Source organism: Neoarius graeffei, chromosome 15, assembly GCF_027579695.1.
Source record: "Neoarius graeffei isolate fNeoGra1 chromosome 15, fNeoGra1.pri, whole genome shotgun sequence".
Classification (NCBI taxonomy): domain Eukaryota; kingdom Metazoa; phylum Chordata; class Actinopteri; order Siluriformes; family Ariidae; genus Neoarius; species Neoarius graeffei.
In genome coordinates this window covers 24,047,466-24,119,554 of record NC_083583.1, presented here as the reverse complement: position 1 = coordinate 24,119,554, position 72,089 = coordinate 24,047,466, and the positions used below count along the sequence as shown (strand labels likewise).

The following is a 72,089-nucleotide window of genomic DNA, read 5'->3' as shown; positions in this document are numbered from 1 at the left end:
ATGTGTCAGCCCTGTGATGACCTGGCGACTTGTCCAGGGTGTACCCCACCTCTCACCCATAGTTAGCTGGGATAGGCTACAGCTTGCCTGCGATCCTGTAGGACAGGATAAGCGGCTACAGATAATGGATGGATGGAAATGTCTGTCTCTATCATTGTGTTAACTCACTGCACAACTATAAGTATCCCCCAGTGTTTCTCTGTTCTCTACAGAATAGGTGGCTCCATCCCCATTGTGTACACATACTTTGCTGAGTTCCTGCAGATGGATAAAAGGGGCGAACACCTGAGCTGGCTGTGTCTGTTCTGGATGCTGGGAGGCCTGTACGCTTCCTTCAGCGCCTGGGGAATCATCCCTCATTATGGTAATAACCATCTTAACCTTCAGCATCTTTATGCTAATCATCAACATGGTGATAAAGACCATAATTATCATTTAAAAATCAGAGGGTAAGCCTGGAAGCATCTGTTTAGGTGGAAGGGAGGTAAATATGAATGTGAAGATATGAATAAGGATATGAACACTGAGGATTAGAGTACTAAAATTGCTACTTTACATTCCTCTTGATTCATTCCCTTTCTTATTATATGAACATGATTCATTTTCTATAAAAGCAGCTCTGACAGTTGTGCCAGTAGTAATTCAAATCTCACATTTCAATTAATGCAGTCTTCCTAATACATAATTTTTTCTATCTTAACCATATACACAGGTACTTTTATGGCAGACACACCACATCAATGGATTAGAAACATGGATAATCACTGTTATTCTGTCCACATTCACTGGATATGAGCAATCGTGTGCTCTGATTAGCTACACTACTACTAGGATATCAGCTCATATACCGTGAATAGAGAAAAACAAAATGATGGAACGTGTTGCTTAATCAACCGAGGATGAAATAAAAACTCTACTCGAAAACAAAATCCCCAAAAATGCAAAAAAAAAGCAACAAAATATGGAATGAAAGTATTTGATGGTAAGAACGTATCTTTTTTTTTCAAGAATTATTATTAGAGCATTTTTCACAAATTGCTACTAAGCATGTATGCAGTTTGTCACATGTCCACTAAGTAGAAATGATTTTGTCGGAAATTGTGGGAAAAAAAAGTTTTTATTTACCGAATTTGCAAAAGATAAAAATGCTCTGTTTCTCAAAATCCAGTGAATGTGGATAGAATAAAACCGTTATTCCACTCAATCACGCCGTACATGGCTTATAGCTGACTCAGCTCTACCCGCCTTGTCGGCGATCAGCTCATGTATAACTCGATTTCATGGAATAACTGTTAAACATGCATTAATATTCATTGAAGTGTTCTATAAGGAGATGTTTATTTAAAGTTTTTCAAGGAGTTTGCAGTGTTAGCTTTTTAAGTTGTCTGGCATAATTTTTTTCTGTTTCTTAGTAAAATGATAAGCAGCTCTATTGTCTTATTAACTTCAAGAGGGAGAGAAAATGAGGATGATGAGGGAACAATTGTTTATAAATGTTGTAACATAAGTAATAGCAAGAACTTCTTTTGTGATTGTTCCTCAATATTAAATGATGTGCTGTATTTTAAATGAAAAAAAAATCATTGGTAAATTGCTTTGGTGTAAGAGGAATAAAACACTTCTGTTACTGGAAAATACTCAACTTTGGGGTAGTAACAGCAAGTCTGTTTCTTATCGGGCCATCACTCCACCATGTCATTTATTATTTTCCTACAACCGCATGCCCCATCATGTTGAAGTCCTTCCAGAATATCAGTCTTTATTCTGTCCACATTCACTGGATATGAGCAATCGTGTGCTCTGATAGTCTAGTAGTAGATCAGAGCCAATCAGCTCATATACCATGAGTAATGAAAAACAAAATAGCGGAGCATGTTGCTGAACCAATGAAGGACCAAATAAAAAGTCAACTTGAAAACAAAACCCCAAAGAATACAAAAAAAGCAACAAAATATGGAATGAAAGTATATGATAGTAAGAACATATCTTTTTTATTTTTCAAGGATTTTCACATTTTTCACAAATTGCTACTCTCATTTCGCCAGTTTGTTTACATTCTAACCAGACATGATTTTGTCTGACATTTTGTATAAAGTTTTTATTTATTGAATTTGCAAAAAATAAAAAGAAAAATGCTGTTTCTCAAAATCCAGTGACTGTGTATAGAATAAAACAGTTATTCCACTCAATCTCGTCGTACATGGCTTATAGCCAACTCGGCACTACGCTCCTCGTCGGCTATCAGCTCATGTACAGCTTCATTTAGTGGAATCACTGTTAAATATTTATTATCCCTCTGTAACCCAAGCAGCTTCATACATGGAAAGGAAGGGGAAATCTAATTGGAAAGGAATGGATTTACAAGAGCGAGAAATGTCTGAACCTACTGGGAGTTTTATATTCTAGTATTAAACAGTCAGCGAAAGTTCCCGAACAACTGATTTTAAACTAAATGGATCTCTGATATATCATCTATGGAATAAAATTCCATACTTGCGCTAAAATAATACTCCTGAAGTTTTTATTTAATTATGTATTTGTTTGTCAGTTTTATATTAAACCAAGCTTTAAAAGTTTTCGATCATGATTTTAAGGCTCCAAGCAATTGATATGCTGGAACCCTATTGTTTTTTATTACTAGAGTTATTGTACACCTTACTAGTCACCCTTTAAAGTTGACATCTCATCTCATTATCTCTAGCTGCTTTATCCTGTTCTACAGGGTCGCAGGCAAGCTGGAGCCTATCCCAGCTGACTATGGGCGAAAGGCGGGGTACACCCTGGACAAGTTGCCAGGTCATCACAGGGCTGACACATAGACACAGACAACCATTCACACTCACATTCACACCTACGCTCAATTTAGAGTCACCAGTTAACCTAACCTGCATGTCTTTGGACTGTGGGGGGAAACCGGAGCACCTGGAGGAAACCCACGCGGACACGGGGAGAACATGCAAACTCCGCATAGAAAGGCCCTCACCGGCCACGGGGCTCGAATCCGGACCTTCTCGCTGTGAGGCAACAGCGCTAACCACTACACCACCATGCCGCCTAAAGTTGACATATTGTACCCCTTTTCCATAAGTTGGCACAGTTCCCTGAGGTCTTAATCAAATGTCTGTGACATGATTTGGTCAAAATTCCACAAGGATAAAACACCACAGCTCCCTTCTCACCCTGTCTAAACAGCCCTGTTCAAAACGACTGATTTGAGTTCCTCTTGCTTTAAATGATAATGAGCCATTGCTCACCCCACCCCCCTCTTCCACCAGCCAATCGGGTAGCACTTTATTCATGAATAGTCATTCACAAAGGCAGTTCTCAAACTGTGGATGGAGATACTCAGATGAGGGGGTGGTATAATTCTAATGAACTCCTCTTGTGACATAAAAAGAAGAGCCAAGTATGAATGATTTGTTGAAGCATGTTTTCTGAAATTGACAGAACAAAAGAAACTGACTGCGTTGTCTTATTTCAGAGTTTATGGGTTGGTAGGCTCTCCAGATATCCAAATGTATGTACACAAGCACTGAAAAAGTGACTTTTTCAAAATGGGTACACTAATTTTTTTAATTAAAATATATTTTAGAAGAAGTGTTACTCAAACCCTGCTCCACTTGGGTCATGCCCTTGGTCATCTTCTTTTTAGAGAAAGAATAATATATCTGCAACATTATGACAACATTAGAGATATGTCAGATCAATGTTAGAAGAAGGCTTATTATGGTAGTGAAGTGACCTGAGATTTCTGTTTGCGTGTTGCAGGTTGGAGTTCCCATATGCGCATTGGGTTCCGATTCCCCAGCTGGAGAGTGTTTGTGTTGGTGTGTTTGCTACCCTCACTGGCCGCTCTCACCGGACTCGTGTTTATGCCGGAGAGCCCACGCTACCTCCTTGAGGTAATGCCAATCATGTTACATTGGCAGAGTTTGGCAGTGATTCTGTGCGGTGCACGCCTTGTGATCCCTTTACCATCTCAGTTAACTACAACGCCGATGACAAAGTTAGGATGCTGTGTAAAATGTAAATTAAAACAGAATGCAATGATTTGCAAATTCTTTTTGACCTATAAAGTTTGGACACACCAAAGAAATTATACAAGTTTAGACACACCTTCTAATTCATTGGTTTCTTTCTCTCTCTCTCTTTATGCTTGCTATCTGCTGGCAAGCGGGTTTGACGTTGCATGATATGAATGTAGTTTCCTCCTCCACGTTATTCGATCATGGGCATCTGCAACAGTGAGGCCACTCAATCTCAGGTCCTCAGATAGCACCTCTCCCCATGTTTTATGGAGCCTACCCCATTTCTTACACCCATCCACCTGGAAAACTGATATCTCATTTATCCAGGCTTCGCTTCTCTGGGCATGGCCAAACCAATGTAGGTGCCTACATTTTGGAGCAGTTTCAAGATCATCAATCTTCAGCCTCGCACACAGGCCACAGGAGCTAATATCCTCAGGCATCACACCACACACCCACCTCAGCATCGCCCATTCATTCCTCACCAGCTGTGCCATTTTTCATCTTTATTTTTATTCATTAAAAGACTCTTCGTGTTTTAAAGTAATGATGGACGTAATTTCTTTTTACTTAGTTGAGTGGTTCTTGACATAATGTGGCATAATATGACATAATACAGTTGTGGAATAGGGCTATTTACTGTTTGATCTCAAAATGCATTAAGAAGGCAAGAAATTGCACTAATTAACTTTTGACAAGACACACCTGTTAATTGAAAAGCATTCCAGGTGACTCCCTCGTGAAGCTGGTTAAGGTAACATCAATAGTGTACAGTCAGTCATCAAGGTAAACAGTGGCTACTTTGAAGAATTTAAAACATGAAACATTTTGTATTTCTTAACCATTTTTTGCTTATCACATAATTCCACATATGTCCCATATGTAATTTCATAGTTTTGATGTCTTCGATATTGTTCTACAATGTAGAAAATAGTCCAAATACATTAAAAAAAAACCCTATGAATGAATAGGGGTATACAAACTTTTGACTGGTACTGTATTCGGCTGAATACAATACAAAAACAAGATATTTAATGTTCAAACTGAAACTTTATTGTTTTTGTAAATATACACTCATTCTGAATTTGATGTCTCTAACACGTTCCAAAAAAGTTGGGACGGGATATGTGTACCACTGCGTTACATCACCTTTATTTTTAACAACACCCAGTAAGCATTTGGGAACTGAGCACACACATTGTTTAAGTTTTCAATATGAAATTCTTTCCCACTCTTGCTTGATATATGACTTAAGCTGTTCAACAGTCTAGAGTCTGTTATTGTATTTTGTGCTTCATATTGCGCCACACATTTTCAATGGGTGAAAGGCAGACCAGTTTAGCACCTGCACTCTTTTATTCTAAAGCCACGCTGTTGTAACTTGTGCAGAATGTGCATTGACATTGTTTTGCTGGAGTAAACAGGGAGGTCCCTGAAAAAGACGTCATCTGGATGATAGCATATGTTGATCCAAAACCTGTATGTACCTTTCAGCATTAATGGTGCCTTCACAGATGTACAAGTGACCCATGCCACAGGCACTAACACACAGATGCTGGCTTTTGAACTTTGTGCTGGTAACAATCTGGAGGGTCCTTTTCCTCTTTAGCTTGGATGACACAATGTCCATGATTTCCAAAAACAATTCAAGATGTGGACTCGTCAGACCACAGCACACTTCATCTTTGTGCCAGTCCATTTCAGATGAGCTCAAACCCAGAGAATTCGGCAGCCTTTCTGGATGTTGTTGATATCTGGCTTTCACTTTGCATGGAGTGTTCCCAAGCCCATGTAGTAATATCCTTTACACAATTATGTCAGTTTTTAATGAAGTGCCACCTGAGGGATCGAAGGTCACGGGCATTTATTGCTGGTTTTTGGCCTTGCCCCTTACATGCAGAGATTTCTTTGGATTCTCTGAATCTTTTAATGATGTTATGGATTGTAGATTTATTCCTTGCAATGACCGGCCCTTCATTAAATATTTGCAACAACATTGTGTAAATGTTCTGAAACCCCAGTGTGCCTGTAAACATGCCTGTTTTCAGAATGCAAGGCATGACGAGGCCTGGATGATCCTGCGACGTGTCCATGACACCAACTGGAGGGCGAAAGGTGAACCAGAGAGAGTGTTTCAGGTGTGTGAATCATAGCATAGACTAAATCTGAGATCAATAATACAGAGACTTCACTTGCACACATTTATATTTCAAATCAGCTCAGACTTCAATGGTGTTTTATTCTTTTGGTGGAAGAAAGCATTCTTAAGGGGCGGCACGGTGGTGTAGTGGTTAGCGCTGTCGCCTCACAGCAAGAAGGTCCGGGTTTGAGCCCCGTGGCCGGCGAGGGCCTTTCTGTGCAGAGTTTGCATGTTGTCCGCGTGGGTTTCCTCCGGGTGCTCCGGTTTCCCCCAAAGACATGCAGGTTAGGTTAACTGGTGACTCTAAATTGACTGTAGGTGTGAGTGTGAATGGTTGTCTGTGTCTATTGCCGCTTTTCCACTACAAACGCGGCTGAGCCGTGCCGTGCCGAGTCGAGCTGAGTCGGGCTGAGTGGGGCTATTGGAGTTGCATTTCGACTACAACCGCGCTGAACCGTGCTGGCTGGAAGTGGGTGGACACATTGGGTGGAGTTAGCGAAAGTGGGTGGACGTCATGTGATGTCGTTAAGCAGCGCAAACAGTGACATCAGTGACAGTGGCGGAACAAGTCAGAGCCGGGCCGGGGGCGGGGCAAATGACCGGGCCCTTTATTAAAGCTTATCATAACATCATTTTAGGCTACAAAATGTCCGCAACTGCGGTGTTTACCAATTTCAACACTACCGGGTGCAACTATGTTATTTAGTACATCAAGTCCTTCAAACGAACATGTAACTCAGAAACAAAAAACATTAGGATACTGTACATGGCTCATAATAAAACATCAATAGCCTATACTGCGCACATTATTTGAAGGGCATACGAATGAGCGCTCAGAGGTTGCAACGGTGACAGGAAGAGTCAGAAATAAAAGGAGGGCGGTGCAAACCTCACTGAATGCACTGTGTTTACCAATTTCAACACTACGGGGTGCAACTATGTTATTTTGTACATTAAGTCCTTCAAACGAACATGTAACTCAGAAACAAAAAAAACATTCGGCGACATACTGTACATGGCTCATAATAAAACATCAATAGCCTACTGCGCGCATTATTTGAAGGGCATACGACGAGCCTTGCGCTCCGCGAACTCGTCCACGATGCTCTGTATGTCACTGATTCAGTGATCTTTTAAGCGGTAGTCTCACGACCCGAATAGTAAACAATAAACATGGAGGACATGGAGTCGTTAGTGTTGCTGGTCTTGGTGCTGTGGCTTGTTGTCACCGACAACGCCAACAGATACTGGCAAGAGCGTATAGATGAGGCGAGGCGCATAAGGCTTCAGAAATTCTCGTAATTCATAATTATTCTCCTTCCGGGTTTGCGGTGTTTACAGATCCCAGCGCGCTCGCGGGGCGTGTGTGGGCATGTGAGGACACTCCTCCTCACCAATCAGTGCACAGGGGAGTGTCTGCTCACGCCCCCAGCCTCAGTCGGCACGGTTTGGCTCGCTTCAGCCCCACTCCAAAACGGTGCGAGTTTTAGGGGCTAAGCAGGGCTGAAACGAGCTGAGTCGTGCTGGTTTTTGGTAGTCGAAACGCGAGCCGTGTCGGGCTGAAGTGAGCTGAAGCGAGCTGAAGTGAGCTGAAAAAGGGTAGTGGAAAAGGGCCATAAGTGTCAGCCCTGCGATGACCTGGCGACTTGTCCAGGGTGCACCCCACCTTTTGCCCGTAGTCAGCTGGGATAGGCTCCAGCTTGCCTGTGACCCTGTAGAATAGGATAAAGCGGCTAGAGATAATGAGATGAGAAGCATTTTTAAGCAGTTGAACCAAAAATATTACCAGTGAGTCAATAGGGATATGTTATGATAAAGGAATATGACTATTAAAACAGTATTCATCTAAACAATAATCACTCATCACTGTATACTCACGGGTTACATATCTTTAGATATCACAGTTTTTAAATAATAAGACATTGACATTTCTTGTGGTTTTGGCTCTACATTGCAGTGTATAGAATATTTAAATAATATTGGCTGGCATTTTTTCGTGGTCTATCAGATATATTCCATTCACCTAGCATGATATTGAACAAGTCGAAGACGAGTAGCTGAATGGAATATATCTGATCGACCACAAAAAAAGCCAGCCAATATTATTATTATACATACACATTCGATGGAACAATTATCTCATCTCATCTCATTATCTCTAGCCGCTTTATCCTTCTACAAGGTCGCAGGCAAGCTGGAGCCTATCCCAGCTGACTACGGGCGAAAGGCAGGGTACACCCTGGACAAGTCGCCAGGTCATCACAGGGCTGACACATAGACACAGACAACCATTCACACTCACTTTAGAGTCACCAGTTAACCTAACCTGCATGTCTTTGGACTGCGGGGAAACCCACACAGACATGGGGAGAACATGCAAACCCCACACAGAAAGGCCCTCGCCGGCCACAGGGCTTGAACCCAGACCTTCTTGCTGTGAGGCGACAGCGCTAACCACTACACCACCGTGCCACCCTGGAACAATTATAGATTTTACAAAAAGTTAAGAACAGGGGGGGTAACTTACCAATATTGAATGACGATTCTGATCAAATGTAATTCAATGTTCTGTCAATCCAATGTACAAAGTCAAAGTTCTAACAATAAAAATAGTACAAGTCCTAAAAGCCTGAACAACAACCCAACTTATATACAAGCTATATACAGGTTGACAGCTCAAGTTCAAAGTTACTTTTGGTCGGAGTTAATTGTTACATTGCAGTTGTTCAAAACAAAACGGCTTTGCTGAGTGAAGTCCACGAGTGAAGTCCTCTTGTAAAAGTCTCCGTCACTTTTCCTCACCTCCAAGTAGAACTTTGACAATATTTCTGCTATTGCTCTCTTTTCCAGTTTTTCAATGTCCACTGGTATGTTTTTCTCTTGTAAATATGCGTGAAGAATATCCAGTGAAGTTTTGGTAGCCTTTCAGGTGTCCAACGTGTCTTTCTCTTTAAATCTTCAGCTTTTAATAAAGCAAACCTCACGGCCATGTTTGTGTACAAACTGTCAGTCACTTGCTAGCATGGAAGTTTTACGTCTCCGACGTGTCTCTTTTCCAGTTTTTCCATATATTTAATGCGGAAGATTAAATGTGTGAAGAATATCCAGTGAAGTTTTGGTAGCCTTTCGGGTGTTCAGCGCATCTTTCTCTTTCAAAATTCTCTCTAAATCTTCTGGTTTTAATGAAGCAAACCTCGCAGCCATTTTTGTGTACAAACTGTCAGTCACTCGCTAGCACGGAAGTTTTATGTCTCCAACGTGTCTCTTTTCCAGTTTTTCGATGTCCATTGGTACGTTTTTCTCTTGTAAATATGTGTGAAGAATATATAATGAAGTTTTGGTAGCCTTTCAGGTGTTCAGCGCATCTTTAGTTTCAGTTTATTTATTTAGTGCTTAACCCTAGCACTGGATCTTCTCTCTTTCCTGGCCAACAAATGATTGTGTGCATGCGCAGCAGAAAAGTTTTGTCATTGGATCTTCGCATCAGCTCCGATATGACATCGTGTTGTCTTGACAATGTGCAATATTATAACAATATTGCATGCTCATTCTCCATTGGGGAGAGCGGCGTAATACATGCAGGATAAGCGATATGATAATATTGCATGTCATCAATAAACCCGCTGGAAGGGAATAGAATCTCATCTCATCTCATTATCTCTAGCCACTTTATCCTTCTACAGGGTCGCAGGCAAGCTGGAGCCTATCCCAGCTGACTACAGGCAAAAGGCAGGGTACACCCTGGACAAGTCGCCAGGTCATCACAGGGCTGACACATAGGATACAGACAACCATTCACACCTACGGTCAATTTAGAGTCACCAGTTAGCCTAACCTGCATGTCTTTGGACTGTGGGGGAAACTGGAGCACCCGGAGGAAACCCACGCAGACAACATGCAAACTCCGCACAGAAAGGCCCTCGCCGGCCATGAGGCTCGAACCCGGACCTTCTTGCTGTGAGGCGACAGCGCTAACCACTACACCACCGTGCCGCCCAGGGAATAGAATACATGTTTTTATTCCATGGGAAAAGTGGCCTGTATGTATAATAATAGACACTATTGGAAACTCTTTTAAATGTAAATCTAAAATATACAACTTTCTGATGCATAGGTTACATGAGTACATCATAGTACTTCACAGTAAGTGGCATTGTTGTAGATATAATTTGATTTAGAGGTAACTAGGATGTAGATGTAAAAACTATAAACCAGACAATAAAGCTCTTTAATTTACTTTTAATTTGTTGAAAAAAAGATAATGAGAAATAAAATGATGCCATTGTTTATGTACATACAGTATTCTCATCATACTATCCACCAATATAAGTGTAATGCAGTTTAGTTGAAAATATTTCATTGCATTATAAAACTGCTAAAAAAGTATTCATGTTTTTACAGATGCATGGTGTTTTAGAAGAAGTCAGGTGGCATGAATTACATTAAAATCAATTTATTGATTTATCTAAATTTATCAAAATAAAATTCGGGCGGCACGGTGGTGTAGTGGTTAGCGCTGTCGCCTCACAGCAAGAAGGTCCTGGGTTCGAGCCCCGGGGCCGGCGAGGGCCTTTCTGTGTGGAGTTTGCATGTTCTCCCCGTGTCCGCGTGGGTTTCCTCCGGGTGCTCCGGTTTCCCCCACAGTCCAAAGACATGCAGGTTAGGTTAACTGGTGACTCTAAATTGACCGTAGGTGTGAATGTGAGTGTGAATGGTTGTCTGTGTCTATGTGTCAGCCCTGTGATGACCTGGCGACTTGTCCAGGGTGTACCCCGCCTTTCGCCCGTAGTCAGCTGGGATAGGCTCCAGCTTGCCTGCGACCCTGTAGAAGGATAAAGCGGCTAGAGATAATGAGATGAGATGAGATAAAATTCCTGAGAATGTTGATTTCACATTCTTCAGCAGTGAATGAAAATCATTTTATATTTTTTATCCATTCATTCATTTTCTATACCAGTTATCCATTGCGAATCATGGGGAACCTGGAGTCAATCCCAGCTGACATTGGGTGAGAGGTGGGGCACACCCTGGATGAGTCACCAATCCATTGCAGGGCTACACAGAGACAGGCAGCTACTTACACTCACATACACACCTATGGGCAATTTATTCATATTGGTATAATGGTGAATGAACCAGCCAAAACAACAAAAGCTGTCAATATGCAACTACTCAGACACACAAACCTGTATGGAGTAGAGCTCAGTGTAAATCTGCAAAGACACAAACTTTCAGGACGTCAGCCTGATTCATCTTCATGAACTGCCCACTGATTGTGAGCACTCTTGCTAACAATCCGCACTTAGCATTATGCAATTTTTATTTATTTTTTTTTTTTTGGGGGGGCACCTGGGTACCTGGGTGGCATGGTGGTGCAGTATCACAGCAAGAAGGTTCTGGGTTTGAACCTGCCAGATGACTGGGGCCCTACTGTTACCCCTTTTTGACCAACAGGGAACCGGTTCTTGAACTGCCTCCGTTCAAGATTCTTTGAACCTTGGTACCAGCTATCGAACAGACCCATATTTTCACCAGTTTTGAGTGGAACCTTTGTAATCAAGGGTGCATCAGGAATGGAGGGTATTGCACAATGCACAACGGCGGTAAACAGTAGTAGCAAGATGGTGGTTCGCATTGATTACTTTTGTTCTGTCACTATAGATATTTGTTTCCAGCTCATTTTTTCTAAAGATGTATCCTTTTCTGTCATGTTCTCTGCTGCTGTGCTCCGCTAGTCTGGCTAACGCGACTTCAAAGCTCTGCGAGCATTTGGTCTGGCAAAGATATTAAGCCCAACCGTTTCCCAAAGTGCGTGGTTGACCCGCCTCCCTGAAATGCCTCAGTTTGCTACTGGTTGAAGCCAGAAAAGGCTGTGACGAAGCTTAAACCAATCACATCACTCTTTCCTCTGACGTATGTGACGTGATGGGGCTAACTGGTAGATTAAACTCTTACCGAAGCCAGTCGGGAGCAAGGCGAAAACGTCCTTCCTTTCAATAAATACCTCCAGGGCTGCTCTTTGCTCCGTTTTCAATGAGAACTTGCTCCATGTTCGTAATGTTTCTAGTGAATGAAGCGCTTCCGGCATAGATTCTGTAAACAATCTATGGCTTCCGGTCGCAGTTCTACTACGTCAGTGCCTTGAACACGCCTCTACCCAGGGCCGTTGGAGATGCTCAAAGTTGATTGGCTCCCGATTTTTCGGGAGCTTGGAAGAGCTGTAGATAGCTTGCCTGGCCAGACTAAGTTTGCAACAGGCCCTCGTGTTGCGTCACGCTTAGGATGGGCGGGCCCAGGCTAGTGCTCCGCTTCCTCTCCAAACTAATGACAATGATGTCATCATGGTTTGCACTGGAAAAACCAGCTATATTTTGGTTCCAGTTGGGAACCAACTTTTCAGGTTCGGAACCAAGTTATATTTGGTCGAAAGTCTCTGAACAGTTCAAAATTTGGTGCGCGAACAAGAACAGAACCCGTTCCCTGTTGGTTGAAAAGGGGTATGATGAGTGGAGTTTACACGTTCTCCCAGTGCCTGCATGGGTTTCTTCCAGGTGCTCTGGTTTCCTCCCATAGTCCAAAAACGTGGATTTGGTTAACTGGTGTAACGGTTTGGCTCGAGACCTTCACAAAAAGAGGTACTGTACTCAAACTTGCCCATAGGTGTGAATGTGAGTGTGAATGCAACATGCCCAGGGTGTACCCTGCCTTTCACCCAAAGTCAGCTGGGATTGGCTGGGATTGGCTCCAGCTTCCCCTGCGACCCTGATGGACAAGTGGAATGGATGGATGGATGGATGGAAGGGGGGAACCTGGACATGGACGATTTGTAATGTTGTTGATTGTATTTAAGGATAAATGATAACTATTGCTTTCTCTATTTGTCAGGTTTCCCAGTTTAAGGCTCCTCAAAATCAAGAGGATGATTTCATTGAGATCCAGAGTGAGACTGGCACAGCCTTCCAAAGATTCATGGTCAGACAGATGACCCTGGTCAAGCAGGTATAACATAAATCAAGCTTAAATCAGAGCTTCACACACCCTGACGATAAAATCCCTCCACTGATTTGTCATTTAATGTATTTTTAAAGGTGATGAAGAACTTGATGTCACTTGCCGCCCCTAAACTGAGACTCCACGGATTGTTCATTGCCATTGTCTGGTTTACAATGGCTTTTGGGTAAAATAAATTTTCTCCTCCATGACAGTTATCCAATAAATTATGCATAATTATTCTACAGGGCACATGTATGTGCGTTTATAGTATTATGGTGTATCTTACATGATATTCCATTACAGGTTTATACTGTACATGTTTGTTAACTTGGTACTGTGTTTCCATTTGCTCTGTAGCTATTACGGCCTTTCTGTGTGGTTTCCTGACCAGATAAAACACCTGCAGTATGAAGAGTACATGGATCACACCAAGATATTTTACAGGGAGAAGATCGAATATTTTCACTTCAACTTTTCTCTGAAAAACCAGATTCACAGAGAGGGCCGTTATATCAATGACCGGTATGGTTTTTCCTTTCTATTTATCCATATCAGACAGGCTACTTAGAGAACAGAAAAGACTTGGCAAATAATATTTTTTTAAAAAGGAACAACACATTTTGTCATTAATATAACAAACACAGATTATGTTGCTCAGAAGCCATAAATTTGTCTCCATAGCTGAAAATTTTCTGGGTGTTACAAAGCACTGACACTGGAGACTCCTTCCATCAATAAGTAAATAAATGCCTTCCAGAAAGATTCTCTATATCAACATTGTGGCACTTGTGGCTGCGGCAGGGAACACAGACACACAACCCATGGTCTCAGAGAAAGAATAAGTGCTCTTTTAATTACTAAAGAAGGGAAGGGGAGTGAGAATGGCGCAGTCGGTGCAGGTTCTGGAGAGCCAGAACAGGCCTAGTGCGGGGTCACAGCAGGGGCTGACTGCATCTGGGTCTTTCATCGGCCTGCTACTGGTAGCAGGAGCGGAGGTGATCACCGGCGAGAGCACAGTGATCTCAGTCGTCCTCGTCGTCTTCAGCATCAGCGAGGTGGCCTATGCAGAGGAAGGAAGAGAGAATCGGTCAACATGCACAAGACAAACCCAACTAACTTGTGTGTGTGGTGGTGCCTCTTTATACTCCCCTGGTGGCTTGAGGAAGGTAGCTTGAGGCGCCATTTGAGCTGCTTCAGCTGTGTACAATCAGCAGGCCACTACCTGTGGCCACACTGCTTTTGGTCTTCCAAAACAGTGATGCTGAAATGTCACTGTCTTTCCAACACCACAGGAGTGGTGGAGTGAAGAGCGATATGCTGCTTGGACAGCGGTTTCTTTGGGCCACCCTCACAACATTTATACATTTTTAACAGATTTATCGTTAGAGTTAGACTGTATGGAGCTGTTAAGTAGCTATCATGCTAGAGTTGCTGTTATAGAAAATTAATCAACACCTTCTATATTACAGACATTTAGCAGATGTTCTTACATAGTGACATACTCAGAGTAGTTGGGGGTTAGGTGCCTTGCTCAAAGGCACTTCAGCCATTCCTGCTGGTCCAGGGAATCAAACCAGCAACCTTTTAGTCCCCAAGCTGCATCTCTAACCATTAGGCCATGGCTTCCTGTTCCCACTAAATAAGATTTAAAAAATTCAATCTGATAGCAAAGCACTGTACTAAAGTTAACTAGCTTACTAGTTAGCTTTAATCATTCACTGATTATTCATTAGTGTGTATTGTGAGTACAGGTTTATTGGCATGGAGATGAGAAATGTCAGGTTTGAAGATAGCCTCTTTGAAAACTGTTTTTTCGAGGACATCCTGTCAACAGACATCTTGTTCGTGAACTGCACCATCGTGAACACTTTTTTCTATAACACAGGTATTTCAATGCAAAGGAACAAAATCATTTTCAGCTACATCAGTCGACTTTATAGTCAATAATTATATCAGGTTTATTCTTTGTTCTTTGTAGATTTATGGTATGATTCCAAATTCATCGACTGCAACTTCACCAACACCACATTTGTTCATCCCAAAGTCGGCTGCCATCTTAACTTCCAAGAGGAAAATGACATCTTAATTTATTTAGTCAGTTTTCTGGGCAGCTTGTCTGTGCTACCAGGCAACATCATCGCAGGCTTCCTGATGGATAAGATCGGACGAATTAAAATTATAGGTGAATTGCATTGCTGTTATTTTTTTCCAATTGTACTTTGTCTGAAAATAAAAAGCATGAACAAATATTGAAGGTACTTGATTAGGATATAATTTCAATTCATTTGGTTTAGATTATGATGTCCAGTTAGAATGTGTTTTTTAACACACATTTTAGTATTTTTATGTTTTTAACACATTTTATTTTCAAGTTTTGTTGAAAAAAATAGGGGGACAAAAGACACTGTACATTTTTGTGCATTTTAATGTTAAATTACTAAACTATTAAACATTTTTATTGTTTCATGTTTATTCCAGAAAAACAGAACATACTTTTAAATTCCATAACATTTTTAGTATTATTTTGTGTTTCATTAAAAAAGTCTCATTATTATTTTAAAATTTAAATCAAATTATAAAATTACTAATAGTGTTACTATTTAAGTTTAGTAAGAAAATCTTTTAAATTGAATTATTAAAACACTCAATATTTTGGTTAAAAAACATAATGTATTAATTTCAGTGCCAGATTACTAAATCAGGCGGCACGGTGGTGTAGTGGTTAGCGCTGTCGCCTCACAGCAAGAAGGTCCGGGTTTGAGCCCCGTGGCCGGCGAGGGCCTTTCTGTGCAGAGTTTGCATGTTGTCCGCGTGGGTTTCCTCCGGGTGCTCCGGTTTCCCCCACAGTCCAAAGACATGCAGGTTAGGTTAACTGGTGACTCTAAATTGACCGTAGGTGTGAATGTGAGTGTGAATGGTTGTCTGTGTCCATGTGTCAGCCCTGTGATGACCTGGCGACTTGTCCAGGGTGTACCCCGCCTTTCGCCCGTAGTCAGCTGGGATAGGCTCCAGCTTGCCTGCGACCCTGTAGAAGGATAAAGCGGCTACAGATGATGAGATGAGATAATGAGATGAGATTACTAAATCAACACATGAAACATAGTATTGGTTCAGTTTAAGGTTTTTGGGGTTTTTTTAAGAGCTAAATTTCAATTTCAGTGTCAAGTTATGAAAATTACGAATGAAAATTTTAGTATTGTTTTAAGTTTAGTTCAAAAAACAGGATCGTTTTCAATTTTAGTGTCGATACTGAATTGGTAAACATTTTAATTGTTTCACGTTTAGTTTAAAAAAAAGCAGAACATTTTTCATTGAAATTTTGAATTGCTAAATTACTAAACATTTTTTGTATTGTTTCACATTTAATTAAAAAAATAGAAAACAATTTTCAATGTCAAACTGTGAATTTACTAAACATTTTTATATTGGTGTTTTGAGTTGGGAGGGAATAAAATATCATTTTCAATTTCAGCATCAGATATGAAACTACGTTTAGTAGTTTTACAAAAACTGCAGTTTTTATTTAAGTTTTTTTATTTTCCTTTTGGTTACTGAGGTTCATGTTAGGATTAGATTTAAATGTAGCATTAATAATTCTGATAAAGGTCCTCACAAGGAGAATAAGACACACGTGTGTGTGTGTGTGTGGTGTCACAGGTAGCTCCATGCTGGTGTCCTCTGGCTGTACTTTCTTCCTCTACCTCTGCTTCAGTCCCGGTGCTGTGATCAGTTTCCAGTGTCTGTTCTACGCAGCATGTGCAGCCGCCTGGAACGGAATTGAAGTTATAACAGTTGAGCTTTATCCAGCCTCTAACAGGTAGAGCTGATTTCACAGATTATTTTATAGACCATAACTACACCGTGTCAACATGGTCATATTTCTCCTGAATATTATAGGCTGCATTTTGTAGGGTGTGTTTTGACCCTTTAATTAAATCATATACAATCGTATACACACAATGTGGGAGCACAAGCATGTATGTGCTTCTCAGGTCATGCTGGTGTGTGTTTAACAAGGATGCACCCAAAGGCTGCTAAAGTAAGATCGCCTCCTTGTGGAGAATCTTCAGCCTTTAAATGAAATGAATCAAAATTATTGTTGGTGGCAATCACACGCTACAATATAGCACTGATTCAGTGAATAAAACATAGGTTTTAAATGCCGGAATGTTTTACGTTATTTGCCTCAGAAAAGTATTAGCTATATCTATTTTTTAATTGATTTGTTAGTCATCTTCATAACCTTCAGTACATGAAAACTCATCCATGAAAACTCACTAACGTTATCATCAGCTGTCCATTGCTAGCGATGATGACTGCTTCATTAGGAAATGCAGATGAGCCGCAAAGCCCACACCAGAGCGACAGAGTCGCCCACACCGGCAGCACAAATGGCCTGGCCGAGCCACCACGGAATCCCTGGCCTCGTGAGCTCTCACATACTATTCTCCTCTCCTAATGAAGTGCCTTACACAGTAAGGTAAGACAAACAATGTCATGCCCCCATCGTGTTGTCTCTCTGGACCTCCAGACCTGATGCTAAGTGGTACACAAAAGTGCCAGAGACCTGACAGGTATGGAAGTTGCCCCGCAGTGACAACTGACTTGCCGAGTGATGCCTTCTGTTGGCCATTTGGCTGGCTCTTCCGCATGCCATCTGATGGTGTACCATCGACCCTGTTGGGTTCATCTACCACATTGCATCAAAAAGCACCCTGCTGCCAGCACCTTATTGGTGATATACTATTTAACCCATAGCTGGAACCCAGGCAGGTGCTCCCAGTCTGGGTCAGAGTGGACCTGGGAGCAATGGTGATTCAGGGGTAATTCCACTTTCCCCAGTACTCAAGTCCTCCCGGACCTGAGACTCACCACCGGTTGCAGTTTAAAGTCATACCCAGGACTATTTGTTATAACAGCTATAGTAATGCCTTGGGTTATGTTTTTCTCCTTCTTGGAAGAAGGTAATGCAGCTCGTCACGTTACTAAGACACCTTCAGTTGTAAAGATTTCAGAAAACATAAAGTTAACACTTTTACCGCCGACTGTTGCAATGTACTGACACTGGAGACTCCTTCCAAAAAGGCTATATAAACATCTACAGAAAACTCTACTGTATCCACAATAACAGTGTTTTCATCTGTTTATGTGGCGTATCCACTCCTATACAAATCCCTTTGGAATGCGTTATGATAGGAACAGTAATGTATTAGAAAGAGCGCATTAATATAAACCTGTAATTTGAATTTCATGTTATCAATAATTCAGAAACCTACTCCTTTTGACCAATCGGATTTGAGAATTCAAAAGCACTGTGGCGTAAACTGCTATCAAACTGCTATTTTTGTGATGTCATTATACGGTATATACCAGCAGATATTGAACTGCTGTCTGAAAGTATTTCATGAAGTATAATTTATTTATTTATTTAAAAAATATGGACTCACCTATATACTCTATAACATTACATACTAAATGCATTATTTTTTACTGACCTTTATACAGTATAGTTACATTCCAGGCATTTAGCAGACACTCTTATCCAGAGCGACATGCAACATACCCAGAGCAGCCTGGGGTTAGCTACCTTGCTTAAGGGCACTTCAACCATTTCTGCTGGTCCAGGGAATCAAACCAGTAATCTTTTGGTTCCAAAGCTGCTTCTCTAACCATTAGACCACAGCTTCCCAGCTAGGCCATGGCTACTTACTACAAAGATCACATTGTAATAAACATTTTAACTGAATTTTCCTGATTGAGCTTTCACGTTGCACTCTTTTTCTCTGCAGAGCAACTGCGTTTGGCGTGCTGAATGGCCTGTGCAAGTTGGCAGCCATCATTAGCACCTTCATCTTCTCCAAGTTTGTTGGAATCACTAAGATTGTTCCCATCTTACTGTCCTTCTCAGCCTTGATGTGTGGAGGCCTGCTTGCATTCAAGCTTCCTGAGACACGTGAAGTCATTCTGCAGTAAACAATCAAACCAGCGAACAAACAAAAAGCCAAACTTCAGAAATGTTAAGGCCTCGTAGTAGTGCATGGTCCACCTGAAAACTGGACTTTATCTCCCTGAGAGTGGTGGAAAAGTGATTTGATTGTGTACATGGTAAAATGATTTTTAGGTTAATTAGCTTACATTTACACCATATAGCCAAAAGTATGTGGACACATGACCATCACACCTATATGTGGTTCTTCCTGAAACGATTGTCACAAATTTGGAAGCACACGATTGTCTAGAATGTCTTTGTAAGCTGTAGCATTTTTTTAAAAATCCCCTTCACTGGAACTAAGAGGCCTGAACCTGTTCCAGCATGACAATGGCCCTGTGCGCAAAGCAATGTCCATGAAGATGTGGTTTGCCAAGGTTGGAGTGGATGAACTTGAGTGGTCTGCCCAGAGTTCAGACCTCAACCCCACTGAACACCTTTGGGATGAACTGGAACACTGACTGTACACCAAGCCTCCTCACCCAACATCAGTACCTGACCTCACTAATGTTCTTGTGGCTGAATGATCACAAATCCCCACAGGCACGCTCCATAACCTAGTGGAAAGCCTTCACAGAAGAGTGGAGGTTATTATAACAGTAAAGGAGAACTAAAATAAACATTTATAGCTGTAATGATCTGGTGTCCACAAACTTTTGGCTATATAGCATTTTTTTTGACAGACAGTTTATCTATAGAGATTTATAAGAATTCAATCCAAGCACAGAAATGAGCAGTTAAAGGTCTTGCTTAATTAATGGCCCTGCTCTGGTTCTGCCTGGGAATTGAACTCATAGCCTTCATAAAACAGAACTATAACAATAAAACAGAGCTATTACATTCCAGCTACCACTGCACTAGTTTATCCATCCATTATCTGTAGCCGTTTATCCTGTGCAGGGTCGCGGGCAAGCTGGAGCTTATCCCAACTGACTATGGGCGAGAGGCAGGGTACACCCTAGACAAGTCGCCAGATCATCGCAAGGCTGACACATAGAGACAAACAACCATTCACACTCACATTCACACCTACGGTCAATTTAGAGTCACCACTTAGCCTAACCTGCATGACTTTGAACTGTGGGGGGAAGCCAGGGCACCCGGAGGAAACCCACACAGACACGGGGAGAATATGCAAACTCCACACAGAAAGGCTTCCATCAGCCACTGGGCTCAAACCCAGAACCTTCTTGCTGTGAGGCAACAGTGCTAACCATTAAATCACCACGCCACCCCTGCACTGGTTTATTAGGTTTAAAAATCAGGGGTGCTTTTCCAAAAATAATGAATCATAGAGAATAACGAACAAGCAAAGAGTGATTTTTAAAAAAAAAAACAAGAAAAGTTCAAAATGGCTACTACTGCTTCCAATAATAATAAGAAGAAGAAGAAAAAGAAGAATTAGAATCATCATCATAATGAATTAATGAAGGATTTTCTATACTAATATTAGCAGTCTCTGCCTTGACCTGCATGAAAAATCCAAATGAAGAAGTCATGTATGTATAACAAATGGGTCAGGCTACTCCTCATGTACAAAGTGCTTAGCATTACAAATATTTCTGGAAAGGCATCTAAGATCACCCCTTTGACAATCATTTACCTTTCTCTTTTTAATAAAGACAGAACAGTGTACGATATATATGGGGCGGCACAGTGGTGTAGTGGTTAGCACTGTTGCCTCACAGCAAGAAGATCCTGGGTTCGAGCCCAGTAGCCAACAGGGGCCTTTCTGTGTGGAGTTTGCATGTTCTCCCCATGTCTGTGCGGGTTTCCTCCGGGTGCTCCGGTTTCCCCCACAGTCCAAAGACATGCTCTAAATTGCCCAGAAATGGGAGGGTTATGCAGGAAGGGCATCTGGTGTAAAACTATGCTCCAATTAATATGACGTGTGGATCAGTAGGGTCCACATGGACCCCAACCTGGCAATAGTGTTGGACAAGGGAGAAGAAAAGTGTACTGCATGTGTTGAGTTTTGAAATATTCATAGAAAACATATGGATTACTGACTTTTTTTTTTTTTACTTTTTTTTTTCCACTAGGTATTTTTTTTCTTGGTCCTTTAAGAGTTTTTATTTTTCTTTGGTTTTATTTTCTTTGCTCTGGATTATAATGTTACAATCCAGAAATAATTCATCTCTGTTGTGTGGGTGTTTTTGGATCTGTTTATTAGAGTATATCAGTATTTTTGCCGTAGTTTATTTTTGCATATGTGGCATATGTGTGTTGTGACCGTTGAATTTCTGTTTTATTGTGTATCTATCTTTTTTTTCCATTGGAATTTTTAAAAAGTCAGGTTTTAAAGGCAGTAATTTTATTCTGTATGTATGACTGATACACAAAGCATCTTTACATTTAATACTCTACATTTAATACTCAAAAAAACAACAACAAAAACATATATTTTCCGCCAGTGTAGAGGACTGGCCTGGTCAAAGTGCCATGAGTTAAAGAGTAAAAGTGAATGCATCATAGCTTTAGTGCACAACACGTAACAACTGTCACGACTGTTCAGGCATGATCATCCTGCTATATAATGCTTTCACATTCAATTATAACATCATTTCTGTAGAATTTTATAGAAAAAACAAATTCGAATGACATACTTTATTTTACACTACACTTATACAACATACAGTACGACACACTATATATGTTATACAGTACTTCGTCTTTATATTATGATACTTTGTTCATGCCTTTATATTACAACCATGCTACATTACAGTACAACCATTTTATTACTAATTCATTGTTCCTTATGTGTGACACCATGTAAAGCACCAATACACAGCATTTCCTGTATCATTACGTATCTACATATAATTATTCTTTTCTTCCGTTTATTCACATCAGTATGTTGATAAGGCTGATGCTTATGGTTTATAATAAATGTGATGGATGTTAAAGGTGTATTCCAACAGATCTGGACACAAGGATGTATTTAGCTGTCATGAGAAAAGCTATCACTGATCTTTTGTATACACAGAAACGCATTAATGCATCATAAATATACACAGATTATGTGGCGTGAGTGCAGTGAAGTGGTGAATATGAACAAAACAGCTTAATTTACTGGTTTTATATATCATGTTTTAAAAATATATCAAAACTCATAACTACTTTGTTTTTCAGATATAAAAATAAAGAGTTTAAAGTTTGACTTTTGGTGGTGTGTGTGTGTGTGTGTGTGTGAGAGAGAGAGAAATAGACAGGTGGAAAAACACAGCAGCACACACGCGTGAACAAATCACACTTCGGCCTGTGGCTGTTTATTTGAGCCAAGGTGTGAAATGAAATCTGGAAATCCAGTTTAGTGATATTTAGTATTTATATATTTTAGTCTTCTTACCACTGAGCAAATAGTTACCGATATTCAACTAGAGAGAGAGAGATGTTTGTGAACAGAATACAGTAAATGATTTAACCCCTTAATGCCCCAGCTTATTATTGATTTCTTCATCTTACAGCATGTTATGGATTCTTCCATCACTACAGTGAACCTAATAAGAAGAGTATTATGGAGTTACAAACGTGAGGAAAGTACATCTGGACCTTTTCAATTGGTTTAATGGTGTAAATAGTTTAATGGTTTAATGGTCTCATATCTGAGAATATGAGAGAGGGAATATAGAAGTGAAAAAGAAAACCTGACTTGTACTACTCTCCTTAATGTACTACCTCTCATACTAACTCCTGTGTAACAGCATTTTAGCCTCGTGGTATTAGAGCATTTGTCTATTAGGAATACAATAAGGACACATGGAAATATATAGAACACAGAATCGTAACCATGAGTAAATAAATACATAATTGACAGCACATAATCAAATAATCTACAGCAAATGATAAGTAGTAGTATCACGGAGAGAATGAAATAGAAGCAATGCTTGGGATAAGAGGAGCTTGTTTTGCTTCACACCTTGGGTGCAAAATGCTGCACACACACACTCCCAACTTCCCACAGGAGCAGCGGTCAGCACGAGGTCTCACAAGGTTAGTGAGGATTACATGCTCTGCTGAGGGTTTAATAGAGAAAGAAATTGAGATGCATCGAAACAATCATGATAATAATCATAATCATAATCGTTATCCGAGAGTGTAAAAGCATCTGGATGGAAGATGTGACTTAAAACTGTTCTAGTTATCCCCTTAAACAACAGTGGGTTCAGACTTCGAGACAAATAAGCAGAGGTGGACAAAGTACCCAACTTCATTACTTAAGTCAAAGTACAGATCCTGCTGGTCAAATGTTACTCCGATACAAGTGAAAGTTGTACAGTCAAATTTTACTTAAGTTAAAGTACTGAAGTACTCATCTCATTATCTCTAGCCGTTTTATTCTTCTACAGGGTCGCAGGCAAGCTGGAGCCTATCCCAGCTGACTACGGGCGAAAGGCGGGGTACACCCTGGACAAGTCGCCAGGTCATCACAGGGCTGACACATAGACACAGACAACCATTCACACTCACAGTCAATTTAGAGTCACCAGTTAACCTAACCTGCATGTCTTTGGACTGTGGGGGAAACCGGAGCACCCGGAGGAAACCCACGCGGACAACATGCAAACTCCACACAGAAAGGCCCTCGCCGGACCCGGGGTTCGAACCCAGGACCTTCTTGCTGTGAGGCGACAGCGCTAACCACTACACCACCGTGCCACCCCACTGAAGTACTTGCTTTTAAAAATACTTCAGGATTAAAAGTACATTTTCTGTCAGTGCATTGTTGTATTATTGCCACAACGCTTACAAAACCTAATGCAACCTACTGGCTTTACAAAATGAATGCATGCTGTGCCATCATGGTGGTTTAACGTTAAGCTACGGTAGCTAGTCAGTGAAACTCCACCTGACATGCTAGCAAACTCTTTTCAAACTCAAAATCATATTGGGTAGCTAACGTTACTAGAAAAGAAAGATTTCTACATTTTGTTTATTTGGCAAGATTAGGCTAAAACATTTCTGAAAGGACTTCAGATAATTTAACATTAGTCATGTTAGCGTAACTCCATTTTACATGCTAACTAACAGTGTCCAAGTTAACTAGCTATGTGTAAATGTTAGCCGTGGACAAGGCAATGGCAACTTGGTGGGCAAATCCATAGAAAGTCATTTGACTAACCAGACTGCATAGCTATTGCAACATTATCGCTAGCTCTAAAAGCACAGACAACTTCATTGCAAGCTTTCTCTTAGAATAAAACATTTACATCCCTCAATATGCTTCCGCAGGTTGGATGGCGAGTTTTTGTAGGCCGTGATGTGGTTTGTTTTAAGCAAACAAAGAAAACATTTAAAATGAAAGGAATCTTTAGTCCTTTCAGAAAACTGAAACATGCACTCAAAAAAATAAAACATTGGATTTACTTAACCAAGTTATGGCAACCGGTCCCACGAAACTGTGTTAATTTAGATGTATTGAATACAGTTATGTTTTGAATAACTCAACATAACTGTATTCAATACATCTAAATTAACACAGTTTCGTGGGACTGGTTGCCATAACTCGGTTAAGTAAATCCAATGGGTTTTTTTTGAGTGTGGGTTCTCGGTATGGCCATGGGTGCGTGCATTCCCCAGAAGAACCGCCTCCTTCCATTCTGCCATCAACTGATTGTGTTCAAATAATGCTTTTGAGAAATAAGTGAACTTGATTTTATTCAGTCTATGGACATGATGTGACCCTAGTGATTACTGATAGGCTGTCTTAGTGTCGCCTGCGGAAAAAAAAACAATCATGTTTCAGAAAAGAAAAAAAATCCACTTTCAAAGCTGCTTCATAGTAACAAGTAACGAGGAACTTGATAGAAATAGAGTGGAGTGAAAAGTACGATATTTGTCTTTCAAATGTAGTGAAGTTAAAGTCATAAGTTTCCAGAAAAAATAATACTTAAGTAAAGTACAGATACTCAAAAAGTGTACTTAAGTACAGTACTCAAGTAAATGTAATTCGTTACTGTCCACCCCTGCAAATAAGTGAATAATACACTGGCACTTTAAGGGGTTTATATACAGTAATAATACAGCACCATTCAAAAGTTTGTACACCCCTACTCATTCATAGGTTTGTCTGTATTTTGACTATTGTCTACATTGTAGTACAATACTAAATACATCTAAACTATGAAATAACATCTGGAACATATATGGAATTATGTGGTAAACAAAAAAGTGTTAGATTCTTCAAATTAGCCAGTGTTTACTTTGATGACACTTTGCACACTATTGGCATTATCTTAACCAGCTTCATGACGTAGTCACCTGGAATGCTTTTCAATTAACAGATGTGCCTTATCAAAAGTTAATTAGTGCAATTTCTTGCCTTCTTAAGGCATTTGAGATTAAACAGTAATTAATAAAAATACAGTAAACAGCCCTATTCCACAACTGTAGTCATCCATATTATGTCAAGAACTGCTCAACTAAGTAAACAGCAACGACATCCATCATTATTTTAAGACATGAAGTGTCTTTTAATTAATAAAAATGAAGGAAAAAACACTAAATTAGAAGGTATGTCCAAACTTTATATATACGCGTATATAGTACTATGTTAAGCATTCATAACACATTCACAAGCATTGCATGAATCATTAATAAAGCAATAAAGCAGGAGGATTGATGTAATCTATTTATGATTTAACAGTCGGAGATCCATTTTCATTATTGGTCATTGGTTCATCTGTAATTTACATGCTCTGTAGCTAGCTTGTGGGTTTGTTTGTTTTTATACCACAGTGCTGTTGAATTCTCAATTATGATTGGTCAGATGGTGTTGATGAATTTTCAATAACAGCAGCTCTGAAAGTAGGGTCAGCTGCAAAGTTTATATTAACCCTTTCACCACTGCGTACCTTTTTCCAAAAGGGGTTTCCTACTGCAACGAGAACGGAATAGCAGTCTGCAGTGGTGAAAGGGTTAACGTGCACAATGCACTTGATACATTACATTACAGGCGTTTAGCAGACACTCTTATCCAGAGCAATGTACAACATTCCCAACATACCCCTGGGGACCAGGTGGGGGTTAGATGCCTTGCTCAAGGGCACTTCAGCCATTCCTGCTGGTTCAGCGAATCAAACCAGCAACGTTTTGGTCCCAAAGCTGCTTCTCTCACCATTAGGCCATGGCTTCCTCATGTGACAGTATGACAGAGACAGTTGTATGCAAGACATGGGCCACTGTAGAATCTCTCTGTACTGCCAGGAAATAGTGTTGCTGCGACCATGGAAACCCCAAAATGATGGGCTGGCTCTTGGATTTGGTGATCAGAAATGAGATATTCTCATAATGCAGGGCACTGACTTGTAGCATAAGGGGCTTGGTGAGTGTTGTAACAAACCCCTTCCCAATGGGCCCACCATCGATGGTCCTGATGTTTAGGGGTTGCTGGAGTGCTTGCATGGGCACTTGGAGTCTCTGCGCGGTCTCAATGTCCATGAAGTTTCCCGCGGCTTCAGAATCTATCAGGGTGAAGAGAACATGGACCGATTCTGAGAGTCCATCTGTACATCAAGTTTAAATGACTTAAAGGAAAGGGCTTTAGAATCAGCGACCTTTTGGTCCCAAAGCTGCTATAACCATTAGGTCATGGCTTCCCACATTATCATTTCTATAGTAACAACTTACACAGGCACTTGGCAGCCAGGAGGCTCCATATAAACGGATTAAAAAGCGTGTACTCATTGATAGAGTGAAGTTTTCTCTTCAATGTTTATTTAGCATTTCTGGTAAGAGTAATCTGCAGTGTTAAATTTTCTGCCATAGGAAAGTCTTCAGGTCAGAGGACTTATGAGCACCATTACAAGTTGAATTTTGTTTGTCTTATAAACTTCATGAGAAAGATTTTTTTTTCAAAAGAAGAGGCAGGTTTAGAAACTATTTATAGCTACGGTAACAAAATGATGATGTTTTTCACAGCTATTTCATTTCACAACATTAAAAGTGGATGAAATGTATGATGTGTCATTCTTTAATAAATAAAAAAAATATGTTCGGAGATTGCTGTGGTCTAAGAGGATAACTCATATGTGCTTTGTATCGGGCTACATTAGCTCACTGCAGAGTTTATTATTTTTCTGTAATAGCACTGTAGTGTTTTATTCCTTACTTAATTTCTGAATAATTATTGCCTTGTGGTACCAAGTATCTGTGCACAAACCTGGTAGTTTTTAAGTAACTATATACTTGTAATTACCAAACATTTACCTATTAAATACCAGGTAAGTGACATGCAAACACGTATACACATGTTTCACATGTGCATAACCATTGAGCTGGTGTGTTTACTCAGGACTACTGCCATGAGCTGCTGAAGGGAAGATAAAACTGGAAAGACACACACAGGTGCCAGCTTCATTTTTTCCCTCCAAAACATGGAGGTGTCAAACCCAACACGACGATGAATCGTCTTGGTGTTCTTTCACCCTCCCTGCGAGAGAAAGCCTGAGGACGATTCCTGAAAATAAAAATGACTTGCACAGATGAACAGGGCTCCAGGTTTCCCAATGCTGAACACTTCGGGAGAACCGAGGATGAACGTGTGAGAAGTGTGAGAGCCATCAGGCCTTTCTGCTCGATCTTTTTAGCGTAGGTCAGAGTTAGGTCACTACAGAGTTACATTGGGTCTGAAGCTGAACTGCTTCCTTTACTTTTCTTGTGACTTCTTTACATTCCCAAGGCAGTAAAGTGCTCAAATCAACATGGCTAACTTCTTATACAGGAAACATATCCATTAAGCAGAGAAGAAAATATGTTATTAACCTACAAATGTAGAACTAACATTAAATATCTAGGAATCTTTCTTTCTCGGTATATAGTCTGATTTAATTCAAAACTAATCTCAGAATCAGTGTGTAGTATGGGAGATTCATGCTAATACTGTATGTGCAACAATCTGGAGTAACAATGTGAAATGTGAAGAGAGATCAGAAATCAGTTCCAGTGTCACTAGCATGTTTCCACTAACCTGTTTAATGAGCAATTCGAAATTGCGAACTACAAAATGATGTGAATTTTGAAAAAAGAGGTGAATTTCTAAAGTAAGGCTATAAGTGAATGTCGCAGCGAAAAGGGCATTACTGCCCTTTTTGCTGCTATGTTCAATCACTGCCTTATTTTTGTATTATACTGCCTATTTTGCACTACATTACCTTTATTTTGTACTATACTGTTGTTTTTTACTATACTGGTACTATACTGTTTTTTGTTTTGTTTTTTGCTTTTACTTTGCACTATATTGCCTTTACTTTGTATTATTCCTTCCACCTATTTACTGTTGTAACTGGCATTCATGGTGGACAGCAAACTAAGAATTTCACTGTGCAAGAGGACATGTTCCTTACTGTGCAGATGACAAACACTTTGAAACTTGAAACTTTCACATGCAACCCTCCCCAGTCTATCCAGGCTTTGGACCAGCACTAACTATGCACTGGCTTGTGCAACCCCAGTGGCTGGGTATTTTTACCAAATCTGCATGTCTTTGACCTGTGAGGGAAACTGGAGCACCCGGAGGAAACCCACAGAGACAACATACAAACTTGACACAGAAAGACCCCCATTGGCTGTGAGCTTCAAACCTGGAACCTTCTTGCTGTAAGTCGACAGTGCTAACCACTACACCATCATGCTGCTCAACTTCTAAAAACTCTCCATCCATCCATTATCTGTAGCCACTTATCCTGTCCTACAGAGTCGCAGGCAAGCTGGATCCTAACCCAGCTGACTAAGGGCGAGAGGCGGGGTACACCCTGGACAAGTCGCCAGGTCATCGCAGGGCTGACACATAGACACAAACAACCATTCACACTCACATTCACACCTACGGTCAATTTAGAGCCACCAATTAATCTAACCTGCATGTCTTTGGACTGTGGGGGAAACCAGAGCACCCTGAGGAAACCCACACAGACACGGGGAGAACATGCAAACTCCGCACAGAAAGGCCCTCGTCGGCCGCTGGGCTCGAACCTAGGACCTTCTTGCTGTGAGGCGACAGTGCTAACCACTACACCATCATACCACCTCTAAAAACTCTCAAATATCAAAATAAGCTTTTGCACTCATGTGAGATGGTTTTCAGACAATTCGCTATATTTCGCCTCAATATTTTGCCTCAATATTTCGCAATATGGAAACATGTTTTCCACATTTAAGTTACATGACATGACATGAAATGAAGATCAAATGGAAACGCTACTGTTCTGAAAAAGAGTGCTCTGTAAGAGAGAAGAAACTGTTGAGAGAGGAGAAAACCCAGGTTTAATCACAGAATATCACTTACTGGAAACCCAGACTATTCACAGTTGTGTTTTGTTGAAACTGTTTTGTTGAACGATTTGAAGCCTCCAGAAGAAAGATGACAAATTTTGCAAAATTGAGTCACTTCCGGTCAGACAGTCCATAACAACACTAGCGCTGACACTAGCATTACTTCTTATAGATAGGAGTGGGTTAAGCTGTGTTTCCCGGCTGTGTAAGTGTGTACTGTTCAGGAATAAAAGTGAAAATTGCTTTTTGGACTTTTCCTTCACAAGCACAGAGTTTCCTAAGTAAATCTTTTACCTGATATGATTACACTATTAACCACGACAGTGATCGGGCTGTGCATTTTTGCTAATTTTACCCAACACTTTTTGTCCATTATCCATATCTGTTGTGTTGGATAAACTGCCCCTTTTTTAAGCCTATGTAAAATGAAATCTCCTGAAACCTAACAAAATAAACACACTTCAGCTAGATGTAAACAATCTTCATACATTAATGCTAGCTGGCTGATTTCACCAAAGTGACCCAAACTAAGAGGTTGAAATTGTAGTTGATTTCAAGAGCATCACCACAGACACTCAAGCCCTGTCCACACGGCAACGGATTCAGGTGAATATGATAAAATTGTTTATCGTTTTGGCCTGGTGTCCACACAGCACCGGCGTTTTGGGTGCCCAAAACGATATTTTTTGAGAACGGGTTCCAGAGTGGAAAAATCTGGCAACGGCGCCGTTGTGAAGTCGTCTGGATGAGTAGAACGGATTTGTTTATGATGACATCACAACCACATGACTAGAACAAGCAGCACTCTCCCTGTTTTGTATGAACCATTGCATTGCATTCACTTTTGTATACAGCTTTTCTTTTAAATAAACAAGTAACTGAACCATTTTTTTATTGGATAAGACTGCTTTTCAAAATGTTCACACACAATATAAAAAGTTATATAAATTATATAAAAATGCTTTTCAAAATGTTCACACACAATATAAAAAGTTATATAAATTATATAAAAATGCTTTTCAAAATGTTCACACACAATAAGAAAATTAAGTTATATAAAACTATGCACACTAATAAAACTAATTTGTACACACAGAAGGCACGATTTCCTCGCATAGTCGCAGCCATCTTCTTCTTGTTGTTGTGTGTTTGTTCCTGTGAGTGCTTCACGTCAGGTAGAAGAAGGGGTTTATGCGCATGCGTCCTACTTCTTCTATTGTCTCCAATGGGACCGTCTTACAGCGCACGTAGAGGTGTGGCATGTGTATTGCATCGTTTTCAGCAAGCGTTGCGTTGCCATATGTACCTGATATTTTACTGATCCGTTGCCCATGTGGACGCGATATTTTTTTTAATAAAATCTCGTTGCCGTTGTCGTGTGGATGTAGCCTCAGTCAAGCCTCTTGTCTCTGTATACTTTATTGGCGAAGGTTCTTTTATTTTTATTCCACAGTGCTGTTGTATTCTTCAGGTCTGATTGATCAGAAGACATTGATTCAATTTCTTTAACAGCAGCTCCGACTGGAGTGTTGAGTGTCATTCAAATCAGTTGTGTATATGGTGTAATGTACTCATTATAATACCTTAGCATTTCTAAAGTAACAATTTATTCACTGGCGCTTGTAGAGAGGATGCATCACATAACCTAGGATGAACAACAAACTAATTTAAAAACTGTGCTGTTATTTAACAAAGAATATAGATAATCATTGATATGGTGAAGGTTTCTATGAGGTGTTTATTTAGTATTTTTTGAAGGAGTCGACAGTGTCAGAGCTGTAACTTTAGGTTTTATCACCACACAAAGGCAGAGAGTCGAAGGCAGAGAACTTTGTGCCTTGTGGTTTCACCATAACATGACAAACTGTGTTTCTTCTGACTTCTTAATGTTAAGTACACTGTAAAAAAAAATGATTTGTTGTCTTTAACTTTAAAAAGTTTGTACCCGGGCTGCCTTAAAATTTTGAGTTCATTGAAATTAATATAGTAAGTTAACACAATGAGGCAAACAATTTAACTTGATATGAATTTCAGTGAACTCAAAATTTTAAGGCAGCCTGGGTACTAACTTTTTTAAGTTAAAACAACAAATCATTTTTTACAGTGAAAGAAATAATTGTTTATAACTGCTGTAATGTGAAATATCTAAATACTGCATGCTTATAATATGATGAATAGCTGAATGACAAGCCAGAGGCTTCATTTGTTTATTAATTAGAAGGGTCTTATAGTATTGGCTATAAGCTAAAATTCCTAAATGGACATCTTCTGATTATACGCATCTATTTAACAGTTATTCCACGAAATCAAGTCGTACATGAGCTAATAGCTGACAAGGTGCATAGTGCTGAATTGACTATAAGCCATGTACAACGAGATTGAGTGGAATAACTGTTTTATTCTCTCCGCATTCACTGGATTTTGAGAAACAAAGCATTTTTATTTTTTTGCAAATTCAACAAATAAAAACTTTATACAAAACATCTGACAAAATCATTTCTGCTTCGAATGTAAACAAACCAATGAAATGACAGTAGCAATTTGTGAAAAATGCAATAATAATAATAATAATAATAATAATAATAATTCTTGAAAATTAAAAAAAAAAGATACTACGTTCTTCCCATCAAATACTTTTATTCCATATTTTGTTGCTTTTTTGGTATTTTTGTGGGTTTTGTTTTCAAGTGTTTTTTATTTTGTCCTTGGTTGGTTCAGCAAAACGCTCCACCATTTTCTTTTTCTCTCCTTACGGTATATGAGCTGATATCCGTGTAGTAGAGTAGCCAATCAGAACACGCAATTGCTCATATCCAGTGAATGTGGATAGAATAATAAAAGATGTAGCCTGCTCTTTAAACCTCAAAACATGTTGTATGTTCAAAACGCAGGCTAGCAACTGATTCCTTACTGAACTAGTCCTAATAAAAACTATTCCTATAAGTAGGAATACTATAAACAGGAATACTAAACATAAATAGGAATATGAAACCAAAATTTACTACTACTATAAGTAGTACATTTTGGTTTGACAATTTTTTGTTTGTTTTTTGCATCTTTCCAACCCCTGGTTATGTTTGATTGTTATAATCTAAGATATCATTTTTGTGGCTACTGCCTCACAGAGGCAAAACGAGGCAGTAGCCACTATGTCATCGTGTTGTAAGAATGTAAGAATGAGTGTAACAATAGCACACTGTGCATGCGCATATGCATAAGTATTACAATCACCAGAACAGCAAATTGTGATCTCACGATACAAACAGTTGATCTCGCGTTATCAAAGGTACACAAGAATGAGTGGCGAAGCCACTATGTCATCGTGTTATAAGAATGAGTGCAACAATAGCGAAACTTCGTAACCAATCAGCACTTATCCTGATCAAGTTTGATTACCTGTTCTACTTCTTGATAAACTTCGGAACCAATCAGAACCAGAAATGAAATAAGAGAAACCTCGTTATAACTTCATAGTATCGGAAGATAATTGGCAAATAAAATGATAAATGAAATTCACCTCATGGTTCGCCAAGCTACTGATTCAATGTTAAGTAAGTGGTGTTTATTTTAAGAAAATTTACCTTTTGATTATCACAGCTTTTGTTTGGTCCTTCTGAAAGGTCAAACGAAAGGTTTTGTAAGTTTTTTTGAACTTGTTGGCAGGTATATTGAAAAGCTGATATCAAACTTCTGCTATTCGCATTAATTTTTAATTTTATTATTTATTTTAGAATCTTTACACTACACTTGTGAAACAAAATGTGCTCATTAGTACTAAATAATGCTTCTAAGACAATTCATGAACAAAACACAGGAAACAAAATTGGTAACCAAAATACTACAAGCCCTGATGCTGCTCATAGCTTGGTGATGCTTGCAAGAGATGAGGCAAGTTTAATTGATAGCATGTATATATGCTATATTTACTGTATGGACATGGGATCAAAAAACTATTTTATTTATAAGCAGTAGCCACATGTACACATAGATGTACCCATAGGGTACCTATTTTTATATATTAGATAGGACTCAAATGTGGTTACAATTCACCAACCTATGATGTGATTAAATAGTATTTTTCATCCACTTCCAAAATGGACAAAATGCTCTAAAAGATAATAATTATAATAATTATAATCAGAAGTGATAATAGCAATAATCATAAATATTCAGCACTGCATGTCACACTCTGTCATTAAAAATTTTCCTGGTCAGGTTCAATGGGCTGAGCTGAAGCATAAAGTAAGGCTGAGATATTCTGCGCGTGACTGGCCAAACATGCAGCGTTTTCACAGCTTCAGTGTCAATGGCTACTTGACTCATAGATCTAGAGACGCCCTGATCACTATTCAGTGTAAATGTCACACCTCAAGTGTAACGCACTAATGGAGGTTATTAAGAATAATTAAAGCTCATTAAGGTCAAGTATGCTGCTTAAGCTTTGAAATACAACCTGAAAAGTTCTGACTTTTTTAATGTTTCTATTTTAGCTTAGAGTTTGTTTTTTTTATTTTAAAAAAGGAAGGACAGTGAATGTATTTTGAAACGTATATTTGTTTAAATCTTTCGAACTCTGCAGACCTTTTTGAGATATTTAAAGATTAGTTCAAAAGATAAGCATTGCAGTTCAGTAAATACTGGATAGTTACATTGACAAATTCAGCCATGAATATATATGCAATTCAAAAAAGTGTTTAAAAAAACCTCCTCCTACATTGGGTTAATATTAAAATATTAAAAATAATCTGAATTCAGTCTAAGAGTTGAACTGTGCTTGGTTGTTGTTCGGAAGAGGAGTCAGAATTCACACCTCTGCTCCTGCAGTCTCCCTCAGCTCTTTCCCACACTGAGTCCTGCTGCATGGAGGCTGCAGAGGTGTCACCTCACACCTCCGAATCCAGCATAAAAACCTCCTACCTCCAGGTCCTGCCTTCATTCGCTCTCTCACCTTCCAGCATAAAAACCTCCAGCTTCATTTGCTCTCCAACCTTCTAACCTACAACCTTCTTCATCTACTTTTATTCACTTTCCAACTCTCAAATATGGACACCTCAAGCGTCATCCACCATCCTCACAACCGTTGGAGCAGCCCAAGCTCTGACTCTGAGCTCTACAGCGTCTCCTCCCCTGAGACTGTCTCTCCAGCACCTTCTATGGACCTCAACTGCTCTCCATCTTACCAACCCAAGCTCACCAAGCTTCATAAAGCCACCTCCAGACTGACCAAAGCGCCCGCTTCTCCCTCAGGCCTTGCCAGGAGGACACGAAGATCTAGGCTGAAGAACCCAAGCGAGCAGCGTCAGAATGCCAGTGAGAAAGAGAAGCTCAGGATGAGGGACCTAACCAAAGCGCTGCACCATCTCAGGACATACCTGCCTCCATCAGTGGCTCCTGTCGGACAGACGCTGACCAAGATCGAGACACTGCGCCTCACAATCCGTTACATCTCGTACCTCTCGGCTCAGCTCGGGCTCAGTGAAGAATATCTGTCTCAGAGGAAGCAGATGAGCAATGGGGATGGATGGAGAACCTCTCCAGAGATTCTGGGCTATTTTCAGTGCAGATCTACAAGTACAGAGTGGGGAGAGGGACAAAGATATGGGGATTATGCAGAACAGCATCAGACTGGGAGCAGTTTGGAGTACTCAGAGCAAGCAGTGGATATGAGCCAGTACAGCACACAGCTCTCGGAGCCAATGACGGATCAGCTCTACAGCCCAGAGACAAACAATTTTCAGCAACAGCAGTGTGCTCAGTTCACACAGTCCTGCCAGGTATGAATGCAATGGTAATCAGTGATCAGTTATCAAAACAAGATTCCGTTTTTCTCTGCTACTCAAAAAAAAAAAGTGTCTCAGTTTGAAATAACTTTAGATTCCTGCATTGTTGAAGTAGTGTCAAAATAAATCAAATACTATTCTTGATAGTTATTTAGATTCAAAACCTTGCTGTACCAGCAGGGAATCAGTTCATATATTTGACACAGAGTAAACAAGTTACCAATTAAAGCCTACTTTCTTACAGATACTTGATTGACTAGTATCACTAATATTCTCTCTTCTGTCTGTTCCAGGTTTACGGCTATCAGCTTGTACCTCCGGCCTTTTGGAGCTAAACACTGCAGTTCTGTCGACCACCAAACTCACTGGCACACTGAAACTGATGGAGTCCTCCATATTGTGAAATCATACATGCTGTCCATTAAAATGAATGTCTAAAAATGTAGCTTTAGATTCTAGATTGTAGATTATAATTTAATTTTTATACTAATTTATATATATAAATATATGTATGTTATCTGCCCATCTTTTGTAAATACAAAATAAACGCAAAATTATATTTAATATGTATTTATAATAAAGCTTGTATTTTAACTACACAATATTGACTCCTAATTTTTTAAATATATATAGAAATTCAAATGTTCAGAGCTTTAAGGCTTAAGAGGATATTACACAGTTGCACAAAGATATGAAGTTTATCATCGAGTGGTGAATGTATATATTCACAAGTGAGCAAATTGAAAATATTTTCAACATGAGAAGATAAATTTCATATATTTGTGCCACCATGTAATGTTCTTTATATTATATGGACACATCCACAAAACAAAAAAAAGGCAATTAATCAAAAGAATTTTAATTTTGAACCGGTTCACCATTTTGACAATGCGCATCTAGTCAGCAGGAAAAACACTGGCAGTGACATCATCAGAGTAAAATATTGGGAATTATTATATATACAGGACACTTTTTCGATGGAATAAAAACGTGTTCTATTCCCTTCTAGTGGGTTTCATTCATTTGGTTTGAAAGCATGCAATATTGTTCACATATCGCTTATCCTATGTGTATTACATCACTCTACCCAATGAAGAATGAGTGTTAAATATGGTTTATGATATTGCATGGTTGTCAAGACAACATGACGTCACACGTCGGAGATGTAAAACTTCCACACTAGCGAGTGACTGGGACAATTTGTTAACAAACATGGCCACTAGGTTTGCTTCATTAAATACGGAAGATTTTGAGACAATTTTGAAAGAGAAAAATGCCTTGAATACCTGAAAGGAATGTGTATGTATAATAATGATATTGGCTGGCTTTTTTTCATGGTATATCGGATGTATTCTATTCATGGAATGGAATACATCTGATATACCATCCAACACCAGCCAATCTTATTTAAATATGTCACTCAGATCTGCGATGTATTTCACATGAAAAAATGCTAGTTTTTCAACATGAGAAGATAAACTTCATATCTTCAAGTGAATGTGTGATTTTCTTTTTATTGTATGGACACATTCACAAACAAAAAGTACTCAAAATTATGTCCTGGATGTAGCTGTGTATTTCCCAATAACATGTAATATTATACATATCCATCCATTATCCGTAACCGCTTATCCTGTGCAGGGTTGTGGGCAAGCTGGAGCCTATCCCAGCTGACTATGGCCGAGAGGTGGGGTACACCCTGGACAAGTCACTAGGTCAGACATATAAAGACAAACAACCATTCACACCTACGGTCAATTTAGAGCCACCAATTAGCCTAATCTGCATGTCTTTGGACTGTGGGGGAAACCGGAGCACCCGGAGGAAACCCACACAGACACAGGGAAAACATGCAAACTCCACACAGAAAGGCCCTCATCGGCCACTGGGCTCGAACCCAGGACCTTCTTGCTGTGAGGTGACATTACTAACCACTACACCATATATATATATATATATATATATACTCGGATGATGTTAGTTGTGATATGAGAATTGTTTTGATAAAGTGATTTTACTAGTTCATTAAAAATGTTCCCTGTTTATTGTTGTAACAGGGCCATGGTGTGGCTCCATTGTGATTTTTGAGTTTCAACATTTGTTCAAATTTAGTAAATAAACTGAATTTAATGGGAAATAGTATCCTGACCAGAAGATGGCACCAGAACATTGATAGACAAGGCATTAAAAATAAACTGGCAGACAATTGTGTTACTACAGCATTAAATCTGTTCATTGCTTTGTGGATCATTCTTGTGGTATTTTAGAACTAGTTAATTTTTTTAACTAATATTTATTTTCTTGACTTAGGGATTTTTATCAATATATCAGTAACGTCATGCATGGAATTCTGTAGGCTTACATGATGTTATGTTGTGTAAATACTGTGCTTTTAGTTTATTTGTTGATTACAGTCAAAAAGGACTGTAGGGGAACACTGTTGCTTCTTTGGCTGTTGTATTCAGTGTCCCTAGTGGTTTGTTGTCTTCTTGTCTTTTGTCTTATGTTTTTGTGTCTGTTTTGACGTCTTGCTGCAAAACCAATTGCCATCTACGGACGATAAAGTTGAAAGTTGAGTTGAATTTGCTCTTTAGTGACAGTGTAGTAGATCTACATAAGATAGCAGTCATAATATACAGTCATGTGAAAAAGAAAGTACACCCTCTTCAAGTTACATGGTTTTACTAATCAAGGCATAACAAAAAAATCATCTAATCCTTACCAGGTCCTAAAATTATGCAAATCTAACCTCAGGTGTAAAGCAACACACAACAGATTCCACTGTGTCATTATTTATTTAACAAAAAATTAGGTGAAAATGCAGAATCCAGGTGTGAAAAAGTAAGTACACCCCACGATTCAATAGCTTGTAGAACCACTTTTTGCAGCAATAACTTGAAGCAATAATTTTCTGCATGATTTTATCAGTCTTTCACATCGTTGTGGAGGAATTCTGGCCCACTCTTCTTTACAACATTGCTTCAGTTCATTCATGTTTGAGGGCATTTTTTTATGCACAGCTCTCTTAAGGTCCAGCCACAGCATTTTAATTGGGTTGAGGTCTGGACTTTGACTTGGCCATTCCAACACCTTGATTCTTTACTTTTTCAGCCATTCTGCTGTAGATTTGCTGGTGTGCTTGGGCTCATTGTCCTGTTGCATCACCCAATTGTGGCCAAGCTTTAGCTGTTGGACAGATGGCCTCACATTTGCCTCTAGAATACTTTGGTATACAGGGGAGTTCATGGTTGACTCAATGACTGCAAGGTGCCCAGGCCCTGTGGCTGCAAAACAAGCCCAAATCATCACCCCTCCACCACTGTGCTTGATGGTTGGTATGAGGTGATTGTGCTGATATGCTCTGTTTGGTTTTCACCAAACATGGCACTGTACATTATGTCCAAACATTTCCACTTTGGTCTCATCTGTCCAAAGGACATCGTTCCAGAAGGCTTGTGGCTTGTTCAGATGCATCTTTGCAAACCTAAGCCATGCTGCCATTTTCTTTTTAGATAGAAGAGGCTTTCTTCTGGCAACCCTTCCAAACAAGCCATACTTGCGCAGTCTTTTTCAAATTGTACTGTCATGAACTTTAACATTTAGCATGCTAACTGTGGCCTGTAGAGTCCTAGATATAGTTCTTGGGTTTTTTGCAATTTCTCTGAAATTTGCTGGGACGTCCACTCCTGGGAAGATTGGCAACTGTTCTTAATGTTTTCCACTTCTGAATAATCTTTCTCACTGTAGAATGAGGGATTTCAAATTGCTTGGAAATGGCCTTATAACCCTTCCCAGACTGATGTGCAGCAACAATTGCTTCTCTAATATCTTTGCTGATGATCAATTAATCAAATTCATTTGATCAGCAACACCTGGCTGCTAATTGCCTTCATAATTTCTATGGAAGCAGTAAGGGTGTACTTAATTTTTCACACACTGCTACTGCACTTTTGGCTTACTTTGTGTTAAATAAATAATGACAGAGTGAATATGCCATGTGTTATTGGTCATCTGAGGTTGTATTTGCCTAATTTTAAGACCTGGTAAGGACCAGGTGATTTTTTATTATGTCCTGACACTTAAAACCTAGACTTGAAAGAGGGTGTACTTTCTTTTTCACATGACTGTAACCATTGGAATAAAAGTGTATTATTTTAAATACATTTGATTGATTGATTGATTGATTACTTTATTCTGAACAATAAAGAAGAAAGATATAAAAATAAAAATTTTAAATTAAAAAATACAATAATCAAAACATCATCATAAACAAACAGAATAGCGTAGCCACAAGGCAATAACATAATGTTCAGAAAGGATTAGGAAGAAGTAATAACTTATCCAATCCTAACCCTCTATACCACCGCTAATCAAATGTCACTTTCCACCATAATAAACTATATATACAAAAGAAAACAAAAGCAATAAACAAAAAAGAAAACATACCAACATATCAAAACATACCGACATGGTATAATATCGACCAAATCAAATCATATATACAGATACTTATGTTATGCATATAGACACACATACAATACATATATACAGTACATACATATACACATACCTATAACTATACACTAAATACAAGAAGACCAGTCACAGACTTACTCTCAATTTCATCATCACCTATATAGTCTGCCTGTCCTCATTCTCATATATTTTTATTAACATGTTTTTATATAATTTTTTAAACAGTTTTATGTTGGTGCTATTTTTGAGTTCATTATCCAGACCATTCCACAATTTCACCCCACAGACTGTTATGCACATACTTTTCATAGTTGTTCTAACATTTACTCTCTTAAAATTCATTTCCCCTCTCAGGTTATACCCACCCTGCCTTTCCATAAACGTATTTTGTACCTCACCCGGAAGAAGGTTATGTCTTGCTTTATACATAATTTGTGCAGTCTTGTGTTTAACCAGATCAGTGAATTTCAGAGTGTGTGCTTTTACGAATAATGCGTTTGTATGCTCAAGATATCCCGTATTATTGACAATTCTTATTGCTCTTTTTTGTAATGTGCATAACGGCTGCAGGTTAGATTTGTAGGTATTACCCCATATCTCCACACAGTAGCTCAAATATGGAAGTATGAGTGCATTATACAGAGTATGTAGGTTACCTCTCTAATTTTTTGAATAGAATGTCATGATTTATTGTATCAAATGCTTTCTTTAGATCTATGAAAATTCCTCAATTCAGTCACATTGCTTAGCTTTGAGTCTTTCTCTTTTTTACACTCTTGTTTTGTTTAAAATGTGCTACTCTGAGACTGTACAAGGTTACTGCTATGTATTTCATATTGATATGTTTTAATTCAGAGTTGGCCATGCTTATTCAAAATGGCTCACTTTTATAACACTGTTAATATATTACCATGCTTCCCCCAACTACTGAACTACCAAATTACTGTACAGGTACCATGAGAAGTATTATGGCATGAATTACTGTGCGAGTATGGATCCTAAGACATAGCTAGATATTAGTATTTATGTCATTCAAATGACGTGGTGCACATGCATGCTGGGTTTTTGTGTCGGGTGATGTTGTTATAAGAGTACAAGTAAGAGTTTTCATAGTTTGTAGGGAAAGTAAGCATTTTTATATCGTACAAGGAGCACACTTCAAATCCCAGGCCTGCTAGAAAATCACTGTGGGACTAAAAGATGAAATGAAAACATAAGTCTGCTCTACAGCAAAATCCTGCAGAATCAGTTTCTGTGTCCGACAATATTTGTAGTATGTCAAGGTACAATATGGTTTTTAGAAATCGCCCTTACAAGAATTTTATAATCCTGTTGTTACTGTATTGCCAAAAAAAAAAAAACCCTGGAACATTGTTCTTTTTGATGGAATTATGTGTGGGTGTTGGAGCAAAGCACGGACTGGTTATAAATGTCAGATTTAGGCATTATCTTTCGGCACGCTTTTAAAGAGGATCTGTTAAGGAGGTTCCCAGATCTGTAACCATAACACTGAGCTGGTTGTATATCTCTGTCTTGCCTAATGCTTTTCTATGAACCGTGTCTTTATAAAATCTGCAGCAGTGTCTGATATCTTGAAACATGGCTATCCTGCAAAGTTAGAAGCGTTTCCTGAGCCAAACACGCCTGATCCAACTATAACATTTTTGTTGATTAGCTGAGCAGATGGATTGGAGGAGTTGCCTATAGGGAAAACCTCAGAAATGAAGTATACTTCCTGCACATACACTCACACAAACATGTGGTCATGCTTAACTTATTTGGCAACCAATGCCAGAGAAATAGCTCGATTTTCTACTTATCCCAAACAAATAACACTTTTGACCTCCAGTTTTTTCATTCTGCAAATTGATACCAATTGATACATGTTTCACCAGACATGTTTGTTAGCCGAAGTTTGCAATTTACTAAGTCAATGCTAAACTGGAGGACAAAAGAGTCCTCTACTTGTTATTAGCTCATCTGGCTGACAGGCAATGTAGGTGGTGTAAGTGGTTAGCATGGTCACCTCACAGGAAGAAAGTTCTGGGTTCAAGCCCAGCAGCTGGCGGGGGCCTTCCTGTGTGGAGTTTGCATGTTCTCCTTGTGTCTGCGTGGGTTTTCTCTGGGTGCTCTGGTTTCACAGTTCAAAGACATGTGGTTAGATTATGGGATGGCCTCAGGCTGAGGTGCCCTTGAGTGAGGCACCTAACTCCCAACTGCTCTGGATGCTGTTAGCATGGCTGCCCACTGCTCTGGGTATGTGTGTGTTCACTGTTTCAGATGAATTAAATGCAGAGAGGAATTTCACAAGTGTGTGATGAATAAAGTTGTTGTTCTTCTTCTTATGCCATCATATGTTGTCCATTGCCCGGCCATCATCCGTTGTCTGGCGTCCATCCGACATTGTCCACGTTTCATGAAAATCGCTTCTTCTCTCTCAATTCTTCACCAATTTTTATAATTTTTGGCAGGAAGGTAGGTCTGCCTGGGGTGCAGATAGCTTCTACCCAAATTTGCATAATTGCCATTAATAATGAAGATATGGAGTAATTAAGGCCTAACGAGCAGTTTCCACACAAATCGCTTCTTCTCCCTCAATTCATCACCAATTTTGATTCTTTCTGGCGTGAAGGTAGGGGTACCCATGGTGCATATAACTTCTACCCAGATTTGCTTAATTACAATTATTCATGAAGTTATGGACTAATTAAGCCTTAATGAGCAGTTTGACAAAAATCGCTTCTTGGCCAATTCCTTGCCATTTTGGATTCTTTCTGGCAAATAGGTAGGTATTCCTAGGGTGTATATAGCTTATATATATAGCTTCTATATAGCTTGTATATAATGTATATAGCTTGCAACATTTATTGCACAAGGTGGCCCACTTTAGATCGTTCCTTCTGGACTAGATGGGGCCGGAGTGAGCTACACCATCATTGATGGTCTTGTTGCTTTACACAATCACCTGTCTGTATATGTGCTGTAAGACTCTTATGTATATTGGTTTCTATTTCTAGTACTGTTTCTACATCTCTTTGGTCAAATTTAATCAAAGCTACTTCCTCATACTTGTCAATAAACGTGGCCAATAAAGTTGCTTCTGCTTTATACAATGGTCTGCAAATTCAAAGAAACAGGAAGAAGGTATAAAGTGTAAAGAGTCCATCAAAAACCTAACTTTCAATTCACTTTAACACACTGATCAACTGGTGAATCATTAACCTTACTGTCAGACAGCCAACAGCACTACCGTATATGTTTGTTACCTCTGTCAGCTTTGTTGGAGGAGGTTATGTTTTCACCTCCGTTTGTTTGTTTGTTTGTTTGTTTATTTGTTTGCCCATTCCCAATGTCACTCAAAAAATAGTGAACGGAGATGAAAGTTTGAGGAAAGGTGTCATGGGCCAAAGAACAATTGATTAGATTTTGATGCAAATCTAGATATGTATGTAAACATAGTAAACATCTGGGTATTCTAATATGTGGCTTGGCAGAGGTATGCACTCTACCAAGTGCCTCATTCAGTCTGTTTTTTGCTTTCTTATCAGTTTTTATCACATATCTAAAATAACTTCAAGAAAATTCCTATAGATATGGAAGGAACATGTTAAAACACATTTGAATTTGTGTTACAAATAGGATTCAGACTAAACAAGTGTTGCCAGGTAAAACAAACCTCACCCGGTAGCACTTATGATGAAGGAAGATATCACGAAAAAAAAATAGATACCCTATGGGTACAGTGGTGCTTGAAAGTTTGTGAACCCTTTAGAATTTTCTATATTTCTGCATAAATATGATCTAAAACATCATCAGATTTTCACACAAGTCCTAAAAGTAGATAAAGAGAACCCAGTTAAACAAATGAGACAAAAATATTATACTCGGTCATTTATTTATTGAGGAAAATTATCCAATATTGCACATCTGTGAGTGGCAAAAGTATGTGAACCTCTAGCATTAGCAGTTGATTTGAAGGTGAAATTAGAGTCAGGTGTTTTCAATCAATGGGATGACAATCAGGTGTGAGTGGGCACCCTGTTTTATTTAAAGAACAGGGATCTATCAAAGTCTGATCTTCACAACACATGTTTGTGGAAGTGTATCATGGCACGAACAAAGGAGATTTCTGAGGACCTCAGAAAAAGCGTTGTTGACGCTCATCAGGCTGGAAAAGGTTACAAAACCATCTCTAAAGAGTTTGGACTCCACCAAGCCACAGTCAGACAGATTGTGTACAAATGGAGGAAATTCAAGACCATTGTTACCCTCCCCAGGAGTGGTCAGCCAACAAAGATCACTCCAAGAGCAAGGTGTGTAATAGTCGGCAAGGTCAAAAAGGACCCCAGGGTAACTTCTAAGCAACTGAAGGCCTCTCTCACATTGGTTAATGTTAATGTTTATGAGTCCACCATCAGGAGAACACTGAACAACAATGGTGTTCATGGCAGGGTTGCAAGGAGAAAGCCACTGCTCTCCAAAAAGAACATTGCTGCTCATCTGCAGTTTGCTAAAGATCATGTGGACAAGCTAGAAGGCTATTGGAAAAAAGTTTTATGGACGGATGAGACCAAAATAGAACTTTTTGGTTTAAATGAGAAGTGTTATGCTTGGAGAAAGGAAAACACTGCATTCCAGCATAAGAACCTTGTCCCATCTGTGAAACATGGTGGTGGTAGTATCATGGTTTGGGCCTGTTTTGTTGCATCTGGGCCAGGACGGCTTGCCATCATTGATGGAACAATGAATTCTGAATTATACCAGTGAATTCTAAAGGAAAATGTCAGGACATCTGTCCATGAACTGAATCTCATGTTTTGAAATGGCCAAGTCAATGTCCTGACCTTAATCCAATTGAAATGTTGTGGAAGGACCTGAAGCGAGCAGTTCATCTGAGGAAACCCACCAACATCCCAGAGTTGAAGCTGTTCTGTATGGAGGAATGGGCTAAAATTCCTCCAAGCCAGTGTGCAGGACTGATCAACAGTTACCAGAAACGTTTAGCTGCAGTTATTGCTGCACAAGGGGGTCACACCAGATACTGAAAGCAAAGGTTCACATACTTTTGCTACTCACAGATATGTAATATTGGATCGTTTTCCTCAATAAATAAATGACCAAGTATAATATTTGTGTCTCATTTGTTTAACTGGGTTCTCTTTATCTACTTTTAGGACTTGTGTAAAAATCTGATGATGTTTTAGGTCATATTTATGCAGAAATATAGAAAATTCTAAAGGCTTCACAAACGTTCAAGCACCACTGTACTTTATGATGCTTGCTATCAGGCAAAGGCAATCATATAAAACCTTTTATATACTTTCTGATCATACAGTAACAAGACAACAATGGGGGGGGGGTATTTAGTACAAATTATATTTTTTCATGACTATAAAATATGAATGGCAAACTAGCATTTGAATTTACATCAGAAAAACTAGCCACTGCACATTTAGAAACAAAGATAGCAAACTGTACTTTTCCTTGTTGCTGGGGTTGTACCATCAAGAGTACACATCACACAGTGTCAGAAATAAAGGCACCAAAGTGTATTTTTCCATGTTGTGCCATGAAGGGAACATTTGGTACCTTTAGTATTGCTTGACCCCTCTCTCAACTTTGATTCCCATATTCAATCCTTCACCAAGACTGCTTTCTTCCACCTCCGGAATATTACCCGCCTTTGCCCCTTCCTTTCCACTAGTGACGCTCAAACTTTGGTCCACTCCTTCATTATGTCCAGATTATTGCAACTCCCTTCTCATTGGCCTCCCTACTAAATCCCTTCAGAACTCTGCAGTGAGACTCATCACCCATACCAAATGATCTGCTCATATCACCCCCATTCTTTCTCAGCTTCACTGGCTACCTGTTCTGTCCTGAATTAAGTATAAAATCCTACTCCTCACTTTCAAAACCCTCTATAACCTTACTCCTCCTTATGTCCATGATCTTCTGATCCCTTACAATCCATCCTGCTCTCTCAGATCCTCTAGCCATGATCTCCTTGCTGCCCCCCACACTAGACTCTCTACCCTGGGTGGCAGGTCCTTCAGTGCCATGGCCCCCAAGCTCTGGAATTCCCTCTCTCAACCCCTCTGTGACTGCGCTTTCCTTTCTTTATTCAAATCACATCTCAAAACCTTTCTGTTTCATGAACACTTCTCCTCCGTAACCACTGCATAAACTTACCACTCTTTACCAACTTTTTTGTGTGTGCATTCTGTTTTCTTTGTTTTGTTTCTTGACCTGTGTAAAGTGACCTTGAGTTTGAGAAAGGCACTATATAAATGTAACATTATTAGTAGTAGTATGTATATAAGTAAATTTAAAGCATTAATGTACAGTTGTGGTCAGAAGTTTACATACAGTGACATGAACGTCATCTTGGATATAAATGTCAGTAATTTCTTTGAACTGTTCTTTTTCTGTGGCAGAATGATTGTACAGCATACATCTTTCATTAAAAAACACTAGAATTTGGTGCACAAGTTTTAATTTTCTTTAGGTTTTCTGAAATCAATACAGGGTCAAAATTATACATATACAGCTTGTTTTAAGTTTAATGTTAGCCTGCTTTATCCTCCACAACCAGCTCTGATGCATGTTTGGGTTCACTGTCCTGCTGTAACTCCCAAGTCGTGTTCAAGTTTTTGATGGTTTGTGCTGAAGAATTCTGAGGTAGTCCACCATCTTCATTATTCCATCCACTTTGTGCAATGAACCAGTTCCACTGGCAGCAAAACAGCCCCAGAGCATGATGATCCTACCACCACCACCAGCTGGTACAGTGTCCCTCTGTACATGGTGGTCATTGTGGCCAAACAACTCGATCTTTGTCACATCAGACCATACAGCTATCCTCCAGAAGGCTTTTTCTTTGTCTGTGTGGTCAGCTTCAACCTTTAGTTAAGTTTGAAGGTGTCAATTTTGGAGCAGAGGGTTATTTCTTGGATAGCAGCCTCTTAATCCATGGTGATCTAAACTGTAGGCAGTGATCCATCCACTTCCAGTTCATGGCAGGGCTGTCCCATGGTGGTTCCCAGGTTGTTCCTGACCATCCAAACAAATTTCCCTTCAGCTGAGGGTGACAGTTTAGGGTTTCTTGAAGCAAAATGGCTTGGCAAAGTGACTACACCTCACAATATGTTAGGGGTGGTGGAGGTGTGGTGAGATAAGGATCCAAAAGCAGAAAACAGACAGTAATCCAATAAATAAGGTGATTTAATCCAAGGGAAAAAAAGGGTGTGGCAAAAAGGTAAACAAACAGGACAAAAACACAAATGGCAAAAATAGTCCGGGTAAAAAAAGACAAAAACATGAGACAGGTACAGTAAGGACAAAAACACTAGAGCAAAAAGCCATGAACAAGAAAAAGTGCTAGTGCAAAAAAAAAAACATGAACAAGAAAAAAAACCCTTAGTGCAAAAACCATGAACAAGAAAAAGTGCTAATGCAAAAACCATGAACTAGAAAAAAATAAGCTAGAGAGGAAAACCTATGAAACACAATGAGGCACAAAAATGGCTAGAGTAGCAAAATGAGACATTCTCACAAAGTCAGAGTCTGAGAACAGCGTTTATATATGCAGCGGTGAAAACCAGGAAATGAGTTCAGGTAAGATGGAATTCCTGTCCCGGATCCGGATCGGCGCTGGCGTGGGAGATCTGTAATCTCCGGAGTGGATCTCCGGGGCGGAGCATGACACAATGACTTGGATACAATTGTTTGAACTGATCTTGGAATTTGCAGTTGTTTAGAAATGGCTCCAAGAGACATTCCAGAGTTGTGTACATTCGCGATATTCTTTCTCAGATCTGCACTGAGCTCCTTGGACTTTCCTATTTTATTGTGTGTTGGTCAATCCAAAGAGTGAACAAACCCTTCTTCTGAAGGCACAGAGAAGCTACCATCTGTAATCAATCATGATCACTAACAGAAAGTTAAGAAACCTCAGCCTTGGCAAGATAAAAGACATTTTGGAAGTTTTAGCCCCTCTGAATTAATAATCTAAGTGAGCATATGTAAATTTTTGACTTGTATGTATAATTTTGACCTTGTGTTGATTTCAGAACCCCCCCCCCCCCCCCCCAAAAAAAAAATTCAAACTTGTGTACCAAATTGTAGTGTTTTTTTTTAATTAAAGATGTATGCTGTACATTCTGCCACAGAAAAAGAACAGTTCAAAGAAATTACTGAAATTCCAAAGATTGCCATGACATTCATATCTAAGATGACAATCATGTCACTGTATATAAACTTCTGACCACAACTGTAAATGCTCCACTATCAGAAAACAAAATACACTGTTGTACTTTTAGGGGTACAATGGCTTCTCACTGGAGCAGTACCTTTTATATATTGCTTGGGAACATATATGTACCTTTTTGGCCCTAAAACGTACACATAGTTACCTTGAGGCCCAATAATGAGCCCTAGGGGGTACATTAGTGTAGACTGTACCTTGGGGGACAGAAATGGACTCCTACTATACCCCTATTTCTGGCAGTGTATGTACATTCCCAGGTAAAAGATAGTCTGCATATGTCCTTGATGGAAGTGCTACAAGGAAAAGTACAGTTTGGTACCTTTATTTCTAACAGTGTATGATGTGTATTCAGTCATACCTAAGAGAAGCTTATTATTACTAATGAGGATTAACTGAATGTGAAAAGCGTCTTCACACTGCCGTGTCTAGCCACAAATCTGTCCCCTGCACCTAGCATCCACCATCTCCCACACTAACATTGTCCTCAAGTGAAAGGGTTACATTTCAAATGCATAGAACATGGTGGTGTGAATGACGGGATTTGAAGTAATTAGTTTGTTTTGGTGCTGAGCGGCAATGGCATTTGATGTGCAAAGCCTAATCCCAATATACACACAGGACTCTTTTATCTTCAGAGGTGAACCCAGCATTTAAAGACATGAATAAATAGTGCTGATGTGTTAATTAACTCATAATCACGTGTGTTAAATAACATTTGAAGAGATCTTAAATTAACATCTTGCAACTTGTCATAGTGAGTTTTTTTTTTTTTTCAGAATCTAGATTACATTTAACTCCAAATATTTTACCACATATAGTAGATTAGGCTTCTTTATGTAACTTTTAGGTAATGAATTCTTTACAGCTAAGAGCACAGAAATGTTGTGGGAACTTGACCCTCTTTAGTTCACACCTGTCGAAGGTCCTGAGGTGCAATTTCACACCAAAGGCTTGGGGAAAAGAAGAGGTTATGCAAAACTCACTGAAGAACTGATATGGAGTGTGCTCGTAAACAAAGGAATTAGAAAAATCCTTTGCAAAATGTGTTTTGTTTTTTGAAACAAATCCATCCAGGGGTTTTTGAAAAATTCTCCAATTTGTTGCATAAATCAGAGCAATATGTCGTCTACAGATATATTGATATTAATAGTTATATATCAGCTTTAATAATTACATTCAACATGGCTGTTTGTTGTTGTTTAGAAATACATAGAGACATCATTAGAGTGTTTATTTCACTGAAAAAGAGAGACAGGTTTTTATTATTTTTTTGGTGGTGGTTTGGGGTGGCAGTGTGTGTGTGTGGGGGGGGGGGATTGGGGATGCAAAAGCATGCCCTGTGTGTGTTCTCTAAGTATCCAGGAGTCAAATGTAACACTTTAGTTTGTGGGAACGATTCATAGTGACCTGCTCCACCATTTTAATCCACATTCCCACCACAACAGCTCACACAGGGTTTACGTTCTGAGCTTAACAGTTCTGCACTCATGAGTGACAAACATGATATGTTAGATAACACTTGTTTACAAGAGCTGATCTTGCAATTTTTCCAATGCTGTCATGAAGTGATCATTTTCTGCCTCTTAGGAAGGTAAATATAGGTATTACATGGCAATATCATATTCTATCATGTAGATTTTTTTATATTACAGACAAAAATACACAAGACTCAAGGTTCTGACACAGATTAGCCTCAGCGTATATAAGATTTGCCTGTTCTGGTACATTGGAATGCGTAGTATAAGTACAACATAACTTTTAAAACTTTTTAAAAAGTGTAATAATGTAAAATATCTTAATTCTGTAAATAAAGTCAGACAAAAATTCAACGAGAAAAATACAGCTAGAAAGTAGAAAAGTAAAGATTTTTCATTCTAAAAAAAGCACTAAAATGCACCTTGTTGTTTTTGTACCGTTCATATGTAACTTTCACCAATAAATGTGGATATAATGAACCTTTAAAAATGAGTTAAGATACATAAATGAATTGCAACACATTTCTAAAAGCTTTAAATAAAAGTTTAAGTTTTTAGAATAAAGCTTTAAAGGTACATTACATGCACCCTTCTACTTAAGATGCACATTAAAGTACAGTTTAATAATCTTTTTCTGAGAGTGTTCAAGACCGTCCCATAAGTAATTGTATAGTAATATTAATTGGCTAGACAATAGTGAAACCGCCAACCAAGAGCTCTGCCTGACATGGCAATCTCCAGTGAAAATAAGAACATGGGAAGGTGGAGAAATACCAGGATCTCAAAGAGGAACTAGAGAGAATATGTTAGTTTAACACATTCTCTATGACAGTATGACTGTCCCATTACTTATAAGAGCACTTACATACATCTGTGGTTCCTAAGCTAAAAAAGTGAGAAGAATATACATGAGTTGGCTATAAGCCATGTACAATGATACTGAGTGGGATAACTATTTTATTTAACCACATTCACTGGATTTTGAGAAACAGAGCATTTTTATTTTTTGCAAATTTGATAAATAAAAACTTTACACAAAACATCCCACAAAATCATTTCCACTTAGAATGTAAACAAACCAGCAAAATGATAGTAACAATTTGTGAAAAAATGTGATAATAATAATCCTTGGGAAAAAAAAAGATATGTTCTTATCATGAAATACCTTCATTCCATATTTTGTTGCTTTTTTGTATTTTGGGGGGGTTTGTTTTCGAGTCAAATTTTTATTTCATCCTAGTTTGGTTCAGTAACACACTCTGCCATTTTCTTCTTCTTCTTTAGGTTTTTTTTTTGGCGGTTGGCAAACCAACTTAAAGGAGCATTACCACCACCGACTGGGCTGGAGTGTGGAACAGGAGATATTGGGGGGAGGGGAGAGAACAATATTCTTTTAGTTATTTCAGTTTCTTTTAAATACTTGCTAACAAAATGATATATCTGACCTGATGCACTCCGCCATTTTGTTTTTCTCTACTCACAGTGTATGAGCTGATATCTTAGTAATAGAGTAGCCAATCAGAGCATGCAATTGTTCATATCCAGTGGAATATTATATATATATATATATATATATATATATATATATATATATATATATATATATATATATATATATATGCCCCCCCTGAAAGATTAGTAAAATCCACGTTTTAGTGAAGTTACTTCATCTTCTCACACTGAAAAACTGAATAAAAAAAATCCAACCTTTAACTGAAATATATTTATTCAGAGAAAAACAAATCCCTCACAAAAAGTAAAAGTGGAGCAACTTTCAAGCTGTAATCCATGACTTCCTGATTAATTGGGGTACAAATATGAGGTGACACTGAGGCAAAATTCCTTTAGTCAGCCATCAATATGTAAAAGGGCAATAACAAAAATGGAATCCAACTGGAACTGTTACAAACTTGCCTGGAAGAGGACCCAAGTTTATTTTGTCCCCATGTACAGTGAGGAGAAGGGTAAGAGAGGCAAAAGGATCACTGTTGGTGAATTAGAAGAAAAAGTAAAATCTTAGGGTTTCCAAGTCTCCAAAACCACCATCAGATCCCACCTCCATGCCAACAGATTACTTGGAAGGTCTGACAGGGGGAAAAAAAGCCTTTTCTGTTAGTTAACCACAAATGTAAGCACCTGAAGTTGGTAAAACACTACTACAACTTTGACTGAAACCATGTTCTATGGTCTGATGTAACAAAAATGGAGCTTTTTGGCAATAAACACTCAAGGTGGGTTTGGGGTAAAATGAAGGATGGCTATAATGAAAAGAATTCCGATCCCATCTGTAACATATGGTGGAAGTTCTGTGATGTTTTGGGGTTGTTTTTCCTCCAAAGGCCTTGGAAACCTTGTTAGGGTTCATAGCATCATGGATTCCATGAAATACCAGATCATATTAAATTATAATCTGGCTGCCTTCAGCAGGAAACTAAAACTGGGTCATCATTGGATCTTCCTGCAGGACAATGATCTGAAGCATGTGTCCAAATGCACATAAAAATGATTAGCTGAATACAGAATCAAGCTTCTGCCCTGGCCATCTCAGTGCCCTGGCATGAACCCCATTGAAAACCTGTGGGGTGAGCTGAAGAGGAGAGAGCACAAGACAGGGCCTAGGACCCTGGATAATCTGGAGAGATTGTGTATGAGGAATGGATTCAGATGCCCTGCTCTGTGTCTCCAAGCTTATAAAATGTTATAGGAGAAGACTGAGTGCTGTTTTACTGGCAAAGGGAGGTTGGACAAAGTATTAAATACAGGTGTGCCAATAATAATGGGCACGTGTTTTTGTTGGAAATAATTATTTCTTGATGAGGGAATTGTTTTTCTGTGAATAAATTTATTTCAATTAAAGGTTGGATTTTTATAATTTTTTGAGCGTGAGGTGAAGCTATTTCACCAAAAAGTGGATTTTTTTCTCATCCTTTTTACAAGGTGGGGACAATAATCATGGAGGGCACTGTAAATAAATATTCTGCACTGTATATATAGGAAAGTGAACATGTGTAGCTCATCCCTATATTAAAAACCAATTACTTCTTTGCATTTGGTGGAACAATAATATGAAAATCATGGTCAAAATTCTGCTGATTAAGGAGGGACATGGACATGTGTCAGTCCTTAATTGACTTGACCACCAAAGCAGCAACATGCTTGAATGATTTTAATAATAATAATAATAATAATAATAATAATAATAATTTCTTATCTTCAATGTGTTTTGGAGAGTAACAAAACTTAACATCTTTTCTAAAAGATAGATTAAAATACATATATAATACAGGATAAAAGGTTAAAAACACAGTCAGAAAAATATGATTCAAAGACCGAGAAAAATGTTTCAAAATGTAACTGAATGCAATGTTAATTTGTATTTCACAGAACTCAAACAGTCCAAGATTAGTCCAGAGATTAACACCATCAGGATGCATCACAAGCCTTTTTGATTTCAATTTCATGTAAAACTCAACTTTTTTCAAAAAAAAAAAAGAAACCATAACTGCTGACAAATCACTTTAATAAAAAAAAACACCCCAACTTTTTGGAGAGTACAGCATGACTTAGTCGTGTAAGAACAGTGAGGTCTGAAAAGCATTGTCAGGGATCTGGGGATTTTTTGTTGTTGTTACAATGATTGAAATCACAAGCTAATGTTATGAAAGTTATTGGACATATTATTAATTAATCTGTTTGACTGGTGGCGGCACGGTGGTGCAGTGGTTAGCACTATCACCTCACAGCAAGAAGGTTCTGGGTTCAAGCCCAGTGGCCAATGGGGGCCTTTCTGTGTGGAGTTTGCATGTTCTCTCTGTGTCCGTGTGGGTTTCCTCTGGGTGCTCCAGTTTCCCCCACAGTCCAAAGACATACAGGTTAGGTTAAATAGCTGCTCTAAATTGTCCATAGGTGTGAATGATTGTTTCCCGAGCCCGGAAATGGGATGATTGCGGCGGGAAGCGCATCTGGCATAAAACTATGCTTCAGTTAATATGACATGTGGATCAATAGGCAGCAACCCCACACACATAAGTAGGACAAGCTGGAAGAAGTGAGTGTCTATTTGACTGGTCACTTGAGTTGAATCAGTTTAATCCAAAACCCCAAAACAAGTGACTTTGGACCTAATGTGCTCTGTGAGTGGAACATTCAGGAATAGAAAAATGTCTTTGTCTCCTATAAACAGCCAAAATATTATAGTACACATTTCAATAACAAACCAAACTTTTGAAAAGTTGAAATAAATCTGTACTGAGGGGGTCTGTGGAAATTATTTTACAAGGATGTCCCTTTCTCCAAAAACAAGCTTGAGAACCTTTGTCCAGAACCATGATCCAAGACAGAACATTGTACACGGTGCATGACGAGACTGATAGGCATAATGACAGAGTTTTGAGTAAAACAACATGAATATACAGTATGCACTACATATATGAGCAAGACAGTATAAGGGTAAAGCAGTAAATGAGATCATAATATTGATTATTATAACTAACAAAGCTAACAAGTCCTATTTTATTTACTGTTGACTGGAATGAAGGCTGAATTGTATAAGTCATGTATGAGCTACAATCTGGGAACATCAGAAATAATTCCTGTCATTACTTTGACATTTAAATCTTCATTAACTAGAAAAGGCCATACTAGCTATACTATTTTTTTATTTATACCTAACTTTGTATCTAGATATCTGAAGTGTTACTTGTGTTTTCTGACATTTTCCAAGTTGTGAGGGTCAGTCGCTAGGTGTTTCTTGTGGCACTCACACCTCAGCCTTGAGCCTGGATGAGTTGTCCTTTCCCATGGACCCCCTGCCTGTGGTGTCACCTCTCTCCTCTGGCCTGAGAAGTGCTCCTAAAGGTGCCACCTCACACCTTATGGAGGATATATACAAGAGATCCACACTGCTCCAGCATCAGTCAGACTCACAGCCTTTCCTCACTCCAAGTAACCATGAATGTCTCTGGCTCTCTTATCAAGTTTCAAGATAACCCAGAGTTTCTGGTCGATTGTGAGGGCCTCCTGGAGCAAAGCTTCTCTGCTTCTGACGCCGGCTACTACAGCGCCTGCAGCAGCCTCTCTCCAGCATCTTCCACTGATTCCTGCTGTTTCTCTCCACCAACTTTTCACTATGGAACAGGACAGGAGAGCTTTTCAGAGATCTTTCCTCTGAAGAACAACAGTGATCAAGATAAGAAAAATGGCAAGGTGGCCAAAAGGACCGGACGACCACGGTCAAAGTTCCCTGGGCTGAAGCGCCAGAGTGCAAGCGAACGGGAGAAGCTCAGGATGAGGGACCTGACCAAAGCATTGCATCATCTCAGGACCTACCTGCCTCCATCAGTGGCTCCCGCTGGACAGATGCTGACCAAGATTGAAATACTGCGCCTCACCATCCATTACATTTCCTACCTGTCGGCTCAGCTGGACCTTGGGCAAGAAGAGGTGGCTCATGGGAGACCTTCAGCATTAATGCAGGCTCCAAACGCACCAGGTTTCTATGAACAGAGTTTCAACCAAGTGGCTCCTCAGACACCAAGCTTCTCCACACAGGAGGTCTTTAATATGCCTTACTGTCAGGTATGTATTCAATGTTATGGTATCTTTAATATCTGCAAATCATGACTTACTGTAAGAATCGTGTTTATGTATTAACACATAACTTGTAATTAATTAGAACTAATCTCCTTTTTTGTGCAATAGAATGCAGAGAATAGCAGCCTGCCTCCTTCTCCAGCTCTGAATTATTGGATTCTCCAGCAGCAATATTGTTAGTATGGATAGTGCTAACTGTCATGGAGGACATTTCTATTGAAGCGCTATTCATTTGTTCAATCTTGTTAATACTGTAAAGTTTGTAAATAGTGAATATTTTATATCCTTATTTATATTTTTTACAACTCGTTATTTAATGACTTCAAAATATTTGGGAAAAATTAAAAGAAAAAAGATTAAGAAACAATTTTCCTCTGTGATTATTATTATTATTATTATTATTATTATTATTATTATTATTATTTATTATTATTATACATTCTGCTATCTGGTATCCTTTATGAGTTTTTAAATCTTAAACCTATAACCCAATTCCAACACATCCTAATGATAGACAGGTGGGTGATGGTAATATCACATAGTAATTAGCACCTCGAAGGAAGGTCCCATGGTGAGATAAAAATAAGACAGGCAGGACAGTAAACTCATTCTCACCATGTAGCTCTTTTAATACTGCTGGTCAGTAAACAAAGTCGAGCACTGAACCCAGCAGGACGCCGCTCTGAAATGTAAGACTTAATATCTTGACTTCCTACTGAGCCGGATGCGGATTGCAGAGAATGTGAGCTATGAGATTCACCCAAAGACCTTTTCAGTTCTTGGGAAATCAAAATGATAAACTTGAATGAAAATGTATGCAACTTTTATTTTATTTTATTTTATGTCCCTGCAGCAATGCAGCTGCTCTTCTGGTGTCAATGGAGAGGTGTGGGACTGTGGGATTGAGGACGGGTCTTTGTAAAACAAGGCGACAAGCCTGCAGCTGTTTGCAGACACAACACTTCGCTTCCTCTGTCCATCTGTGCTGTGTGTCTCATTTATGTCCTGTCCTAGTGCTTTAATGTCAGGGCAGAATTAATCATTGGCTTAAATGAGATTTTTTTTTAAATGAAGTATTCTGACAAAAGATAGACATATACAAAATAAAAAGGTGACAAATTAAAGAAAAAAACATCACAAACCATCTGAACAGCTTCAGTGCAGCTTGGTGTGGATTCTACAAGTCTGTGAATCAATACTCGAGAAATGAACTTCCAAAAAATATTCCCTCAGTGATAAAAATATTTCTCTGGCATGCTTGAAACTGGTACATGCTGGTCTGATTGCTACTTGCTCTTGAAACTGGTACAGGCAGCCCTGATTGCTACTTGTTTTGGTTTAGTTGAATCCTTGAGATTTATCTTCGCTCTAATGAAGGTTATGCTGACCAGAAATGTCTTTCTTCTTTTCATAAATCTATGATCCTGACAGGTGATGTAATGGTACATTATGTCTGTCTTCTTTAATACAGTAGTGTAGTCTAAACCAGTGATGTAATGCTTCATCACCCATTTATATTATACATAGATAACTTTGCTTCGTCAATCACATGATCACCATCCAATCACATGACTACAACACACTCTTGAATGTGAAAATATACTCATGTTTGTCCTATAATAAACTGTCTGAGCAGCTGTGTCTGTATCAGTGACTGTTTGCTCCCAGATCAAGCCGTGTGGCAGAATCTCTTAGGCGGCAGAGGTCTACGTTCCTGGATCATACTTTGTCAATTCAACCTTCTTCAGTACAGATGGATCAAAACCAGAGGTGGACAAAGTACCCAACTTCATTACTTAAGTCAAAGTACAGATTCCACTGGTCAAATGTCACTCCGACACAAGTGAAAGTTGTCCTGTCAAATTTTTACTTAAGTACTTGCTTTTAAAAATACTTAAGTATTAAAAGTATATTTTGTGTCAACACATTGTTGTATTATTGCCACAAAGCTTACAAACCCTAACGCATCTGAAGCAACCTACTGGATTTACTGACTAGCTTGTAGAACCTGTAGCGCTGATGCTCCACCTGACATGCTAGCAAACTCTTTTCAAACTCAAAATCATATTGGGTAGCTAACGTTACTAGAAAAGAAAGATTTCTACATTGTCTATTTGGCAAGATTATGCTAAAACATGTTTCTGAAAGCACTTCAGATAAGTTAGCGTTATTCATGTTAGCATAACTCCATTTTTACATGCTAACAAACAGTGCCCAAGTTAACTAGCTATGTGTAAACATTAGCCGTGGACAAGACTATGGCAACTTGGCGGGCAAATCCATAGAAAGTCCTTTGACTAACCAGACTGCATATTTATTGCAACATTATCGCTAGCTCTAAAAGCACAGACAACTTTGTTGCAAGCTTTCTTTTGTAATAAAACGTTTACGTGCCTCAATATGCTTCTGCAGGTTGGACGGCAACTTTTTTGTAGGCCATGATAAGGTTCGTTTTAGGCAAACAAAGCAAACAATTAAAACAAAACAAATCTTTAATCTAAACAGAAAATTGAAACATGGGTTCATAGGCCATGAATGCGTGCATTCCCCAGAAGAACTACCTCCTTCTATTCTGCTATCAACTGATCGCGTTCAAATAATGCTGCTAAGAAAATCACTGAACTTGATTTTATACAGTCTATGGACGTGACGTGACCCGAGTGATTACTGATAGACTGTCTCAGTGTCACCTGTGAAAAAAACAATCACGTTTTAGAAAAGAAAAGAAAAACACATCCACTTTCAAAGCTGCTTCATAGTAACAAGGACCTTGATAGAAATGTAGTGGAGTAAAAAGTACAATATTTGTCTTTCAAATGTAGTGAAATCATAAGTTTCCAAAAAAAATAATACTCAAGTAAAGTACAGATACTCAAAAAGTGTACTTAAGAACAGTACTCAAGTAAATGTACTTCGTTACTGTCCACCTCTGATCAAAACCAATGATGGTGGTGGAAAATGCCATCCAGCACATCGCTCCAAAAACCTCTCATAGGCATTCATTTGGGTTGCGAGCCAGTTACTGTGAAGGTCAAAGCATATGATTGACATCATTTTCATTCTCATTAAACAATTCACAAGAGCAAGCTCTCGTGCGCCATCCCTATCAGGACTGTAATGTTTCTTAATAGGAGATGTAGTAAAAGATAGTGAAATATAGCACAGTGTGCCAAGTATCCACAGAAACAGAACAGAAATTGTTCTCCTAATCAGCTATGCAAGCAAAGTGCTTCTGAGTGTGTAGGAGGCAATTTGCTTGCTGCTGATAAAGGACTTCATGTCCTGTTTCTCTGGAAACCTTTTGTGTACCATTGTGTCAGAGTGCAATACATGTCATGCAGATACAGGTCAAGAGCTTCAGATAATATTCACATCAAACATCAGAAATGGCGAAAATGTGATCTCAGTGATTTGGATTGTGGCATGGTGGTTAAGGCTAATTTGAGTGTTTCAGAAACTGCTGATCTCCTGCTGGTTTTCACACACAGCAATCTCTAGAGTTTACACAGAATAATGTAAAAAAAAAAAGGAAAGGAAAAAAGTATCCAGTGAGCAACAATTGATGTCAGAGGTGAATAACCAGACTGGTCTGAGCTGACAGGAATCCTACAGTAACTCAAATAACCACTCTTTACAACTGTGTTGAGCAGAAAAGCATCTCAGAATGCAACATGCATTGAATCTTCTTGAATCATGAAGCTTGAATTTAAAATGCCACTTTAAATACCTGGCTTTGTTTTTTTGTTCTGAAAACCTATGACTGTATATAGTACGTAGACGACTATAAATTTTTCAGTACGTAGCTACAGCAAAGCTAACAGGAAATACAGTAGTTACAAGTCCAAATCAACTGGTCTTGGAAATTTAAAGTTTTATATCACTAAATATCAGAGGGCAGCACAGTGGTAAGCACTGTCGCCTCACAGCAAAAAATTCCGGGTTAGAAGCTCACAGCCAACGGGGGCCTTTCCATATGGAGTTTGCATGTTCTCGCCATGTTTGCATGGGTTTCTTCCAGATGCTGTGGTTATTCCCACAGTTCAAAGACATACAGGTTACGTTAAATATCCAGCCACTGGGGTTGCACAAGTCAGTGCATACTTAGTGCTGGTCCCAAGCCCGGATAGATTTGAGAGGGTTGCATCAGGAAGGTCATCCAATGTAAAAACCTATGCCAAATCAAATATGCAGAACAGATCTGCTGTGGTGGCACCTAACAGGATCAGCTGGAAGAAGAAGTGATAAAAGAATATCACTAAGGACTTTTAAACAAAAAATTAAGATGGCGCCACAAGAGTGGCAGCTAGTTGCAGTAGCTCCGAGCGTGTTTATGTGTTTTGGTATGTTTTTGTACTTTTTTCGTATTTCTTTCTGCACTAGTCTCAGTCGGAAGTGTGCACCTCGGGATGTACTACTCATGAGACTGTGCATTTGTATTTTTCTCTTTTTCTTTCTGGGGCTAGTTAATTCAGCATCAGCGGACCCTTTCAGCCATGGCTCCATTGTTTACATTCGGGAGCAGCTGTTAGCACTGCGCAACACCAAGGTACTCTCCATGGAAAGACCAGTGATCCCCGCAGAATTAAGGAGAAGGAGAAAAGGATGCAGAGCTGGAATGAAGTGCCGGGAGAAGAAAAGATCGTATAAACCATGTATACCGTCTGTCATCATGGGAAACGTAAGATCTCTCCCTAATAAGATGGATGAGCTAACGGTGCTAACCAGGCTGCAGAGGGAGTACCGGGAGTGTAGCCTTATGTGCTTCACAGAGACTTGGCTGAATGAACTCTCACCTGACTCACACATCACTCTGGATGGATTTCAACTCGTGAGAGTGGACAGGAAAGCCAAGGAGAGTGGTAAGAGGAAAGGAGGGGGTATAGCAATGTTTGTGAATGACAGATGGTGTAACCCGGGACACATCAGGGTAAAGGAGCAGTATTGCAGTAAAAACATTGAACTGCTAGCAGTTATCATTCGGCCATATTACCTCCCGAGGGAATTCTCGCACGTTATCGCGATAACAGTGTACATCCCCCCAGCGGCCGATGCTGCTGCAGCCTGTGAGCTCTTACACACTACAGTGTCAAAGCTTCAGATGTCGCACCCCCAGTCCCTGCTACTAATCTCTGGTGACTTCAATCATGCTTCTCTGTCCTCCACTCTCCCAACCTTCACTCATGGGAAATGCCACACCAGAGACAAGAGAACTTTGGATTTAATGTATGTGAACACCAAGGACGCATATAGTTCATCACCCCTCCCCCCGCTGGGCCATTCTGACCACAATCTGGTTCACTTGTCCCCTACATACATACCTATGGTGAATAAACAACCACCCACCAAGAGGTATGTAAGGAGCTGGTCTGAGGAGACCAGTATGGCACTGAGGGACTGCTTTGACACCACGGACTGGGATGTGTTGTGTGAACCTCACGGGGATGACATTGATAGCCTGACAACCTGCATCACGAATTACATTAATTTCTGTGTTGAAAACACTGTGCCAGTCAGGAAGGTACGGTGTTTTCCCAACAATAAACCCTGGGTGACCTCTGAACTAAAAGCCCTATTAAACGAGAAGAAGAGGGTTTTTAAATCTGGCAACAAGGAGGAGATGAGGAGAGTGCAGAGGGAGCTGAAGAGGGGGATAAGGAGAGGCAAGGACAGCTACAGGAGGAAGCTGGAGGAGCACCTCAAGGGGAGCAACACCGGAGAGGTATGGAGAGGCCTGAAAACCATCTCTGGCCACACAAAGGACAGTAGGAGGGGCCCTATAACTGGGGGCCAAGACTGGGCAAATGAGTTGAATCTCTTTTTCAACAGATTTGACTGTGCCATCCCACCCTCCCCCACTCACCATAGTCCTGACCAGTCTGTGATATCACTCCACTACCACCCCTCTCCCCTCATAATACCTCTGACACCAACAGCTCCCTCCTCACACCACATCACCCCCCTCCGATCCCTGCCAGACCAATCCACACACTCCACCCCCAACCTCATTCTACAGGACTCACACCTTGGCTACACCCCTCGCCTATCCATAACAGCTGATCAGGTGTTGAAGGAGCTGAGGAGGATCAAGACAAGGAAAGCTGCTGGCCCTGATGGTATCAACTCCAGACTGCTTAAGGACTGTGCAGATCAGCTCTGTGGGATTCTTCTGTACATTTTCAACCTGAGCCTCAGTCTGGAGAAAGTTCCACTTCTGTGGAAAACATCATGTGTGGTTCCAGTTCCCAAGACTGTGCACCCCAGGGAGCTCAACCACTTTTGGCCAGTAGCTTTAACATCTCACCTAATGAAGATCATGGAGAGGATTGTTCTCTCCCACCTCTGACACCTGGTGAACAGCGAGATGGACCCCCTGCAGTCCCCTGCTTAGGACCAGGCATTGGTGTGGATGACGCTGTCATTTACCTGCTACACCGGTCACTTTTGCATCTGGAGGGCACTGGGAGCACTGGGAGAATCATGTTCTTTGACTTCTCTAGTGCTTTCAACACAATCCAGCCATCACTGCTTAGGGGGAAGCTGGAGGGAGCTGGTGTCGACTGCCACCTGGCTGCATGGATCATCGACTTCCTCATTAACAGACCGCAGTATGTGAGCCTCTGCGACTGTATGTCTGATGTGGTAGTCTGCAGCACAGGGGCTCCACAGGGTACAGTGCTCTCTCCTTTCTTCTTTACACTTTACACATCTGACTTCAGCTACAACACGGACAGCTGCCACCTCCAGAAGTTCTCAGATGATACAGTCATCGCTGGACATGTGTCAGAGGGGGACGATCTGGAGTACAGAGAGGTCATCACCAACTTTGTTGCCTGGTGTGAACTGAACCACCTGCGCATCAACGCCAGCTAGACAAAGGAGGTGGTGATCGATTTCAGAAGGACAGTTCCTCAAATTGCACCAGCGAACATCCAGGGTTTGGACATTGAGATTGTGGAGGAGTACAAATACCTGGATGTTCACCTCAACAACAAACTGGACTGGACTAACAACACAGATGTCCTGTACAAGAAGGGCCAAAGTTGTCTCCACCTCTTGAGAAGACTGAGGTCTTTTGGTGTGTGCAGGACACTGCTTAGGACTTTTTATGACTCTGTGGTAGCATCAGCGATTTTCTATGCTGTGGTCTGCTGGGGCTGTGGAAGTTCAGAGAGGGACAGGAAGAAACTTAATAAACTGGTCAGAAGGGCTGGCTCAGTCTTGGACTGTCCTCTGGAGTCCACTGAGGTGGTGGGTGAGAGGAGGATGTTAGCCAAGCTGACCTCAATCATGGATAACCCCTCTCACCCCCTACATGAGGCTGTGGGGGCTTTAAGCAGCTCTTTTAGTAGTAGACTGCTACACCCATGGTGTAAGAAGGAGAGATACCACAGTTTCATTCATACCTACTGCTGTCAGACTGTATAACACCCACAACTTGTAATGTAGCACCAATAACCTGTTTGTCATTATATTTGCACTACTTCACCACTACTACCTCTGCCATCTCTCATCGATGCAATTATTATGTGCAATAATACAGGCCTTAAACTATTTTTATGCATACTTATATATTATTTAGGGTGGCACGGTGGTGTAGTGGTTAGTGCTGTCGCCTCACAGCAAGAAGATCCGGGTTCGAGCCCCGTGGCCGGCGAGGGCCTTTCTGTGCGGAGTTTGCATGTTCTCCCCGTATCCGCGTGGGTTTCCTCCGGGTGCTCCGGTTTCCCCCACAGTCCAAAGACATGCAGGTTAGGTTAACTGGTGACTCTAAATTGACTGTGAGTGTGAATGGTTGTCTGTGTCTATGTGTCAGCCCTGTGATGACCTGGCAACTTGTCCAGGGTGTACCCTGCCTTTTGCCCGTAGTCAGCTGGGATAGGCTCCAGCTTGCCTGCAACCCTGTAGAACAGGATAAAGCGGCTAGAGATAATGAGATGAGATAAATATTAATGTATATATGTGTGTATATATACAGAGTCTACCTGTAATGTGCAGTTTTTCCGAGCCTCTCAATAAGGCAATTTTTCTATACTTTTTCACGGTAGATAATGCAAATAGTCCTCTGTATTTAATCCTTCGTTTGTCTAATTTTTATTTCAGTTTTATTTGTTATCTGTTTGACATTTTCTTGCTACTGTAACATGTGAATTTCCCCGATGTGGGCTGAATAAAGTGAATTGAATCTAATCTAAATATCAAAGCTCTGTACTCATGTATTACCACTGTCTCATCTCATTATCTCTAGCCGCTTTATCTTGTTCTACAGGGTCGCAGGCAAGCTGGAGCCTATCCCAGCTGACTACGGGCGAAAGGTGGGGTACACCCTGGACAAGTCACCAGGTCATCACAGGGCTGACAACCATTCACACTCCCGGTCAATTTAGAGTCACCAGTTAACCTAACCTGCATGTCTTTGGGCTGGGGGGGAAACTGGAGCACCCGGAGGAAACCCACGTGGACAGCATGCAAACTCCACACAGAAAGGCCCTCACCGGCCACGGGGCTCAAACCCGGACCTTCTTGCTGTGAGGCGACAGCACTAACCACTACACCACCATGCCACCCGTATTACCACTGCATGTTTGTATATTAAAGCTCTTTAGAAGAATCAAGATGTCCATGAGCAGACTGAGCGGGTTGGATGTCATAATTCCTCCCTTTGTGTCACTAATAGAGATACGTGAGTTAATCTTGACATTTTGCTCCAAGCATGTGGAGCTGCTTAACAATGTTGTGTGAGAAAAAGTCCAAAATGGTGAAGGTGCTCTAAGAGAGGAGTGTCATTAGACTCTTGTCTTGTAGAATGAATCTATCTCCAACAAAATGTTATAACTGCAGCACACAAAGTCCATGCTTGTCACAAAACATCAAATAAGATGTGTAGCACCTTCACTCAGTTTAAACTTATATGTAACGAGTGGTCTGCTAACGTGGACTAGGTCCGGTTGAGGGGGAGTGAATTGACAAATTAACTACTGTAAATATATGAACAAATTATACAACTTGATTAACAAAATTCAGAGTTACAAAATACCACTGTTCAGCGAGTATCAAAAATTAACACAAATAAAAAAAAAGAGAGCTCTTTCAAAGTAACAAATAAAGTAGAAAAAATGTCTCTACCCAGGTAGTTATTGCGTGAAAGTGTGACCAATGTTCGCGCAAGAGAGTGAGGTTCCTGCTTATCTGTATCATGTGGTGTAGACTACGTTGATCTTTAAAATCCAAGGGTCCCAGGTTCTTCAAACCAGTGTATAGAGTTCACTCAGGATCCAGTGGGACTGACTCACCATCGAAACTCATCCATAGAAAAAAACCCAATCGGAGTTCTCGAGGAACAACCAAAAAAAAAAAGTCAAGTCAACTTTATTGTCAAATATGGTATACATGCTCGACATAGGCGGCACGGTGGTGTAGTGGTTAGCGCTGTCGCCTCACAGCAAGAAGGTCCTGGGTTCGAGCCCCGGGGCCGGCGAGGGCCTTTCTGTGTGGAGTTTGCATGTTCTCCCCGTGTCCGCGTGGGTTTCCTCCGGGTGCTCCGGTTTCCCCCACAGTCCAAAGACATGCAGGTTAGGTTAACTGGTGACTCTAAATTGACCGTAGGTGTGAATGTGAGTGTGAATGGTTGTCTGTGTCTATGTGTCAGCCCTGTGATGACCTGGCGACTTGTCCAGGGTGTACCCCGCCTTTCGCCCGTAGTCAGCTGGGATAGGCTCCAGCTTGCCTGCGACCCTGTAGAAGGATAAAGCGGCTAGAGATAATGAGATGAGATGAGATGCTCGACATACAGCACAGATGAAATATCAGTCCTCTCTGACCCATGGTACAAACAGGCAATGCAATAAATAAAAAATAGAATAATTGAAATAAACAACACAAACAGTATAAACACTCTAGATAAGAACTAGACATAGACTAAATAAACAATAAGACATAGGGGCAGACAGTGCAAACAGGCAATGCAATAAATAGAAAATAGAGTAATTGAGAATAAACAATACAAACAGTATAAACACTAGATAAGAACTAGACATAGACTAAACATACAGTATATACACACACACACACTATATTAATTTTATATATATATATATATATATATATATATATATATATATATATACACACACACACACACACACATATATACAACCCCGATTCCAAAAAAGTTGGGACAAAGTACAAATTGTAAATAAAAACGGAATGCAATGATGTGGAAGTTTCAAAATTTGATATTTTATTCAGAATAGAACATAGATGACATATCAAATGTTTAAACTGAGAAAATGTATCATTTAAAGAGAAAAATTAGGTGATTTTAAATTTCATGACAACAACACATCTCAAAAAAGTTGGGACAAGGCCATGTTTACCACTGTGAGACATCTCCTTTTCTCTTTACAACAGTCTGTAAACGTCTGGGGACTGAGGAGACAAGTTGCTCAAGTTTAGGGATAGGAATGTTAACCCATTCTTGTCTAATGTAGGATTCTAGTTGTTCAACTGTCTTAGGTCTTTTCTGTCGTATCTTCCGTTTTATGATGCGCCAAATGTTTTCTATGGGTGAAAGATCTGGACTGCAGGCTGGCCAGTTCAGTACCCGGACCCTTCTTCTACACAGCCATGATGTTGTAATTGATGCAGTATGTGGTTTGGCATTGTCATGTTGGAAAATGCAAGGTCTTCCCTGAAAGAGACATCGTCTGGATGGGAGCATATGTTGCTCTAGAACCTGGATATACCTTTCAGCATTGATGGTGTCTTTCCAGATGTGTAAGCTCCCCATGCCACACGCACTAATGCAACCCCATACCATCAGAGATGCAGGCTTTTGAACTGAGCACTGATAACAACTTGGGTCGTCCTTCTCCTCTTTAGTCTGAATGACATGGCGTCCTTGATTTCCATAAAGAACTTCAAATTTTGATTCGTCTGACCACAGAACAGTTTTCCACTTTGCCACAGTCCATTTTAAATGAGCCTTGGCCCAGAGAAGACGTCTGCGCTTCTGGATCATGTTTAGATACGCCTTCTTCTTTGAACTATAGAGTTTTAGCTGGCAACGGCGGATGGCACGGTGAATTGTGTTCACAGATAATGTTCTCTGGAAATATTCCTGAGCCCATTTTGTGATTTCCAATACAGAAGCATGCCTGTATGTGATGCAGTGCCGTCTAAGGGCCTGAAGATCACGGGTACCCAGTATGGTTTTCCGGCCTTGACCCTTACGCACAGAGATTCTTCCAGATTCTCTTAATCTTTTGATGATATTATGCACTGTAGATGATATGTTCAAACTCTTTGCAATTTTACACTGTCGAACTCCTTTCTGATATTGCTCCACTATTTGTCGGCGCAGAATTAGGGGGATTGGTGATCCTCTTCCCATCTTTACTTCTGAGAGCCGCTGCCACTCCAAGACGCTCTTTTTATACTCAGTCATGTTAATGACCTATTGCCAATTGACCTAATGAGTTGCAATTTGGTCCTCCAGCTGTTCCTTTATTGTACCTTTAACTTTTCCAGCCTCTTATTGCTCCTGTCCCAACTTTTTTGAGATGTGTTGCTGTCATGAAATTTCAAATGAGCCAATATTTGGCATGAAATTTCAAAATGTCTCACTTTCGACATCTGATATGTTGTCTATGTTCTATTGTGAATACAATATCAGTTTTTGAGACTTGTAAATTACTGCATTCCGTTTTTATTTACAATTTGTACTTTGTCCCAACTTTTTTGGAATCGGGGTTGTATACAGTGGTGCTTGAAAGTTTGTGAACCCTTTAGAATTTTCTATGTTTCTGCATAAATATGACCTAAAACATCATCAGATTTTCACATAAGTCCTAAAAGTAGATAAAGAGAACCCAGTTAAACAAATGAGACAAAAATATTATACCTGGTCATTTATTCATTGAGGAAAATGATCCAATATTACATATCAGTGAGTGGCAAAAGTATGTGAACCTCTAGGATTTGCAGTTAATTTGAAGGTGAAATTAGAGTCGGGTGTTTTCAATCAGTGAGATGACAATCAGGAGTGAGTGGGCACCCTGTTTTATTTAAAGAACAGGGATCAAAGTCTGATCTTCACAACACATGTTTGTGGAAGTGTATCATGGCACGAGCAAAGGAGATTTCTGAGAACCTCAGAAAAAGCGTTGTTGATGCTCCTCAGGCTGGAAAAGGTTACAAAACCATCTCTAAAGAGTTTGGACTCCACCAATCCACAGTCAGACAGATTGTGTACAAATGGAGGAAATTCAAGACCATTGTTACCCTCCCCAGGAGTGGTCGACCAACAAAGATCACTCCAAGAGCAAGGCGTGTAATAGTTGGCACGGTCACAAAGGACCCCAGGGTAACTTCTAAGCAACTGAAGACCTCTCTCACATTGGCTAATGTTAATGTTCATGAGTCCACCATCAGGAGAACACTGAACAACAATGGTGTGCATGGCAGAGTTGCAAGGAGAAAGCCGCTGTTCTCCAAAAAGAACATTGCTGCTCATCTGCAGTTTGCAAAAGATCACGTGGACAAGCCAGAAGGCTGTTGGAAAACTGTTTTGTGGACGGATGAGACCAAAATAGAACTTTTTGGTTTAAATGATAAGCGTTATGTTTGGAGAAAGAAAAACACTGCATTCCAGCAGAAGAACCTTATCCCATCTGTGAAACATGGTGGTGGTAGTATTATGGTTTGGGCCTGTTTTACTGCATCTGGGCCAGGACAGCTTGCCATCATTGATGGAACAATGAATTCTGAATTATACCAGCAAATTCGAAAGGAAAATGTCAGGACATCTGTCCATGAACTGAATCTCAAGAGAAGGTGGGTCATGCAGCAAGACAACTAAGCACACAAGTCATTCTACCAAAGAATGGTTAAAGAAGAATAAAAGTTAATGTTTTGGAATGGCCAAGTCAAAGTCCTGACCTTAATCCAATGGAAATGTTGTGGAAGGACCTGAAGCGAGCAATTCATGTGAGGAAACCCACCAACATCCCAGAGTTGAAGCTTTTCTGTATGGAGGAATGGGCTAAAATTCCTCCAAGCCGGTGTGCAGGACTGATCAACAGTTACCGCAAACGTTTAGTTGCAGTTATTGCTGCACAAGGGGATCACACCAGATACTGAAAGCAAAGGTTCACATACTTTTGCCACTCACAGATATGTTATATTGGATCATTTTCCTCAATAAATAAATGACCAAGTATAATATTTTTGTCTCATTTGTTTAACTGGGTTCTCTTTATTTACTTTTAGGACTTGTGTGAAAATCTGATGATGTTTTAGGTCATATTTATGCAGAAATATAGAAAATTCTAAAGGGTTCACAAACTTTCAAGCACCACTGTATGTGTGTATATATATATATATATATATATATATATATATATATATATATATATATATATATACACACACACACACACACACACACACACACAAACTGGAGCAAAGAAACAGTCAAGGGCACTTGAGGTCTAGCAGGTAAACATGAAATAAGCAGTATAAACAATAAACTTATAACTGTTAAGGTGAGGTAGTGTGGAATAGTGCAAATGAGCGAGGTAAAGTGAAATGTGCAGTCCCTGAGTTCAGTGAGTTAATGAACGTTGATATGTGTGTGTGTTGGGGGGGGGGGACTGTGAGAGTGACATGTTAGATGCTGAAGGGGGGGCAGGGGGGTGTGCAAGCAGAATCTGTGGCAGGGGGCAGAGGGGGGATGGGCAGAACAGGGAGGGAGTTGAGCCTCCTGACCGCCTGGTGAAAGAAACTGTCCTTGAGCCTGCTGGTTTTGGCCCGGAGACTCCGCAGTCTCCTCCCCGATGGCAGCAGACTGAAGAGGCTGTGAGATGGGTGGGTGTGGTCACCTGCAATCCTGATGGCTTTGCGGGTGAGGCGGGAGTTATAGATATCCGATAGAGAAGGAAGAGAGACACACCAATGATCCTCTCAGCTGCTCTCACGATGCGCTGCAGAGTCTTGCAGCAGGACACGGTGCAGGCGCCGTGCCACACGGTGATGCAGCTGGTCAGGATGTTCTCGATGGTGCCTCTGTAGAATGTGTGCATGATGGTGGCCGGGACTCTTGCTCTCTTTAGTTTGCGGAGGAAGTACAGACGCTGTTGGGCTTTTTTGGCCAGTGATGCAGTGTTGTTGCTCCAGGACAGGTCTTCAGAGATGTGCACACCCAGAAACTTGGTGCTGCTCACCCTCTCCACTGCAGCACCATCGATAGATAGTGAAGCATGCTGGGTGTGCGCTCTCCTGAAGTCCACAACAATCTCCTTCGTCTTCTCCTTCAGAACACCCAATAGTGATACAGTCTTGAAAAATAAACATATTTTCATTCAATATGCTTCGAAATAATCAAAAGTTTCCACTTTACATTTCTTTACAGATCAGTATGCTTCAGCTGCGCTTCTTACATGTGTCTTGAGTGTATCGGAGAATGAGAAAAAAAAAAAGTCCCCCTTACAGGAAGTTACATCAAAATAAAAGACTTCCAGAAAATGTTTACTTTTAACTAGACTACAAGATAATGAAATACAAATAAAATATATGCAATTAAATTTGTTTCCTTCTGGTTCCTTCTTAGTTTTGTTTTTGTTTTGTTTTTTTACTTGAAATACTTTGGCACAACTTATATTGGAATTGCCTTTAGTAACCAATTTTAAGGTGGGTTACACCCTCCCCCCTTAAATCATGGGTCTCAATAAAGTTCATGCATGAAAATCCCTCACCTTTTGGCGAAATTCGCCATTTTGAAACCAAAATGGGTGACCTACATGAATCGTGTAGATCCGATGAGAAAAAAAATTGGGGTGGGGGGTGTTTGATATTGACCCAAAGGGCAAGGAGGTCGCTTCGCACCCATAGACAGTCTGTGCCGGTTTGCGCTTCCTCCTCCTGCTTTGATATTGATGCCATAGCGACGAGTACATCTCGCTGCGAAGGGCAAGCAGCATCATTTCGCGCCTCTTCTCCTGCTGGCCAGAGTGTGCACACATCAGTCAGAGTGCAGACCAGACCGCTGGAAGCTGGATTGAGTCATCGGACTGAATTTCCTACTTTTTTCAAACTTTCCTGATTTGCCATCAAAACAAACAAAACTTCCGGCTTGATTACATCAGCATTCGAGAGGGCGCGCGCGTCTTTTGACAATCCCTGTGTCCGAAATTGCTCGCTACTCACTATAGAGGGATTTCACTGACGTCACCCGAAACCGGAAGTAAACAGACCCTGCGCCATTTTGGAAGACCAACAAACTCATGATTAGGGGGAAATAACGGCAGCGGTATGTGAACCCACGAGAATAAAGTGCAGTGGCAAACGACTTAAACAAATCTGAGCTGTTTTATTTATGATTTATTGGCCCAACAGTAGACTTGAAAGAAACCTGTGTGAGACTTGGCAGAAAACTGTGGATATAATGGATAAGTCTGTGCATGATCTGTGGACACTTTGAGGTAAGCAAACGCAAGAAATTCAGATTTAAAACATGCTAAATTGGCCCCAAGTTGATAACTGTATGAGGAGCAAGCCTCCCAGACTTCTACAATTTAATAATAATAATAATAATAATAATAATAATTTAGGATGGTTTGGGGCTTGCTCTCCCTCCTATTATATAAATAAAGCATAGTTGTTGTGTAGGCATATATCATAAATACATATGTATAATTTGGATAAATTAACCTAAATTATGGATACCTTAATAGTAGCAAAAAGTATTAATTTTTCAACTGAAAAGATATATTATTAAAAGATAAATATCAACAAGATTACCTTGGCCATAACTATGTGTAGGTTATTCTTAATAACAGCTGTAATATCACGAACCAAGCCACTAACAACATAATTGTAAGCCTGTAGCCCTTTGTAGGCCTTCAAGTCATCAGCAGTGTAGGCACTGGGTGTAAACAACAAATAATTTACAATGCCTGGGTAGCAAACAGATGGCAGAATTGGTGTCAGGTCCTCCTTATGTTTCCATTCTCCCTTGCCCTGAGTCTTATCATATGGGTCAAACCCATCAATCACAGCCAGTTTCTCCACATACCGTGCCCTTTCTGCAGCTGGTAATGTACTCACATAACCAGAATTATCATCCATCGTGTCACTTTACTCTCGCTCGTACTTTGTTTTATATTGTGAGTGCACGTACTTGGTCTTCCAATATGGCGCCTAACAAAATCTCGCGGCATGGTGACGTCATGCGGTAGCCCTCTATAGGGCACTGTATAGTGGAGATGCCATTTTGTAGTGCTGTCCGTGCTGAAAGAAATCAAATTAAAAGTCTCAAATTTGATTTAATAAAAGACAGCAGCAAAGAAGAAAGTATTCAGCCTTGATTTAAAAAGAACTGAAATCTGCAGGTACTTCCATATCTTGGCAGGCTGAGTGGTATGCTGGGGTACCTCTTGCCAGCAGACCAGGATATCCAGAGGGAACTTGTGTGGTTCAGTGTTGACCTGACCATCCCCAGCTTCAAGGAGGGAGAGAGCATCATGGAGTGGTGGGGTCATGTCTTCGACAAACCAGACAAGTGCCCCTCCCTGGGTGCACTGGTTAAGTGTTGCCTCTCCATCTTTCATGGACCTAGAGTTGAGTCCTCATTTAGTCTGATGAATGATGTAATTGATCAAAGGAGTAGCAACATGAATGTGGAAACATTTAATGCAATACAGACGGTCAAGTACACGCTGATGTCCAGGGGGAAGACAGCTATGCAGCTCTTTAGAAGGGAGGACATGAAGTTTGGGGAAGTGGACAGAATATTGTGCAAGAACATTAACTCTGCAGCAGCCACATACAAACACCAGCAGAGGGTGAACAAGGAGGAAAAGCAGCAGAGCAAGTATGGCTCTCAAGCAACTTGCAGTGCTCAGCAGGCCAAGAAACCGACTGCTGAAGGAGAGAAGCGGGCAAGGCTGAAACATGTGGCAACTCGGCGAAAGCGGGCCATGGAGACACTGGTGGTCCAGGCAAATAAAAGGAAAAAATGATCACTATTCCTTGTGTGTTCCACTTTCTTCGTTCTATTATTCACATTTTTTTCCAGG

At 40.0% G+C, this 72,089-nt stretch overlaps 3 protein-coding genes across 3 annotated transcripts in view; all 3 read left to right on the top strand.

Moving 5' to 3' along the window:
• sv2ba (synaptic vesicle glycoprotein 2Ba) overlaps window positions 1–20,211 on the top strand; it is a 56,730-nt gene extending 36,519 nt beyond the window's left edge. Inside the window, exons 4-13 of the mRNA XM_060940467.1 lie at window positions 213–364; window positions 3,769–3,902; window positions 6,077–6,166; window positions 13,054–13,167; window positions 13,257–13,345; window positions 13,519–13,683; window positions 14,913–15,046; window positions 15,140–15,343; window positions 16,819–16,978; window positions 18,951–20,211. Of these exons, the coding sequence (XP_060796450.1) occupies window positions 213–364; window positions 3,769–3,902; window positions 6,077–6,166; window positions 13,054–13,167; window positions 13,257–13,345; window positions 13,519–13,683; window positions 14,913–15,046; window positions 15,140–15,343; window positions 16,819–16,978; window positions 18,951–19,134 (1,426 nt within the window). The 3' untranslated portion in view covers window positions 19,135–20,211. The remainder of the gene's footprint in view (window positions 1–212; window positions 365–3,768; window positions 3,903–6,076; window positions 6,167–13,053; window positions 13,168–13,256; window positions 13,346–13,518; window positions 13,684–14,912; window positions 15,047–15,139; window positions 15,344–16,818; window positions 16,979–18,950) is intronic.
• Window positions 20,212–34,467: 14,256 nt separating this feature from the next.
• mespba (mesoderm posterior ba) lies at window positions 34,468–35,205 on the top strand. The gene has a single exon (XM_060940647.1). The coding sequence runs from the start codon at window positions 34,468–34,470 to the stop codon at window positions 35,203–35,205; it is 738 nt and encodes a 245-aa protein (XP_060796630.1).
• Window positions 35,206–54,375: 19,170 nt separating this feature from the next.
• Window positions 54,376–55,939, top strand: mespaa (mesoderm posterior aa). Its single transcript, XM_060940646.1, has 2 exons — window positions 54,376–55,002; window positions 55,871–55,939. Exons 1-2 carry the CDS (start codon window positions 54,376–54,378, stop codon window positions 55,937–55,939), a joined length of 696 nt encoding a protein of 231 aa, XP_060796629.1.
• Window positions 55,940–72,089: the final 16,150 nt, after the last annotated feature.

Excerpts from the sequence above, each read along its gene's own strand:
- mespba (XM_060940647.1), top strand. The coding sequence starts at position 34,468 with ATGGACACCTCAAGCGTCATCCACCATCCTCACAACCGTTGGAGCAGC.
- mespaa (XM_060940646.1), top strand. The coding sequence starts at position 54,376 with ATGAATGTCTCTGGCTCTCTTATCAAGTTTCAAGATAACCCAGAGTTT. Across the intron at positions 55,003-55,870 it reads TTAATATGCCTTACTGTCAG|CAATGCAGCTGCTCTTCTGG; the intron begins GTATGTATTCAA and ends ATGTCCCTGCAG.